General features: G+C 34.3%; 4 protein-coding genes and 1 non-coding gene across 19 annotated transcripts in view; 4 read left to right on the top strand and 1 right to left on the bottom strand.

Moving 5' to 3' along the window:
* The first annotated feature begins 3,564 nt into the window (after positions 1-3,564).
* On the top strand, positions 3,565-19,194 carry LOC132055629 (sister chromatid cohesion protein PDS5 homolog A-like). Of its 10 annotated transcripts, XM_059447554.1 has the most exons (18): positions 3,566-3,999; positions 4,153-4,204; positions 6,177-6,486; positions 7,717-7,880; positions 9,452-9,655; positions 9,860-10,041; positions 12,263-12,392; positions 12,476-12,622; positions 14,007-14,444; positions 14,571-15,080; positions 15,199-15,285; positions 15,462-15,533; positions 15,713-15,805; positions 15,976-16,068; positions 16,454-16,536; positions 18,040-18,091; positions 18,325-18,411; positions 18,506-19,194. In XM_059447554.1, the coding sequence occupies exons 4-18, from the start codon at positions 7,755-7,757 to the stop codon at positions 18,548-18,550; spliced, it is 2,349 nt and encodes a 782-aa protein (XP_059303537.1). In that variant the 5' UTR covers positions 3,566-3,999; positions 4,153-4,204; positions 6,177-6,486; positions 7,717-7,754; the 3' UTR covers positions 18,551-19,194. The 10 variants fall into 10 exon arrangements, with proteins under 10 accessions (XP_059303534.1, XP_059303537.1, XP_059303531.1 ...); XM_059447548.1 differs by having other exon boundaries at positions 6,177-6,476; positions 14,007-15,080; positions 18,506-19,193; XM_059447545.1 differs by having other exon boundaries at positions 3,567-3,999; positions 14,007-15,080; positions 18,506-19,193.
* Positions 19,195-24,670: 5,476 nt separating this feature from the next.
* LOC132055634 (uncharacterized) lies at positions 24,671-26,935 on the top strand. The gene is made up of 3 exons (XM_059447558.1): positions 24,671-25,193; positions 25,796-25,833; positions 25,912-26,935. Exons 1-3 carry the CDS (start codon positions 25,047-25,049, stop codon positions 26,624-26,626), a joined length of 900 nt encoding a protein of 299 aa, XP_059303541.1. The 5' UTR covers positions 24,671-25,046; the 3' UTR covers positions 26,627-26,935.
* A 2,555-nt stretch (positions 26,936-29,490) lies between these two features.
* Positions 29,491-29,583, bottom strand: LOC132058668 (small nucleolar RNA snR60/Z15/Z230/Z193/J17). The gene has a single exon (XR_009415387.1). It is a non-coding gene; the product is annotated as a small nucleolar RNA snR60/Z15/Z230/Z193/J17 (small nucleolar RNA).
* Positions 29,584-45,025: 15,442 nt separating this feature from the next.
* Positions 45,026-53,417, top strand: LOC132055636 (sister chromatid cohesion protein PDS5 homolog D-like). Of its 6 annotated transcripts, none has more exons than XM_059447560.1 (22): positions 45,030-45,624; positions 46,363-46,566; positions 46,729-46,907; positions 47,374-47,500; positions 47,587-47,754; positions 47,943-48,395; positions 48,500-48,589; positions 48,933-49,018; positions 49,421-49,472; positions 50,294-50,377; positions 50,477-50,520; positions 50,664-50,732; positions 50,827-51,043; positions 51,146-51,189; positions 51,380-51,448; positions 51,567-51,783; positions 51,891-51,934; positions 52,124-52,192; positions 52,276-52,489; positions 52,568-52,638; positions 52,821-52,886; positions 52,975-53,417. In XM_059447560.1, exons 1-22 carry the CDS (start codon positions 45,517-45,519, stop codon positions 53,174-53,176), a joined length of 2,877 nt encoding a protein of 958 aa, XP_059303543.1. In that variant the 5' UTR covers positions 45,030-45,516; the 3' UTR covers positions 53,177-53,417. The 6 variants fall into 6 exon arrangements, 5 of the variants coding, with proteins under 5 accessions (XP_059303543.1, XP_059303545.1, XP_059303546.1 ...); XM_059447559.1 differs by having other exon boundaries at positions 45,033-45,624; positions 51,122-51,189; XR_009414613.1 differs by lacking the exon at positions 52,568-52,638 and having other exon boundaries at positions 45,026-45,624; positions 51,122-51,189; positions 52,975-53,113.
* A 16,208-nt stretch (positions 53,418-69,625) lies between these two features.
* LOC132055637 (cinnamoyl-CoA reductase 1-like) overlaps positions 69,626-71,762 on the top strand; it is a 5,110-nt gene continuing 2,973 nt past the window's right edge. Inside the window, exons 1-2 of the mRNA XM_059447564.1 lie at positions 69,626-69,913; positions 70,187-70,341. Coding sequence (XP_059303547.1) covers positions 69,793-69,913; positions 70,187-70,341 — 276 coding nt within the window. The 5' untranslated portion in view covers positions 69,626-69,792. The remainder of the gene's footprint in view (positions 69,914-70,186; positions 70,342-71,762) is intronic.

The raw sequence follows: 71,762 nt of genomic DNA on the forward strand, positions 1-71,762 counted from the left end.
AACCCTTTCATTTTTTAAAACCGCTCTATTATTTAACACCCAACTAAATAATAACCCATCCGATCCCCTTATTCCCCCAATTCTCTCAAACGTTTTATTCTGAATTAACAAAGATTGACCCTTTAATTTCATTACTTTAAGCATCTTCTTCTAGTTAGCAGTAATCGCACCCATCTTGTGCTATCCTATTAGATTGGTTCAAGGGTGATTCATGATTTTTTTTTATTTGTTAACCACTGTAATGTTTGCAGGGTAGAATCACTCATAAGAAACAAGAAAAGGGTGAAACCATTCACATTATAATTTGTTCTGTAGTTAAACTCTGAAATTTAGTTTACAATTAATGCAACTTTATAGAATTTATTAAAGAAGAAACTAATTTAAAGTCTATCAGCTCCTAGTACATTTTGCTTTCTGTAAAGTCCAACTAAACTACTAAAGTCTACCAGCTAAACTATGAGAGATATCATCACCAAACTTGCAGCATGCCTACCATGATATATGAAGCTTCTGTGACCAATTCTTCAAATACTCAAGCTTAGTAGAAATAATTACTCTTTTCATCACAAGTCCTTCCTACTGTTGCTGAAGAGAAGTAGAAAACGATAGAGAGAATTGGGGGCAATAGGATGATCATATGTGTTTGTTTACCCCCGAATAGTGGATAACAATTAAATTTGTAAGTGGCGGAAAGGATATGTGGATAGATTTAATTATAATATAGGATACTAACGAATAAGTAATGATATGTATTAGCAAATAATAGCAATGGAAACTAGAGAAGAGGAGTTGACAAATGTTGCGAATTGGTCCGGTCTGGAAGAAGCTTCTTTTAACTGAGCCAAAATATTTGAGGAAATATTTATGTCACTTTGCTGATTACAATATGTTGAATAGTGAAAAGCTAACCTAAAAAAAGGAAGAGATAGCCCTCTATTTATAGGTAACAGTAGGTGGGCCCTAGTACAATGTAGAAAAAGCTTTTCTAGAAAAATCCTAAAATGGATAAGGCTGCGTTTGTACGGTCTGACACCCGTACTGTTGTCAGCGTAAATGGCGGAACGGTTAGATGACGCGTGGCCTGCTCCATAACTGATTATCCGAACCTATATTGAGTGTGCTCTTTAGGCTTGGATTCTCCGTGTCTGGTAAAATACCCTCGATGTTGAGGCAGAGTTGAATGTGTTCGTCACCCCTCGGCTCTATCTTTTACTCCGGTTCCCATCGGACACAAGTTGATCCTGTTTTTACTGTATACAATGTTATTCTTTAGTTGGGCCAGGTCAAATTATGAAGCGGGTTTAAAAACGAAATTGAATTATTTTGGGGGATTTAGGGAGTTTCGTTAAGACATGGGTATATTTGAAAACTTTAATGACATGAGGGGCATTTTTGACCCACATTCGTAATGGAGGATATATTTTTAGCCCCTTTCTCAAAGTAGAGGAGTATTTTTGACCCTTTTCCCTATCCCTTATTCATTAACTCAACCCATTTTAACCTACCTAAATTCAATTTAATCTGCCAATTTAACACCCCTAATTACAGTCCACGTGTTAACCCTACATTCTTTAGTTACAGACCCAAGTTACATGCGAACCCAGAGGTTAGCAGTAAAAAAGCACTTTAAAAAAACTATGTCATTTTAAAAATATGTTTATAATATTAGGGGGAGGGGAGATCAGTGTTTTAAAAGGTGGGGGCATAAGGCGGGGTGTTTTACATAATCCTCAGCGAGGCGTAAGCCCCGAGGCACGGGGCGTAAGCCCCATAGGTATTTAATTTTTAATATTTCATAAAATAATATAATTACAATAAATACTTTTAAATAGGTAAAATTACATAAAAAAAATGTGTGTATATATATATATATATATATTGCTTGATCCACAGAAAAAACTAATCAAAGTAATCCATTATACGTCACTTACAACTTGTAATTATATACTATAATATAATTTTACAAGTATAAACAATACAATGAAATAAAAGCTATTATGAAATGCAAATCAACTATAACACCTTAACTTTCAAACAATGAAAAAATCACAATTTCTTAAAACAATATTGCTATCATACTATTCATTTTATCTCAATATTATAATTAAAACGTAACTCCTTCATGAATAAAAATAAAATCACTTTCAAATAGCGAAATAATAAAATATGATAATTTTGATACATAGAACAAAAGACCAATGACAGTTAAAAATGTACAATTCGGTTATGTATTTTTAAAAGAAATATAAAGTGATATTCACCCTATTCTCAAATGTATGCAATACTATGACTTGTTATTCAAGTTTCACCCAATCTTCGTATTTCTATAGATGAAAAACAATTAAGTATCATTTATTTGTTAAAGAATTATAAGGGTCAACGATTCTAATTAAGAAATTTAACATATAATTTGTGTAAGAACTGTTAGGCAAGCCCCGAGTGTTGGGCGTTAGGCGTGTTTAAGGCGTACAGTCAGGCGCTTGAGACGTAAGCCTCACAGGAACTAAGCCCCGCACGTGAGCCCCGGGGCGTTTTGCCAGTGCCCCGCCCCTGGGCGAGCCCTGAAACTGACTTTTAAAACACTAGGGGAGATGAAGAAAAGGAAAAAGATGCTACGCATTATTACCAGTGAAATTTGAACTTTAAACCTTTTACATTAAAAGATGGGCAACTTACGCAAATGACTTTTTTTTTTTAGGCATAGCTATATTTTTGCTAATTACATTTCGTAACTACAATAACGTGTATTTAAATTCGGCTATATTTCGCTGTATTTAATTCGGATGTATTCATTCGTAACTACTTTTACACTGTATTCAACTTATTGTATTTAAATTTCGTTGTATTCAAACAACATAAATGCAAAAAAATACAAGGATATTCAACTGTATTCAAAATTCATTGTATTTATTTGTATACAAAAAAAAAAAAAATCTTCTTCGAAATACAAGTGAAAAATACATAAAGAAACACACTGTTTTACACTAAACAAATAACGAATACACTGAAATACATGCAGATCTGAGATACAAGAAAAAAAAAAACTCTCAGATTTGAGATACTGTACAAGAAAAAAAATACACTCAGATCTTAAATACACCGTCGGAGATTTTTCCATCACCGACAACGGCGCCATCGTCCTGTAAGGATCCAACCAGAAACCATTTCTTTCGATGTATTCAACGCAAAAACAAATACATCTCAAGCAACAACAATGATAAATACTCAGATCTGAGAAATACATTGTATTTGAGAAATATACTCAGATCCGGCAACGATGTCGTTGTCACTGTCAACCATTTCTTTCCCACCGCTATCAACGGCGAAGTCCGCTGCCGTGATCGACGGCAAAGACGATGGAGCTAGGAGGAAATACTAAGATCTGAAAAATGAAGATGGTGGAGGAGGAAGAATTATAATAAACTCAGATTTGATGCGAATTATAATTAGCTATTCAATGTTAGCTATGTATTGTAATTATTTTAAAATATAGCTACTAACGATAAATACCAAATAAATAGTATTAGTTACACCATCTAAGAATTCCCTTAAAGGAGATAAAGAGCCTGTGAGCGAGCGTGGATCCGAAATTGGTAGTAGTTATTCCCAATCTAAAGAGTTTTATTAAAACCAATCTATTTATTGATTTTTCAGTTACTACTAAGTACTAGTAACAAGTTTGATACGCATAAAGTCGGGGGAGTGGGATCTAAAAGCTTGGCGTTCCCGCCATTCAATCGAAAGTTTTCCATATAAAAGCACTACTCCCCAAACTTGTCTATCATCTATTCATCTTCGCTCCAAATCGTTCTCACTTGTTACTCATCTCATGAATATATATATTCGCCATTCATTGCTAGGGTTCCGCGCCACCATAGCCAGACTCGCTTCAACATCTTTTAACTATCATTATGCCGGCGCCTAACACAGTTCCTATATCAGTAACGCATAGTGCCAGTCTGCCATACTTCCATATCTTGTTATTTAAAGAACGGGAAGGTAAACTGACTGAGGATTTCCAGTTGATATTGCAGATATTCTAAACTTCTGGAGAAGTAGTCCCTCGATCATGTGATTATTTAGTTGTGATCTGTTACTTAAGCTGGATTTATTGCTGTTAGTAGTCACACTAACTGTTTCTAAATTGTGCAGGGACAAAGATCATGGTCACAACTCACAAATTATTATCTGATGGGACAGATAGGTTTGTTATGCGACCTTTGTAGGTTAATATATTACTTTCTTATCTGTATACTGTGGTAGCTTCTCAACCACGTCATATGTTGTATGAGCATGTTTATTCAAATAAACTTTATGAGCATGTTTATTCAAATAAACTTTTTTTTTTTTTTTTCTTTCTAAATTGCTCAGTCAGTTTGACTTTTGAAACTTGTTAATTATGGCTTCTTCTGAGGGCTGAAACTGTTCTTCCATGGCGAAGAAAATCAGTGGACCTTTGAAATAAAGCTGTCGTTGTGACTTGTGAGGTAAAGTTAGAAATACTCTTAGATGAGAACTGTTTATTCTAATAAACTTAAGTTTTTTCTTTCTAATTTTGTTCAGTTCATTTGACTTTGGAAACTTGTTATGGCTTCTTCTGAAGCCTGAAAGGCTGAAACTGTTCTTCTATGATGAAGAGAACCTGTGGACAGTTAAAATAACGCTGTTGCTTGTGATTTGTGACGTGTGAGGTAGGTTAGGTTAGTACTCTCAGCTGGAGAGGAGTCATTTTGGGTAAAGTATGTTGTGTAGTTTTGCTACTTTAAGAAAAAATATTGACATCTCATGATTTTTTTTGGGGGCTGCTTAAATTACTCTCGCATAGTATATATGGTGCAAGGGGTGCTATTATGTGGTGTCTGGTGGATGGTTCTACCTTATTATCACATTTGTCAAAGGTCAAGCTTCCTCTAAGGTTGGTATATGTGCTTTAGAAGTCTTTAATTACTATCCTTTAAAAGCTGTGCCCATTGTATTGAAGTTGGATCAGTAGGTATCTCAAAAACTTCTACCTGAGCCCACTGATATTGGAGATGTTGTAGGGAAACATTAGCTCTGTCTGGTTCTTGTTTGATGATAATGTCTAGCCCCCCTTTATGCATATATTTTTTAAGATTATGTTTGTTCGTCTGACCATTAAATCATTTAAGGTTTCTGCACTCTTAGTCAAGCTCACCCATCTTTCCCATGTACTTCCCTCTCACATTGGATCCTTCAGTCAAAGTTTGAAGATTTTGAGTAAAAGTGTAATGTTTGAGTGCTTTTGAGTATCTGCCCTGTTACTTGTTAACAAAGTGTGCAGTAAGAGCATTACCACTGAAAGTAATAGCTTTGTACTGATGCAATATGTAGTATATGCAAATGAATAGCTCTGGCTTTGACATTTAACCTTTATATGGATGCTCAGGAAGATGGATGAATCTGCCTTGATTTAAAATGTAACTAGAAATGATAAATTAACCTGTATATAACTTTTGTATATTTGCATGATAACATGACCATAAACAAATGTCGAGCTAATATCATGTATGTGAAGATGACTTACTCGTGCTCTATATCTTCCATTTATTTTCTACGTCTAACTTTGGGAAAGGATTCCCTACTTTTCTGCTCTGCATTTAAAGAAGAAGTTTTCTATAGTGCAATGTTCTATGTGAGTTTCTGCAGCGGGCTTCTTCAAGCCTTTTGATTGATCTTATCCATACAAGTTTGTCTTTTGTACAGAAGGTTAAAGCTTTTTTCAGCTTTAAGGTTTCCTTGATTGTCTTTGTAGGACAAGGATTTATTATGCTGAAAAGTATAGGAATTGTGAATAATATTAGCAGAAAAGCTGATTTAACTACACCAGTGACTAAAACAAATATTACTATTGTCTTAAATATAAGAAGCTATAAAGAAATGACATTTATCTATTTAGAACGGAACTGCTACAAGGAGGCTCAGCGAGTTAGGGGACCAAACCTGTGGAGATAATGCTTATCGACCTTGTATAGCTCAGGGATGTAAAATTAAAAGTTAACTAGTACATTTCTTACATAGTACAGTATATTCTATGTTTGATATAAAGAGCTAACACTCATTTGCTGCCTATAAGTTCTAGCTTATTTACTTATTTCAGTTTAGGATCGATCTTATATGTTTGGACCAATCATTTCTAATAATTTGCTGATCTGCAGGGCCCATGATATGGCCTAGGGACTCTTATTTGCTGTCTGCACCTGTATCTGATGCCATCTTTACAAAGTAGAGTGATTTTACAGCCAACTGTCTATTCTAGTGCAAATCCACGAGAGCTTCCTAGCTCAAGGTCATATGCAACAGTGTTGAGTTTCTACAACAGTATGACCTTAAAGCCAATGTATAACATGGTCATCAAGTGGGCAGCCGCTAAGGAGATAGAACACGGCAACGCAATCCGCTAAGTGGTCTTTCCACCTGTTCGTGAAAACACTGTTTACAAGAAAGGCAACTTATGTGTACGTCCACGTGAGTAATATATTTGCAATCTTTATCAGTCGGTTTATCATATATGCGTGTCTACTTTTACTTTTTCCTTTTTTAAATTTTTTTTATACATGCTCTAACCTCAAATCAGTGGGTAACCCGCCTAACTGAATTTGTCTCTAGTCTGGACAGGACCCGAGGCTTTGTTCCTGAACCTTTTAATACGTGGGTCCCCCCTAGGTTCTAAGGGGCGACAGAATTGATTTACTCAGTTTTTCCTTTGTTGTTCTGTTTTTGTAAAAAAAATCTTTTATTTCAAATCGTTTGGTTCGCAGACTAAATTATTAGGAATTATAGTCCGGGGCTTATAATTTTTGGACTAATTTATCCCACCTCAAAAGCGGGATAAAATAATCCCAAATTTAATAAGATATGATGGAATATTCAGAATTAAGTTTGAAATTAAATTTGTATTATATTGGGTTGGCGGTATAAATTTAATCTCGAACTTAATAAGTTCCTGACTTGGACATCCAGTGCAAGACCCACTGCAAATGTATTTCTATTTCTGATAGCCAGAGATAGATTATAGGAGAATCTCGTATAAGTCCTAAATTTGATAATTGCTAGCATAAACATTACTCATTCAAGTTTCAAAATACTAGTACGATATTTAGAAAACCTTAATAAGAAGGTATAAAGTCTAAAGACTGATAGCTTTTTATTGTTAATCATAATCTTGATAGTACTAGTACTTCTTTGATCTTTGGGTGTCTGTATTCGTTCGTAGCAGAAGCGCCCAAGATTAAATAGGGAGGAAAGATGAAGTTAAACAACAAAAAAGGGCAGTTGGGAAGTGAATCTGTACAGATTACTGTAATGTAATGTAAGCAAAACATTTATTAGTACACCCTTGGAAGCAAATTCCCTTAATTGAAACTCAATTTTAAGAGGGCAAATCTGAAAATTTACGTAGTTAGAGTAATGACAACCTCAGTCCTACTAAGTCACGTTGAAATTGTACCACACCAGCACAAAACGTTAGTAATTTGGTTTTGATACTTTTGTGGGTTTTGAAAGACTCATTGACAGATGTGCTAGCCTTTGCTGCATGCGTTCCATCTTTCATATAACCCCTCTTTTTCTCTCTTTGTATACTAAATAGTACTAGCGTCAGCTTTTGGGTCTATTTGCACTTCCGTTTTTCCCTTTGCTCTCTCTCTAGCGATTTTTCTTTCTTGGGTTTTTGAGACTTGGTTTCTAAAATTCCAGTGGCTGTTCTTGTTCTGTGTGTGCTGTGAGAAAAGAAAATGTCTGCTTTGGCTGGTGCTTCTGTAAATGAGTGGGAGGAACGCAACCAAAGACTTGTTGAAGCTGGGAATGAGCTGCTTCAGCATCCCACATCTTCTAAAGAGGAGCTTCTGGAAAAACTTGATGTGAGAACCCTTTTCTTTTCTCTTTCCATCTGTTTAAACCTATGCAAATGTATGTTTTTTGTAACTTGTTTAATTTCTTTATAACTGACTTCCTAAACTGGTTTGAAATTTGTTTCAGGTTAACAATTTTTAATTAATCCTAGGATGAAATGATTGAGTTATTGGTTACTCTTCTTTTGAAAATTTTAGTAGTTTAGTTGGTTTACTACCTGAATTTTCTCTTTATTAGTAAGGGTTTGATTTCCATCTTGTTAAAAAATGACCCTTTTCATTGTATGTAATGTAGATTGATTATGGTTTGCATCAGGTGAAATTCTGATAAGCATCCCTAGTGAAAGATCATCTCCTCTAAGAGGTCTATTTCTTTTTAAAGACATTCTAGTAATTAAAAGCTCCATGTTTGCTTCGCTTAGCATAGAGGGGTCAAAGTCCAAATAACAGATGCCGTCGGTTGATTAGATGTATCTCTGAATAGGGGCGAAATAGCGGAATGGATACATAGGTTGATTGATGTTCTAGGAATTATATGATTGCTTGGAGAAGACAATGGCCAAAAAGTCCTCATGAGTAAAAGAAGGTGCAAACACTTAAGTTTTGTGATTGCGTCTCAGCTCTCGAACTTGTTTGTGCTACATACCTCTAATTTTTATTTTCCTCCAGCTATAGATCATCCATTTCATGCCATGCGTGGGTATATATATCCTCTTTAAGCAAAAGGGTAAGTGGAATTTTGCCATGTTTAACACAATGTTTGATTTATTTTATGGTTTCTCTAAAGTAGTTATGAATTCAGTAATATTTAGAAGGCTGAGATCTCTACCACACCTAATAATATATGCTTGAATTTTTGGTGAACCAAGACAGGCAAAAAAGCTGTCAACCTAGCTTCTCAAAATAGTACAAGAACATTCTTTCACTTGTAATTTTTATCCCACGTCTGTGTAGATTTGGGATTGTGGGGTTAGACATTCACCCTAAGGAAGTTTTTAGGCTTATACAGGAGACAAATGTGATACCTTGTCCTTCAATGAATATAGTACTACGTTGAATGATTCTTAAGTTTTTGAACTTTTTGTTGTTTGTTCTTTCTTTTAAGGGAAAAAGTTATCATCTACCTGGCAGCTGGACAGATTGTGATATCTACTATTATCAACATGTCCCTTGCATGTAACTGTGGAAGAAGGATCAGTCAACATGATCCATCTTGAATCATGTTTATTCTGAAGGAACTTGATCCATTCTGAAGGAACTTGTGCTTGAACTTAAGTTGCATCATAGATTAAGATTTTTATTTGGCATAGCTTATTCACTTTTCCTGGTAGTTCAATTATCTGTATATGTTTCTTTTACTTCTTGTTGTGTATAGGACATAATCAGGCTTCCTGTTGAATGAAAGGACATAAAACTGCGGAGAGGGAGAGAGGGAGATGTTTGACCTAGTGACGTAGTTTAGAACTTTATCTATTTCTTTATTTTCTACAAGATCTCATGATCTAGCCTTCATGTGTCCAGATAGCATTTCCATGTATTTGACATTGTTCAATCATTTCTTTTTGGTATGTAATTTTCAGAATTTAGAGCATCTTCTGTTAAGGGTGGCGCAAGTTCCCCCTGCATCGGCTCTAGATGCTATTCGACCTGCAATGGAAGCACTAGTTGCAGATGGACTTCTACGGCATCCTGACTTAGAAGTGAAGGTGTCAGTTGCATCTTGCATCAGTGAGATCATGAGAATTACAGCTCCAGAGCAACCATATGATGATAGCAGAATTAAGGCAAGCACAACTCATACAGCCTTCTTTGCCCAAATTGGAAGTCAAGGCTGGTTGTTAGTCTCTCTTCTAACTAGGCTGTTTTGCTTTGTAACTGACAGTTCAGAATTTAGATTCTGTAGTAGTTATGCATCTGTGATTTTCTTGGGTGCATGAATAGTATTTACACATACTCACAGTTTTGTTTCTTGCTCAATTGGTGGACAGGACTTTTTTGAGCTTGCAGTGTTGGCGTTTGGGAAATTGTCTTGCTTGGATGGTCGGTGTTATTCAAAGGCTGTTTCAATTATTGGAGTTCTTGCGAAGTACCGAACGTGCGTGCTAATGTGGGATCTCGAGTTAGATGCCTTGGTTGTTCAGATGTTTCAACAGTTTCTGAATAGTATAAGGTATATCTCCAATTATGCTATTCATTCATAACTTTTCTAACGGAAAGAGGGATTGAACCCGACACATGGGTGTAACTTTGCTGCTATTTTATGTTTTAGTTTTATTTGTTTCTGGTAATATAATGTGTGCTCTGTCCTTGCCACAAGTTAAAGTATTACTTTTCCCTTTTTCTCATTTTCATTTATTTTTTTGTGCACTGGGACAATGAAATACTAAACTGCAAAAAGTCAACCTTCATGAATGAGATGAGCAATTGCTTGTGACTACTGCTGTCTTGGGGTTCAGTATATTTTAGTTAGCTACTTGGCTTAGAGTTTTGTCTTGGTCAATTTCTGTCTTAGGAGAACTTTTATATGGGCACCTCAGCAGTCTCATGTCCTTGAAAGATTGCTCCTGCTGAGACCAAGCACTTCACTTTTTTGAATATAAATTGTTCTATTTTAACTGATTTGGGCTTTGAACATGTAAGCTAGTAAAATGGGAGTGGAAACGTGGAAAAGAACAGCGGCGAATTACAGTGTTGATTTTCTCTTCTCTATTTAGGCAACATGAATAAAGTTGGGATGTTGGTATTTGTGGATAAAAAAATTGGTAGACTTAAGCCCCTAGGGATTAGCTCAATAGGAATCAGTTGAGGGACTCGTTTCGTGGGTCACAAGTTTGAGCCCTGCCCCAAGCGAACTAAATCCAGTCTTTAAGTGGAGAAGGGTAGAGGAGTGGGTCCATCATCCCCGAGTTAGAAGGTTGCGGTTTGCCCAAAGCGTTGGCTCCAGACGAATTTCTCGATCATAAAGAAAAGGTCGGTAGACTTGAAAAGTAAAAAAAGAAAGGAAGTAAAGGCTGAAAGACCAGGAGTGGGAGAAACTGTGTCTCATTGCTGGCACCAATCAAGTACAATTTCAGCAGCTTTGATCAGTCTCATGATGAAGAGAAGTCACTTCCAAATGAATTTACCCCTCAACCAGAAAACTATACTAATCCATATTTAGTCGATATATCCTTTCTCCATGAAGCATGAGCATTCTACTCCGGAGAAAATCTCCACAACTTACTAAAGGCGTTGTATTATAGGTGGATAGTCTCCGAATTCCTGCCCCCTCGCATGTGGGAACCATAATCTTCTTCCACTCTACTAGGTGAAGTTCCTATTGCCATTCTTTCCCTTTCAATAAAAAAATCTCTAATGATCTTCTCCAAACTGTTGAAACACTTACATGCATATTAAGTATAGACAATAAATATAAAACATTTGGGTATATGGAGAGTTGATATCAGTACTGTTATCTTCCCTCCCTTAGTATATAGGCTTCTCGTCCACTCAATTTTTCTGAATTTTCTCAACAACCGGCAAATATTATTCTATGCAACTTTACAACTTCTAAACATTCAATGTTTGTGACTATTCAAATTTGAAATCTGACTATTAATTAGATATATTTCCGCTATCACTAATTTATCATAAATTTGGGCTTAATACATTGACACCCCCTTGAACTTGCTAGCAAATTTTCATTTAGACACTCGAACTATGACTTCTTCCAATTGAGCACTTGAACACATGATAAAGTTCTCCTGTTAGACACTCTTGGTTCAAATCTTGGAAAAACTTTTGCGCATGTTCTCAGGCGTCTATTAGGTAGTTAAGTTTAGCACACAAAATATGTCATTTCCTTTGATTATATACTTCAGCCTCAATAAGAAAATGCCTTGGGTTTTACGACTTACTGAGGCGAATGCGTATAATTAAAGGAGGTGGCATATTTTAAGTGGTTAACGTATCTATGTAATGTGCATTTGAGAACACGCGTAAAAGTTTTCCAAAATTTGAACCAAAAGTGTCTAATAGGAACACTTTATCACGTGTTTAGGTGCTCAATTGGAACACGTCGTAGTTCGAGTGTCTAAATGGAATTTACTGGCAAGTTAAGTGGCTATCAAATGTATTAAGCCTAAAGTTTGTACCCAATCAAACACTGTTATCGCAAATGGGATGGACGGAGTATATGGCAGTTTTAGCAGAATATTCACCGTCCTACATTCTTATATTGGATGCAGCATAAATGAACTTAGATGCTAAGGTAAATAGCATTCCAAAGACTACCGGATATGTTTTTTTTTTTTTTTCTCTCATAAAGTTCATAGACTACCAGTTTCTCAGGATGCCTTTTTTTTCTTCTGGGAAATGGCTGACAATGGTTTTGTCTCTTGTCCCATTTTAAGGCCGGACCACCCTGATCATGTATTCATGAACATCGCGGAAATAATGAGCATGATAATAAAAGAGAGTATTGAAGGAATTCCAATTCAGCTTCTGAACATCCTCATAAGTAGTGTTAACAAGGAAAACCAGGTATTGCTTTTTCTCTACAACTTTATTCATTTATCTTTGATGCATCTTTCTCATTATTTTTAATGACGTCGTCTTTGTTTCAGAATGTTTCACCTCGTTCCTATCTGCTGGGAGAGAGAGTTCTTCAAGAAAGTGCTGTCAAACTTCATCCATATCTTCCAGCAGCAGTGAGGTCCCTCCGCATTTCCACTAACAACTATTCGGAAGTTCTTGAATTAATAATGAGAGAGGTAATTAAAAGTAAAACTACAGTGGGTCCATCTGATATTCAAACTAATTGCTGAAATTATTTGTAAAATACATGATTGTTTAGTTGTATAATTCTCTGCTTTTCCCTTTCTTTTCTAACTTACAAAGAATGGAGTTCCCACCCCACCAAAGAAATGGAAGCAGATAAACATGCAATGTTCATTTTGTGGTAGACCATCTCTGCTATGACTTTCAAGTTCTGTATTCTGTCAAACTTATCCTCTTTTCTTGGTTATGTTCTGATTTCTCAGCTTAGGTGTTCCGGAGGAGTAATACAAAACTGGCATATGTTGTGAACCTTGGAAAAGGAATGCTGAAATATGTCTAGGATCAGTGCTTAATCAGCCGATCATGAAAAACAGATGATCTAATAATCTTAGATAAAGAGGCGGGAAGAGAAAGAAATACGAATTAACTATCAAAAAATTAGAAGAAGAAAGCAAAATTCTGATAAAGGAAATAATGACATGTTTGACCATTCAAATATGATGACTTGGATCCTCGTTGTTTATGCCTTGAAGGCAATCTGTAGCATCAGCTGCGAGTATTTATCATGGATCATGCTACCACACAATGTGCTACGGAGTTTTTATAACCTTGATTGCATGTTCCTAGTGAAATTAAGAGCACTGACGCTGAGATTAGATGTTGAAACTCTCCTACATCAATTATCCAGTTGCTGCTGAACTCATCCTACTTATCTTCACAGTTGACTTTTGTTAGATAGTTCATTTATATAGTATTCTACTAAGTGTCCCCATTGAACACTGTGCATTATGTACTGCGTAGAATATAGATATATATATATATAGGACTCAATGTAATACAACAGTTGCACATCTTAATAATATTTTCCCATGCACTTATTTCACAACTTTAAAGGAACTTGGCCTGCTTTGAAATCCATATCCTTAATACGAGAGTAGACTAGAAAATAGTCTAACAAGAAAGGAATATGGTAGTAACATCTAGATCTTGAGCTTTGGCGTATTACTACTATGTAAGAGTAGCTAAATTACCTTTTCCGCCATTTATTATCACCTATAATCTGTGAAGTTACCTTTACTTCATCGGAAGACGTGAACAAGAACTTATCCGGTGATGTTTCTCTTAGGTTCTTTTTTCTATTATAAACTCAGGAATGTGTATACTTGTTATTTTCCACCAAGCTGTCCTCATTTTTAGACTAGCTTGAGAAAGATAAAACTTAAGCTCCTTTATGAGATAGTCAGATGTTCTTCTTATTCTGCTGATTAGTTGTTGATCTAAAGGTGATAAGTAAAGGTAGCTTCACAGATTATAGGTGATGTTTATTCTGGATTTGTAGTAATGATGTAAATTCTTCCTTTGCTACGCACTTGTCAGAATGCTATAATGTTTCTTCCAAAATCTGGGCAGGAAGAAAGTGATCAATTTGTGAATGGAGCATCAAAATCACAGGTGGAAAATGGTCCTGAAGAGCTTTGTCATAAAGTTGCTGGCTTTGACGATGTTAGGCCACCCACGGAAGAAACTTCCATGCTTCCAGACACTGATTTTAAAGTTGCTGCATCAAATGGCTCTGTTGTAATTTCTGTGCGATCTGTGGACGATTCCTTTAAGACGCTGGTCAATAATGACTCTGAAAAGCTTTCCCACAATGCTAGTTATGGTGGCAAAGTTTGTCCACCCTTACCTGGATCTTCCAAGACGCCCACAAATGATGACCCTAGTGAGCTTGCACCACATTCTGCACCTGAGAGAGTTGCTTCATTCTTAGATCAACCATCTCACTTGCCAGGGAAAGATGATCCCGAGCATAAGGTCGATGACGTCGTTCTAGAGACGGATACAACTTTAAAAGAATCAGAACACGGAGATGCAATGAAGCAGCAGAAAAGTAAAGAATCAAGGAAGTCTTCCCCACCTGAAAACTTGGGTTTGATCAAGGCAGCCACAAAAGAACTAGATCTGGAAGCTACTCAAGCTTCAAAGAAAAGAGGTTGGAAACCTAATTTTTTTAATAAACCAGAGGAAGGATATGAACATGCCTGGTTAAGTGGAGAAAGGAGATCAAAAGGCCGTATTCGCTTGAAGGGTTGTTGGAAAAATACTAAAAAGAGAAGTAGCTGTTCACCTAAATGTGCAATCTCCACTGGATTGTATTCTTCATGTGGTGAGGAGAAGACTCCAATAATGACTAATATAAAGAGACGCCAAAAGGAGAAAAATGACAAAATAGGTCAGAATGATGGTGCACAATTTTCATCAATTTCAGCAAGAGATTCACCAGGAGCTATAACCAAGAAAAAAGTCTCGCAACCTACATTGGTTGCTTCAGAAGAATTTGGTGTCTTTGAGGCATTAGAAAAGAAACATGAAAAAGACGAAAAGAAAAATGTACCTGCCAGCTACCATGATAAAAGATGGCGGTCATCAGTACCGGAATCTGGAGCTGAGGTAAATCAAACGGTTGCGTCAATTGGCTGAATTCGTTTAGGAAGTTGTGTATTTAAGTGAAGTATTTATTCTGCCCCTTAGTTCTGGACTTATTATGTACATAAATCGAATTGTACAGGCATTGGGGTCTGTCTTCTCAATCACCAAAGAAAGCAACTTTGCCAAAACCTCTAAAGAACAACGTAAAAGGAAGAACTCGCCAGAGGTAAACATTTATTACAGTATCATTAATTAGAGCTGGCTTATCTAATGATATTAGGCAACCTTCAATAAGTGGTTACTAATGTGAATGTTCTTGTTTTGAAAGTTATGTCGATTCAAGTAAAGTATTTAATTTACCCCTTTGTCTGGACTTATTATGTACGTTGTTGAGTTCTGCAGGCCAAAGAAAGCAACTTCCCCAAAACCTCTGAAGAACAACGTAAAAGGAAGAGCTCGCTATCACAAGAAGAGGTAAACATCTGTTATCTTTAATTAGAGCTGGTTATCGTTAATGATCGTAGACTACCTTCAGTAAGTGATTACTAAAGTGAACGTACTTTTTTTGGAATATTATGTGGATTCAAGTAAAGTGTTTGTTATACCCCTTAATTAGTTTTAGACCTATTATGTACATAAATTGAGTTTTGCAGGCATTGGGTTCTGTTTCAATCACCAAGAAAAGCAACTTCTTCAAAACGTCTAAAAAACAACGTAAAAGGAAGAAATCCCTATCACAAGAGGAGGTAAGCATTTATTATTACTAATTAGAGCTGGCTTACAGTTAATAACATTAGACGTTCTTCAATAAGGTAGGAAAAGGAAATGTTCTCGTTTGGAAGTTATGTGGATTCAGGTATAGTATTTATTTTCTACCCTTAGTTTTAGGCTTATTATGTACGAAAATTGAATGCAGGCATTGGGTTCTCTCTCAATCACCAAGCAAAGCAACTTCCCCAATATCTCTAAAGAACAACGTAAAAGGAACAACTCGCTTTCACAAAAAGAGGTAAACATTTACTATCATTAATTAGAGTTAACTTATAGTTAATGAGATTTAGACAACCTTCATTAAGTGTTCACCAAAGTGAATGTTCCATTAAATTTGCCAATGAGGTTATTTATGTGCTGAAAACTAGTTTTGCTTTTGTCTATTTCGCTTAAGAGAAGAGGATATTTTCTTTTTTCTATCTTCAATGTGACTGTCCTCTACATGTGCTACAGTCCTGATGTCATGAAATTTTATAAAAAAGTTATCAGTTGTAACTGAAGAGAAAAGACTTTTGACCAATAAGGAATCTGATGTGGATACTTGTCGATGCTTCCACCTCGTCTCTGCATGTATCAGTGTTTGCTTTCTAGATTTATGAGCATCTCTATCATCTTTTCCTTAGGATTCTGTGGATAAGGTTGTCAGCGAGCATGGCAAGGAGCTGGTTGGCTGCAGAGTAAGGGTTTGGTGGCCACTTGATCAAGCGTATGTGATTTCACTGAATTAATTATTATGCAGTCAAGCTTCTGCTATTCCTGTTAAAAGTTTTAAATGTTGACTTGCTCTTTCACCGAATGAGTAGAAATTTTTTCATCTGAATAATTCTGAATGAATTGCTCTGTCATAATTTTCTGAGTATGGATAATACATATGCATCAGCATCAGTTATGCTGTCAATTGCAGAAGTAGGTAAACACTTTTAAATTTAAATGATAGGAACTAGATAACTGGAATATTGTATAAAGAACTTAGCTCTGTGTGAATCATGAAGATGATACTGTTAACTGGACAGGGCAAAGAAGAGGGAATAGTATGGTCAACTGTATTCTTAAAGTTTCTTGCTATAAAAATTAAATACAAGTACTTGTTGTAGTCCAGACATAAGGACTCAAGGGCATCTAAACTCTTGGCAGAAACCCTGGGTTGATGACTTGTCGTAGAGAAGGGGGAGGTGGTACGCCTGCATGTTAACAATGTTTGACTAAACGCTGAAAAAGGTAGATCTGACGAGTCGAACTATGCAAGTAGTGATTCCTGGGTTCCACTTTCAAGCTTAATTCCACCCATTGAATGCTTATATTCTCAAAAACATAGTATTTTGAGGGCCTAACATTATAGGTTATATTTGAGAAAGATAACGGTGCAGCTGATTCTTTATGTTTTAAATAGAAAATTGTGGTTCTTTTCTCTTCTCCCCTCTTCCCCACCCTCCACCCAAATGAAAAGAAAAGGTTTTTAGTATGGGAATATCTGTTTCAAATCTGACGTTCAACCAATAGGGGCCTTTCTTAAGGTAAAATATGACAAGTTAAAGGACATCATTAAGCAGATATATCTTGTTGGTGCTTGGGTCAGTTATTACATCATATTAGAGATGTAGTAGTATCGTTGCGCAAAAAGATTTTTGGTGGTAATTTTTTTGATTTTCTTTTTTTTTGATTACATCATAACTGATGCTGATGCATCATATTAACCATAACACCTAAAAAATGTTAAGTTAAGAACTTTACAGAATCGTACTTACAGCAAAAAGTCAGTGCCCCTATTCAAAAGCTAAACACTTATACATTGCCAATTAAATCTACCAAATCTCCTATATCCCCCTACAAATTCTGTTTACGCCAAAAAAAGAACAAACTAAGACAATTCATCCTGATTTTCTGAATGGAACTGCTAGTATCCTCAAAATATCTTGAATTCCTTTCTTTCCAGACTACCCACCATATACAAGCAGGGATGACCTGCCACCAATCTTCATCACTATTTCTTTTCCCCGCACTTTTCCAACTGCTTAGACAAAAGAAAACAGAATCATACTTACAACAAAAAGTCAGTGCCCCAAAAATAAGAATCCATACAGGCAGACTTTTGAGCACTTAGCTGCTTATTATCCTTTTTGTATATTTTTTGGACACATTATTTGTTTAGTTCTAATGAAGTTTATTTTTTAGTTCAAATGTTATATCATGTCGCATTCACATTCTGTAGGTTCTATGGAGGACGTATCACTTTGTTTGACCATTCAAAGAAGAAGCACATGGTAAAGATTTAGTATGGCTGTATAAACATTATTTTTCTTGTATATTAGTTGACTTAAACTGCTTTATGTAATCATACTCCCTTAATTGCTGGTTGATGCTCCTCATATGTTAATAGGCTGGTGTCAGTCTACATTTTCACAGGTTGTCTGAATCTAAATTGGAGTTGATTTGTCAAGCAGTTTTCTATGTCTTGGTAATGTTTTGTCATTTATGGTTTTCATGATATTCTAAGGTGATCTATGAAGATGGTGAACAAGAAATGCTAAACCTTACAAATGAACGCTGGGAACTAGTTGAAGATGACAATGCATCAGTTCCTGTGGGTTCCTGCCAGGCTTATCTTTTCCCTTCCCTTCTCTACTTGTTTGTTCTGTACTTGTCTTTATTTGCATGACTTATTGAATGTATTTCAGAGCCACAAGATTGTTCCTGATCCAAGTGATTTGTCTGACAGGTAAGCTTCATTCACCTCACTTCTCATTCATGGCAAGTCATTTGATGATTTAGAATGCTGCTTGTAAAGTTGACATGATCAACAATTTTGTTGTTTCTAGATTATGAATGTGAGAATGAAAACTGAGGGTGCAACTTTTACAGTTGGCATCTCATCGGTTACAATTCTGTCTGATTGAGAGTGAAATATTAGCATCAGAAGTAAAACTTAGATCGTTGTGACATGCTGGATAGCTATAGATGCTAGAGCAAACCACCTTCATTTAGCTTTTCCCATGTGGAGTTACTCTTGCGCCCTTTAATTTTCTTTCGGTGCATCAAATCTAAATTCAATAATCCAATTTTAATTTTGTTCTCTCACATACACATGCATATACCTGCAAGTCTCTGACTGAAAATGTCACCTTTTTTTTTTTTTTTTTTTTTTTTTTCCTTTCTTCCCTTTTTTTCCTTTGGCAAAACTTCTCGATAGATTAGGTGACCAAACTTTATACATTTGCATTTCCTATTTCACTAGTTTGCTTCTTTTGCCGCGTTGTTTGGTGTCCTCATTTTCAGATCAGCTACCCTTACACATCTGTCTTCCCCTTTAGTTGGAAGTTTATGTTATAAGCATTTAATATGATATGTTAAATGCATGCATCAGAATAGTGATACTTGTATCCAATGAATTTCAGTTATAGACATCAAGAAGATGCAGAGGGGGAAAGAGTCAGCTTTGATACACAAACGTGCTAAAGCAAATGAGCTGACAAATCCAAAAAGTTAATAGGGAAATCTACAGGGGCTTATTGCCAGATAGTATGCAGATCTTCTTGCAAAGGTGGATTCTTAAGTGATGCATCCATCCTTTCAATAGCTAAAAGTGATCTTTTAACCTTTTATTTGTTCAGTCAGTTACATTATAGATTATATTAAAAGCTTTCTTTTCGACTCCTCCCTTTCAATAGAATGAGATCTTTCCTTTTTTTGTTCCTCTTATAAATGAAACCTTCCTTTTCGTTTTTCGGCAAAATTATCCCATTCATAGACCATCCAGAGGATGCAAATGAGTTAAAAAAAATAAGATTAGCTCCTGTACAGAATCACAGTTCTCCTAGCACAAATTTAGGGAGCAAGTCCAAAACACTTCGGAGTTATTTACATAAGCACGTAATCACGTTACACCATGCGAAAAGGTTCGTCAAGCAGACAGCTTTCATAATGTAGTAGGGAGTTAAAACCTTCCTTTTCATCTCCTGCCTTCTTTAATTTGTTTACAAAATTTCTGACGAACACCCTCTCTCATTTTTCTTAAAGCAAACAAAAAGCATGAAACGTTATACTTCATTTTCCAGATAATTACAGTTCCTTTCTAGCATTTTGTTGATAGGCAATTTCTTTCTAGCGTAATTGGGGTGTAAACAAGATATAAGACACTTTTTTAGAATTTATTCTAAACGTATATGCTTAAATGGAAAAAACAACTAAAAGTCAAGCACTAATGTATGTGAATAATAAATGAACAAAATAAGGTTATGTTTGTACTGATCTGTTTTTCTCTTCATTTTGAATGAACTGTAATAAAACCCAGTAAAAAAAGAATGTCAATGAAATTTTGTTGGGTGTTCAAGATGTTTACTGATTGCATTCCGTGTTAATTGTATAATGGTGCCGATTTTCAGTAAATCTTTGTGTGAAACAATTTTTTTGGTTGCAAAAACAAAGTCACAAGGACTACTATATTTTCTTATGACCTTTAGGATACGATACTATGTCACATTTTAAGTTTATAAATTGTTGATTCATATTGCCTCAGATAAGGAAAGAATTTTAGTGGTTGATAAGTACTTACATAGTTGTTGCCTATGAGGCACCATCTTTGTTCAGATGAGGAAAAAGGATCATCTTTGTATAGGAGCTTTCTGACCTATGAGATACACATCTTTGTTCAGATCTCTTTCTAAGATCACGTGAAATGAAACAGGCAACACTATGTTTATTCTGCAAAGTTACCACGTTTCCTTTCAGGAAATTCACATGATAAAGATCAAAGAATATTCCATTGATGTTCCGTTTTGTTTCTTTCTGGTGGTATAAGCCCATTTGTGATGTGTCATTGATGGTGTGGAATGCTCTCTGTGTAAGGAGTTTTTCTGTTTTCTTTGTTGAAGGTCAGTAAAGGCCTGCTAGGATTCTGATATAACTTCTTGAGTTACGTTTGATCATAGCAGTTTCAATCTCCAAATTTGGGAAAAGCTGAAAGGGCCTCGTTCTAATTCTCTTACGATAATTGGTCTTGGAAAACATTATTCATGGTTCTGCCCTTTTTCTTTGGCTTTGGGTGATAAATAGGTCAATTTTCTCTATAAGGAAACTGTCCTCGTTCTCTCTCTTTTGTTAATTACTTCTTGTTAATTCAAATTACTGCATTAAAAGGTGCAAGCTAATTAGCCTTTCTGTAGTGCATATATAGTGAAAAAAAATAAAAAATAAAAATGCATATATAGAAAACTCAATACCAGATAGGCAGAAGGTCCTCTATGTACTACAAATCACACTATTGATCAAAAACTTAGATCCTGGGGAGGAAAGATTATAATGACACTCATCTCTTTCTATTTCTCCGTTGTTACATTCTGCTTTGAACGCGTGTTTCTGCTTCTTTTCAGCCTCCCATGTTTTCTCTACAACGCTGCACTTCAAATTTAAGTTAGTTGGAGTTAGTTATATGGATCCTCACTAGCCATTTCGTCCCATTTGGACGCATTTTAATCCAATATCCAATTTGGGGTTTGCTCCAGTTTGCTGGTCACAAATGTTCAATAATCGTGGTCCATTAGAGCCAGAGGTTCTTTACAATTTCTACTCACATACAGATCTCAATTTCTCCCTCTCGAATGTTCATTAAAGCAGATTGTTGAGAATATAATTAATTATTAAAAGTGTGCTCTCTCTAACAACTTAAGTTTTTAGATGGGATGGTCACACACTTTATATGGTATTACTCATCTGATCCCAAGAGACTACCGTTGTCCATATTTCCTCAAGAATAATCACCTCTTGACCATGAAAAAAATAGGCATTACCTGTAGATTGTTGAGAATATAATTAAATATTAAAAGTGTGCTCTCTCTAACACCTTAAGCTTTTAGATGAGATGGTCACACACTTCAATACAAATAATGGTCCATTTGTGAATGACGGTTAAATGATGATCCAAGGAGCACTGAATGCTTGTCAATATGCTTGATTTGCTAAGATGCTATATAGTGATGCCCTTATATGGCAGCCAAGAGATATAAAAGAATGCCGAAATTTTCACACTTCCTCACACCTTGGCTGCTTGATCCCCAAATAACGTTCCATTTGTAGGTGATTCCTGGATCTTTATCCATGGAATACCTTGTGTTATGGTTTGTTGATAGTGCTATTAGTGTGGTCTACTGCATTTTTCCATGTTGAGTCTATGTGCCTCTTCATTCCTAATAAGGTTGACGGCATGTCATGTTTGCTGAGCGGTACAATTGGACAAATCTTTGTTTTCATTGAAATCAATTGACTTCCTTGGGGAAGTTGTCATACCTTTCAAACGCATTAACATTTTTCCATAACAATGCTGCCTTTCATCGTGCAAATCCAACAAGATTTACCTGCTATTACTTCAACCCTCTATTTTGGAATAGCATCCAACTTTTCACCTTACCTCCCGATGAGCTCTAGCATCTCATAGTTTTGATAATTGACAAACGATCCAAGGTGGTCCTCCATCAGTCCTTTACCAAAATCAGTGAAATCAGTGGCTGTCAAATGCTTGCATTTTCTATCTGCATTAGACTCTTGTATGTGAGATGGAAACTAAGGGCCCTTGAGAAGTCAATATTATTTTATTTTATTTCTCACATGTTCTCTACATTGGTCTCATATATATACAATTTTGGGTATTAGTTTGACTACAGCACTTGTAAATCAAAAAGACATATTTTTCTCAATCTTTGCCACCCCTATCAAGGTATCCTCAAGAAAGCCTGAAGCCAAAGGACAGATCCCTGAATTGAAGATGCTTTAAGTCCTTAGGTTGTTGATTCTTTGTTTCTTTGTTTATAAATTGTAAACCTACATTCTTATGATAATGTTGACAGGTATTTTCTTGATTCTTGTTTTCAAACAATGTGTTAACACTTTGGCTTTTGTGGTTTGAATTCTCGGTCTGGGTGCCCTTAAGAGTGATACATTCAGTGATTGTTTATAAACTTCTTCTTCTCCTAGAGGATTAAACTGTGGAAGTTCAAGTTGTCTGTGAGGGGAGATTAGTTTCTAGATTCACCTACAATGAGAGGTTTTGATGGGTAGAATTAGGAACTAATTCCAAGGACAAAACTTGTAATCTTACATTTGTGCTAGTGTCTTGGAAATCCTACTGAGGTAGGTCGTGGTTTTTAATCCCTTGATAAAGGAGTTTTCCACGTAAATATCTTGCCTCATTTACCTTTCATAATTATCTGTGAGAACAGTTTAGGGACCAGGTCCCCTAGACTGTTTTGAGTAAAACTCTCAGGCTGTGATCTAGGCAACGGTGAACCCGTACGTTCTTTCACCTCCCAAGGTAGGGGTAAGGTCTGCATGCACTCTACCCTCCCAAGACCCGACTTGTGGGATTACACTGGGTATGGTGGTGTTGTTATCCAACGTTTTCACCTTTACCAAAATCAGTGAAATCATGGGAAGAATGCATGAGGCTGTCAAATGCATTTGCATTTTCCTATCTGACATAGATTGAGATTGAAATTGAAATTATTGTCCCTCCTTTTGAAGTTTTCTCTTTTCTTTTTTATTTTTTTGGGGAGGAGGGGGTTGGTTGTGTAAACCAAGGCCCCCATTTTGTAGTTTTCTTCATGCTACATGATTAGTAAAGTGGTTTATCTTTAATCTTTGAGTTCAAGTAAGAGTGCAGATCCTAAGTAAACCAGGGAGAGTGTTTACATTGCTACTGAATAATGTCGATTGTTCTTATGGCAAATTTTCTGGAAAAGCAGCAGAAAAGTTGTCTTTATGTAATGTCGAGGGAGAGGTAGAAAAAGTGTCTTTATATAATGTTGACAGAGGCAGAAACAAGTGTTTTCATATAATGTTGAGGAGAGGCAGAAAAAGCTGTCGTTATCTCACTGTTGCAAAAGACGGTCTGCTCATGAGATTCTTAAGAGTTATGGAATAAGCAATTCAGTAGCAGTTTTTAATTGGAAACTTCTTCTACCACTGCACTTGGCAATTCAACTGTGGAAGTTCAATTTGTAAGTATAAATAAGCTTACTTTCCAATTCATTTCCAAGTCATCTAATGAGTAGGTCTTTTTATGTTCATCTTAAACTACTAGGGTTAAGACAATCTAGTTGTGCGTGTCTTTAATGCTTCAGCAAATAGTCTTTGAGGTTCTCTAAGGATAATAAATGAGGAAAGTAAACCGTGGAAGTTCAATTGTAGGTGTCAACAAGCTTACTTTCCTATTCAGTTCAAGCATCTAATTGATGGGTCTAGTTATGATTATCTTTTGGCTTTAACTTGAGTTAAGACAATGTAGTCATTCGAGTCTTTAGTATGAACAATAGAACACTTCAACAAACAATCTTTGGGGCCTCTAACGATAAAGAAAGAAAAAAAATTCAAGTCAGGGTAGAGCATGCTGCTAGTCCACATATGTTTACCTTGTCCTATACTCCCACCTAAATTAGAGTTTGAGACAACCTTTGAGATTTGTGGTGATATGATTCTTATTTCAAATATATAGCTTAACTATTATTTTCCATCCTTTTGTCAAAACAATTACTCCCTCCGGTTCAAATTAAGTGTTTACTTAGCTTTTTTCACACCCTTTGAGAAAAACTAACTCCTGGAAAAAAATAGATATTTTGACTAGATTACCCTTGATTAATAAGACCCTTGCTTATTTATTGCCTTGAGTACATAGGGGAAAATATGGAAAAATGAAGTTAATTCCTTCTTGATTTTGAAAAGGCTAAGTGCACGCTTATTTTGAACCTGAGGGTGTGTTTTTAGTTAGATGTTCTTGCATGCCGGAAACAGCCTCTCTACCTCCCAAGGTAGAAAAAAAAAAAAACACTCTACCCTGGACACTTACTTTTGATTTCACCGGGTATGTTGTTGTTTGTTAGTTAGATGTTCTTGCAGTACATGTATATTTTTCTTTGTTTTTGTAGCGCTCTTCTTTCTAAGGCTTGCGCTTTAATTGTGCTTTGCATTTAAAGCCCTAACAGAGTTTGGCGCTTTTCTGTGCTTTTCATTTTTGACTTCTCTGTTAGATACCTTAATAGATATCATCCTTCTCCTTGCTTCTGCTGAGCATCTTCAGTTGATGAAAGTATACCTCACCTATTTTAAGATATCCTGGTTTAAGATTTGCTAAAGAACTTCCTCTGCTGGTACATCATATTTCACCTATTTTATGGAGTTGATAGTAGTTTTGGTAGAACTTGCATGAGTTAATACCATTCTCCATGGTCTGAAATGTGTTTCACTTTATGCGACCTATTTTCTCTGCATTCTTGGTGTCAGTTTCTTGAGCAGGCTTTGAATGTTAATGATGATGTGCCGGTGCTTACTCCTGGTACTGAAAGCAAGAAGATCATTTGCAGCAAAGCAAAGTTATGTTGGGTAAGTTGGTCCTTTTATTGAAGTCCAGTACACTAATGCTTGGCTCTTTCTCTTCTCTTCTGTAGCCATCTTATTTTCTTAGGGTTTGTCACTTTGCCATTAAACTGCTGCTACATTGTATGTTGTCATCTCCTTCTAACTAAACGTAACATTTTGCAATCTCTAAGCATTAATATCCAATCACCTTATCTGAAAGAAAATGATGATTTCTGAAAGAACGGAATAGCCCTTCTTTGTTATTAAGACTTTCAAAAGAGAAGTTATAAGCGGAGACATACACCTTCACCTGAACTTATTTTTCCTCAGCCTTCTTTGAAGCTCAAACTGATTCTAAATGTAAGTTCTCCTAGGCATTAATTTATGGTAATTGATTCCTGTTATATCCTCTACTTTTGCCTTGCTAAATTAGTCCTTTCACCCTGCACGACAACCTTTTTGGTCTCTGAAAGTGTTCAGTGTGTCATCGTGAATGGAGAACTGCAGCAGAAATTTAGATGACAAAGTGCAACCTAGAAAACCTGCATGGCAAAGTGATAGAAATTTTAAAAACCTAATCTTAGTATTTATTTCATAACACCCGTCTATACTCGAAAATTTGGCAGGGTAAAGCAACTGATGATCCGACTCCACCTTCAACAATGTAAGTTATTTATATCGCATTTAGACCCCTTTGCATATAAATGGAAATCGAGCTGAACCAAGTATTCTTTTTATGAAGGACCATGCAGCAAAATTTAACTCCAAAAGGAGTGCACCAAAATAAAAGGATCAAGGTTGAAGTTTCAGAATCTGGGGTAGAGGGAAATCCAGTGAGTTGGACAACACCTGTAAAGGTGTCCCCCGAAGATGGTGATGCATGCAGTGAACTGGTGGATGTGCATGGCTATAAAGTAAAAGCGAGCAATGCTCCTATTCTTGCTGCCATTTTTGCCAAGTATGGTGACATTACCATCAACTGTCACTATAAGTCACCTACTGTCAGAGCTTCCTTTCTTGATGTGGTTAGTGATGTTGTCAGGCGGCTGAAAACCAGTGATGTTAATTCTTCTTCCATTAAAGCTATGAAATCTGTAGTCTCTGATGCTTCGGATGCCAAGCTTGATGTAACTTGGCTGCAGCAATATCTGGATGAGATTTCCGAAGAGGAAGATATGGAGGAAAAGTCTTCCTATCTAATAGCGTTACGCGAGACTACCATGCTTGTCTCTAAAGCAGCTAAAAAGGATGTGGTACAAAGGAACATGGAGGTCTTAGCAGCAGAGAAACGGCTCAAAAAGGCTGAAATGCGCTTGCAAGAGGCCCAAAGCCGGGCAGGAGAGGCAAAAAGGTCTGTCAAAGTATTTGACATACTGGGTAAAAAAGTTAAGCAGGACATCAAGGCTGTTAAGGATCAAGCACAATATTGGCTGAGTAGGTTGAATGAGCTTCTGTAGTCCGCAGCTGCTTTATCTTGACATAATAGCTTCTATGTCAAGACATTATTGTAAATTGTGAATGATAATCATGAATCTGGGAAGTGTCACATGGTTGAATCTTGTTTTGTACATGATAGTAACATTTCTCTTTTTGGAAACATTCGCATTTTGTGCAGTATTAAGTTTTTCATATAACAAAAACTCGACTGGGGTTTTTGTATGTAATGCTATAAACACCTTGAACAGTTGCAGTGAGGTGCTCTGTCTAGTGTTTTCTGCCTTTTCTGCTAAAGGTATGCTTGAACTAATCCATTTCAAATTTGATAACCCTTTGTTCCAGAAGGTTATTCCCTCTTTCGACACCAGCCCCAAAAGAAAAGAATGATCAACCCCAACCCCCCACCATGGCCAGTTTCAGTTTTCACAGAGTGGGTTTATCTAAACCCAATACTTTTCATGCGGTGTATAAATTTATATGTAAAAATCTACTAATATCTACTAATATTGTAATAAATAGTACTATATATAAAGCTATAACTTTAGAAATATAATGTGTTCAAAGTAAGAACCCCAAAGGTTGAACCCATAGAACTAAAATCTTGGGTCGACTTTGCCCACCCCTGCCCCAAGCACATCTTCTGTGCTTTTCTTTGTCTTGTGTGGTGATGCTTGAGACCGAGCTGAATATTTGAATTAAATTAGTGCTGCTGTGAAGATAATTAGATTTTAATTTTCATGTCTGCAGAAAATCATTCATATAATAAAAAGAAATATGTCACGTTTTCAAACATTCATCATCAAGATTGTTTCAACAGGTAATATTTTTGAGTAGCGATTGTTTACATCTAAGCTTGGACAAAATGATAAACCTCCTTTTAGATTATGACATAACTAATATCGTCTATCTTCTAACTGAAGTGCAAAAGCTTGGACATTAAGATCACAAGCAGAGCATTCATTGTAAGTGAATCTTGACTACGGTGATATAGTGTGTTAGATTAGCTTTCAAATTTGATTTCTGGAATGGGGTATAGATTTTTTAATCTATCGTAATCAATGCACAGATGATTCAAAAAACACAACAAAGAATCTATGCAAGTAAATCACACTAACGTGTTCATATCACTATCCTCCTTCATTGAACTGTTTGGCAGGTGGGTAGCGATTCCCTCAAAATTGTAGAACAAGACAAAGATTTCTCAGCAAAATCATGAATTCATTAATATTCTTTTTATCAACACATAACATTTTTATTGACGTTCTTTTACTCCAACAGTATTTAAAGTTTCTCGAACAATCCGATATTATAGAAGTGTCTCGGTGAAATGAAATACATGTAAATTGCATAGCGTTACATATAAGGTTAAAAATCCCCTCCAGTATCAAATCCGCTAGTACTTCTCAATGGTATTTTATATTTAAGCCACGTGTCACGTTAAACTTCTAAACGTTGGGGATAGCATCAACTTCTTTTCTTTTTATTTGGTCTTTCTTCATACGTTGTCTCAACTTCTTATGTCCAAAACATATCTGTACTTGTTTTTCACTGTATAAGCTAAGCTTTTAACAATGGAAGCAGAGGCGAATCCAGAATTTTAAGAGGATGAGTTCACCATTGCTTTTAAGATGAGATATAGAATTTTATGGTGACATCAACTTAACAAGCAAAAAATAAGTAAATTGTTTTATAATCACAACGGCATCAAAGAGATGCATAATTAAAGGCTGCTTTAGAATTTAAAAAAAAATGCAAAAGTGCAGCAAGTAGGTTTCAATCCCTCGACCTTGAGGATTTAGACTTGGCACTTAACCAGTCTTTCCACTCAATCTCAATTGATAATGGGTTACTTCCGCTAATATTAGATATATTTTAAAAATTATGCACATAATATACCGAGTTTAGTCGGAGGACCATGTGTTCACGTGACCCATTTTTTCAGCCTAAATTCGCCACTGATTGGAAGCACTAAATTCTCCAACGGATTCCTTGTGCGTTTTACAATTACACTAATTCTATTTATTCCATCAAACCAGCAAAACTAAATTCATTATTGATTTATCCAACAACAAATTGTCAAGATAAAAAATAGATTATTTTTTAATTTCTCCGAAGAAAATAAAGTTGGGTTTTTGCGGTTGAATTGGGTACAAGAAAATGGTAGTGCATAATTCAGAAAAGTTCCTCTCCAGGGAAAAAAGTGACAAATTGCTGTTACAAGTTGGAGGAAAGAAATGGAATGATAAAGTAAAAAGTTCTTTGCTTTGGAGATATTTGTGTTTTGTGTATTCTAAGATAGAGATGAGTGAGGTGAAAAAAAACATTCCACGATCAAGCCTTTAATTTTTTACAATAACACGTGGCAGCAATCTAGACCTGCATCGAGATGTACTCCGAAATGTAAATAGGGCGAGGCGAGAGCAAGCTGCCCCCACTCTGCTAAGGCTTTGCCATGCCCTCCGTTTATCAATTTTTCAAAAGTTTGCCATGTCCTGCCCTGCCCCACTTAGACTCTTTTTCATATTTTTTCTCTATTTTTCAGTTATATTTATTTTTATTTAACTATTTCAACTTTTTTATTGAATTGTTCTTTATCGTTTTTGCCTCCACGTAAGTCAAAACCTAAACAATTAAACTATATACCATATGGGTGATAGATTAGGGTCTATTTGGTTGGATTATCTGTACCTAATTTATTTAGTTTTTCTAATCAAAATCAATTTTCTTTTTCAAAAATAACATTTTAGTGATATATCATTATGATCGTTAAGGTGAATTAACACCATTACGACGAACAATATAAATCGTCACTGTCCATTAACCATTTCAATATCAAAAATAAATTACCTAAAATAAATCATATTTTTAAATATTTTTTAAAAAAATGAGTCATCAGATAGGATCGAAAAAACTAAAAAATATTTTATAATCACAAAGATTTCATTTGAACTATGCTTCTAATCATCATATGATCCTAGTGATTTTGTATAACAACATTTTGAAACTTAATGGGTTACCATCCATGCACTGGACGGGAAAAAAGAAGAGTAAGCAATGGGTAACAATGAAGCATGAGAAAACGGGTCAGTCCTTTTTTATCCAACCCAAATATAACCTGAATCCTTGGGCTTCCCTATATTAAAAATTGGGCAAAAAACATATATATATACGTGATAAAACACAACAAAAAATTCTCAAATATATTTACGAACGTGACGATTATTCAAATCGTTTTTCGATTTCTCCATTGTTAACGATTAAAAGGTACAAATCTTAAAATATTTAACGATTTTATGGAGTTTAGATAATATTTGAAAAAGATCATCTTCGATACGATTATTAAGAAAGATGAATTTAAAAAATTACGCAAATAAAATTATTAAATAAGGTAAGGAAATTGTTTTACTTATTTTATTCATGTTTCTCTCTCATTCAAAAATTTAGAGATATAGTTCGATTTAAACTTGATTTTCTCCAACTTTTGTTTGCGGAGGAGGCAAAGTTTATTTCATCCACTTTTCTCTCACCATTCAAAATTAAGAAGATATTGTTACCTAATTTTCTCCAACTTTTACTCAAAAACTCCATTATAATCGGTAATTTTTATGGATAAAAAGTCCATACATCAAAAAACATATATGTATAATTTTCGTATGCAATATGAATAACATGTGTATAGATTCAATATATATATATATATATATATATATATGAAATATGTATAAAAATTGTATGTGTATTTTGATTATTATAAAGTACATATAAATTGTATAAAATCTAATCAAAGTATGTATAAATTTTGAGAAAAATATGTATAATAAACTTGTAATTGATTACATATGTTGATTTTGGTTCATTTTGTATGTGATTATTCGGTTTTCGAATAAAGTGTTTTTTTTTCCTCAAAGTTGTGTTGGTTTATATAGAAGTATAAATACGCTTACAAAATAAATATATATTAATTGTTATTTATGCAATATGTCTTTATATAAATCAAATCCATGCAACGTTATAATTAAAATGGACTAATTTTGTAATTATGAAATACGTATAAAAGTTGTCTTTATATGTATATTGTGATTATTATAAAATGTACTAATATAAATTGTATATAAACCATCACAAGTATGTATAGATTATGAGAAAGTATATATGTTTTCAACATTTTTTAAAACTACAATTTATATAATTTGCAAATTATTTATATCAAAAGAGATATAGATTTTACGAGGGCTCTTTATTTTCAAAACACACATGATGATCATATATATCTCAAAACGCAATTTGGAATGCAAATCAATTTTTATATATATATATATATATATATATATATATATATATATATATATATATATATATATATATATATATATATATATATATATATATTTATACTAGGACTTTGCCGGTAACGACATGCTCTACTCCTTTGAAGATGGATTTTAGGTATGAAAATTTTGCCTCCTATCATAGCCTGAGAGAGAGAGAGAGAGAGAGATTGAACTAATTTATACTTCTACATAAACTAGAACTTTTAAAAAGCATACTTGTTATACATTTAAAATCGTTAAGATTCTCTCTTTTGTAAATTGAACTTTTGCCTCTCCATAATGAAAAAAGTTTCTAAAATCGTGGGTATCCCACCTTCTCCGGCATACTTGTTATGAAATTGGTTCAAAATTAAGCATTCATTTAAATCGATAGCATTGCACGATTTAAATTTTTAATTTTGTTGGTATGTTTTGTAAATAAGAAAAACGATTTGAATATGTTTTGTAATATAATTTCTTAAATAGAAATTGTTTTGTTATTTTCCCTTAAAAATTTTAAAAATTAAATTGTTGAGGCAAAATCTATTTTCCCTTAAAAATTTTCAAAAATTAAATTTTGTCCTGTCCTGTCCTGCCCCGCCCCGCCCCAATTACCTGTTGCCCTGTCTTATTATGCCTTTTCCCTACCCCGCCCTGCCTCCTTTCCCCAATTGTCATCCCTAAACATTTTTTTGCGCGGAATGCCCTTCTTTTGGGGTGGTCTTTAAATTTTGCCCCTCATATTTGTGGTCTTTAAATTATGCCCCTCATATTCTTTGGTCTTTAATTTTTGCCCTTCGCATTGCAACTTTGAGCTTTCGCGCCGAAATAATGAGGTTACGAGTTCGAACCCCCGCTCAAGCATAAATTAAAAAAAAAATCGCAAGACAAGGTTTGGGTCGCGTGTATGCGGACCGGCATACTTTTGTTAAGGAATTACACATTTTATCTTGGGACCGGCATACATACCTTATGGGCGGACTTGGCATAAGTATCGGGTCCGGCATAACTTTGATAATTCCTTCACAAAGTTATGCCGGTGGGGGCATACTTTTAATGGGCAAACTTTTATCTCGGACCGGCATAACTTTGTGAAGGAATTATCAAAGTTATGCCGGACCGGATACTTATGCCAAGTCGCCCATAAGGCATAAGTATGCCGGGTCCGTATAACTTTGGTAATTCCTTCACAAAGTTATCTTTGGTGGGGGCATACTTTTAATGGGCAAACTTTTATCGGATTCGGCATAAACTTTTGAATGAATTATCAAAGAGATCTGGGACCGACATACTTATGTCAAGTCACCCATAAGGCATAAGTATCGGGTCCAGCATAACTTTGGTAATTCCTTCACGTGTATGCCGTTGGGGGCATAGCGAAATTTAAACTTGCCTTGCGAATTTTTTTTTAAAATTTTGATTGCGCGTGGTTCGAACCTTCGGAAACTGGGTCTTAGCCGAAGGGCAAAATTTAAAGATTTCAAATATGAGGGGCAAAATTTAAAGACCACCCCAAACGAAGGGCAATTCTGCGAATTGCCCATCCCTAAATGTACTGGAGCATTTGTCACTGGAGGTGATCCAGTCCCTACACTAAAATCATTTACGCACATTATTTTACTATTATATAGAAGGGAGAATCTCCAATTTTTGTAGTACTCACATGATTTTTTTTTGTCCATTTTACCCCCAATTGAAGTTTTAATTACATTGCAAGTTCTCACATATTTTGGTAAATTTGAATAACTATATGGGCTTTTTTAATGCTACAAGGAGTGATGATGTGAAAAAAGTGATAGTGACACTACAAAAAATCTATTTATTCAACCAAATTTAAAATAGATCCAAAAGTTTGTTGTCTTTCTTTTATGTGGAAATGATTATTGAACTTGTTTCTAATTATTCTTTTCCTATAAAATCTATTATGGACAAGTTAAAAATTTATTGTGGCATTCTCTTTCTACCTTAGTACCTTCTTAATTATTAATTAAAAATTATTTTTTATTTATAGCCAAGAATATTTGAAAAAAATTAATTGAAAACAATACAATTTAGCACTCCAAATAATAAAAATACTAAATAATTGCAAACAAGAGTGATTTTTTGGATATTGAAATATTTTACAAGAGATAATCAACGTTTTATATAATTTAGGACGAATGGTTAGTTAAACATGAAATACTAAAACTACATACACATTTAAGAAATTACAATATAAATTCCTTGAAAAAATAAATTAAATAAAAAAAATAAAAAAGTACATCATTTCTTAACATGCATTTTTTAAGGACATGAAAGATTATAGTAAAAAAAAAAAAAAACAAATAATTTCATCAACTTTTCAATTTCTTTTGTATGATTTAATTTGAAGGAACATCTACAAAAGCATTTCGTCATATCAAGACTTTTATTTATTTAATTTTAAATGTTATCCTTATTAATAAGTTAATTTCATTGACATCATCATACAACAATTTGTAGCATCAAATAATTTTTATATTACTCCCTCTGTCCCAATTTATATGATGTAGTTTGACCGGGCAAGAAGTTTAAGAAATAAAGGAAGACTTTTGAATCTTGTGATCTAAAACAAGTTAAAGATATTTGTGTGGTTATAGATCATCTCGTTAAGTGTAAAATGTAAAGGTTAAAGTTAAATTGTTTTCAAATAAGGAAATGTGTCATTCTTTTTGTACTGACTAAAAAGGAAAGTGTGTCATGTAAATTGGGACGGAGGGAGTACTTGACTACTGTAAATGTTTTATTTTCCCCCCAATAATGGGATAGCTGATATAAGTTTAATGAGAAAAAATAATTAAGTAATCCAACATAAGGTAAAACTTAATTAGAATCATTAGTAATGACTTTAACCCCAAAAATTTCAGGAGGATAGCTTTGGTGCATGCATTTGTTTGTAAAAATGAAGTCTAAATGTACTCTATGAAAAATGTTGTTTTCTAACTTACAATTTTTTTATATGATTTGATATTTTAGAACATTGGGAAATTTGTCGAACTACCTTTACAATTGATATACTGTTACAAAAACAAAACAAAAAGGAAGAGTAACAAAGAAACACATAAAAAAGGTTGTAAATATAAATTCGAATGTAGTTTGGGCCCGGGCTTAGCGCGGGCCATACGACATTAGTTCATTACAATTAATGCGAGTTATTGTGGCGAATCTTTCTTATGTCTATACAGAAAAGCAAATAATAGATGATTAAAAAGTAAACATAAAGGGGTAAAATATGGGATGTCTTACAAATTCCAAAAATATGTAGTCAATTATTAATTCGAATGTAGTCTAGGCCCAGTGCGGGCCAAACGACACTAGTTCATTACATTTAATGCGAGTTATTGTGGTGAATCTTTCTTATGTCTATACAGAAAAGCAAATAATAGATGATTAAAAAGTAAACATAAAGGGGTAAAATATGGGATGACTTACAAATTCCAAAAATGTGTAGTCAATTGATCCACCAAATCCATGATTGCGTGTGTGAGAGGGAGTTTATGGCGACGAATTCCCCCATGAGCAAGTGAGGATGTGCAATTTCCATTTTTGAGATACTGTACAAATTCACTTTGGAGATTTGACAATGAGCAACTTGTGAAAAATGAACGATATATACAAAATGTAATAGGTAATTATTGAGTCAAGTAAAGAGTATTTTAGTCTTTTTACCTTGCATTGAATAATTAGTCAAGGATACATTGGTCATTTTATCTTGACGGATTGTTCGATGGATGGTTCAAGGGTATAGTGATCCTTTTATCTTTGACAGATTGTGATGAATAGTTCAAGGGTATATTGGTCCTTATATATTGATGGATTGTTCGATGTGTCGAAATAAGTCAGTCAATCACGTATTTAATGAACACCAATTAAGTTTCATTTCAAACCAATAACTATCTATTTTCTCACCTACTTTTTAAAAACTTGTTTTTCTAGTGTTACTCAACATATTTTCCTTGTTCGTACATGCTAGATTTTATGCAAGTCAAAGTCATCAGTAATTGATTGATTGTGATGAATTTGATATGTATCTTTCAGATTTGCTTCGTCAAAGGAGAATTTCAATTAATTTGAATTGAATCGATGTAATGTACATCTCGTCTCCAATCAATTATGTTACAAATATTTTGAGGTTATTCATGACATCGATTTTGCAGTAAAATGAATTCATTAATGTTTTTTTTTAACTACACATAACGCTTTTGTTGATGATCCTTTACTCCAACATCATTTTGGGTTTCTCGAACAATCCGATATCATGAAGTGTCTCGGTGAAATTAAATATATGTAAATTACATAGCGTTACACATAAGATCATACACAAACATTCATCACATAAAAATGCTCCTACATTTAATGCGAGTTAATGTGGTGAATCTTTCTTATGTCTACGTAGAAAGACAGATAATAGATGATTAAAAAGTAAACATAAAGTGGCAAAACATGAGATGACTTACAAATTCCAAGACGATATAGTCAATTGATCCTCTAAGTCCATGATTGTGTGTTTGAGAGGGAGATTATGACGATGAATTCCACCATGAGCAAGTGAGGATATGCAATTTTCATTTTTGAGAAACTTGTACAAATTTACTTTGGATATTTGAGAATGAGAATGAGTAACTTGTTAAAAAGGAACAATATATACAAAACGTGACGGGTAATTATTGAGTGAAGTAAAGAGTATTTTAGTCTTTTATCTTGCATTGAATAATCCATCAAGGATATATTGGTCATTTTATCTCGACAGATTGTTCGATGGATGGTTCAAGGGTATATTGGTCCTTTTATCTTGATGGATTGTGATGGGTAGTTCAAGGGTATATTGGTCCTTTTATATTGACGGATTGTTTGATGTGTCAAAATAAGTAAGTCAATCAAGTATTTAAAGAACACTAATTAGGTTTCTTTCAAACCAATACCTATTTGTTTTCTCGCCTTCTTTTTAACAACTTATTTTTCTAGTGTTAGTCAACATATTTTCCTTGTTCGTGCTTCTCATGCTAGATTGTATGCAAGTCAAAGTCATAAGTAATTAATTGTTTGCGATGAATGTGATTCATATCTTTCATATTTGCTTCGTCAAAGGACAGTTTCAATTGATTTGAACTGAATCGGCGTAAGTATATCTCTGTACATCTCATTTGCAATCAATTATTTTACAAATTATTTGAGGCTATTCATAATCATCGATTTTTCAGTAAAATGAATTCATTAATGTTCTTTTTATATACACATAACGATTTTGTTGATGGTCCTTTACTGCAACACCATTTAGGGATCCTCGGACAATTCGATATTTTCGAAGTGTCGGTGAATTGACCGCATATATATCCTACTTTTCAGAATTTAGAATTCCTTAAACACTTTCTCTCTTTTCATTTTCTTGGAGAATATCCGACTCAACCTTCTTCTCCAATAAAGCAATGGCGGAGCTTCGCCGAACTAGGGTAACCAACGATGATGCACAAACCACTGCTTGTCCCCTCTCCTCTGCCTCTTTCTTTTTGGTTTTTTCAAATCTCCGATGTTAGCCGGATAAAATTCCAGACCTGGCCTGTATTCATTGGAATCTGGTCACACACCACCTCTGCTCCGCGTTTCATCACTGTTTTTTCCTTTGCTCGGTTTATTGGCCAGAGTTTTTCGCTGGAATTTCATCGGCCGTATCATTCTGTGTTTGTTAGCCATAGTCGTTTTCACATCTGGAAACGACCCCTCCCTGCCACCATTTTCAAGCCAAGAGAGCTTCGAGGGAGATGGATCTGATAGCGGAGCTTTAAAGTTCGCTGCTGAAGACCGTAGGTTTAAAAACGCAAAACAGATTAGAATCTCTACTCACATCCTCATTTTTATTTTATTTTTATTTCCTCCGTCCCTCACATCTACTTCTTTCTTTTTCATTTGCTCCAATATCCGATGATAGTAGGAGAAAATTCCAGATCTGGCCGTAGTCCGTAACACACCACCACTACTCTGCATTTCAGCACTATTTTTCCCTTTACTCCGTATTTTTGGCTAGAGTTTTTTGCTGGAATTTTATTGGCTGCATAGTTATGTGTTTGTTGTCTATAGTCATTTTTTAGATCTGGAAATGACCCCTCCCCCGCCTTCATTTTCACGCCAAGAGATCTGCAAGGGAGATGATCTAGCAGCGGAGCTTTAAAGCTTGCTGCCTAAGACCGCCGGTTTAAAAATGCAAAACAGATCGGAATCTCGACTCACTTCATCTTTTCTTTATCTCTTCCTTCCATAACATCGTCACATCGCCATGAATCTCACCGGAAACACACTTAAAACTTTCAGATCTAACTGAAAATTAACCGGATCTGAAAGTCATGCCGGAGAATATATTTTTCTGGCCAGGTTTGTCATCATTTATACATTGTGTAAATAGCGTATAATATGTGTATAATTTGTCGTCATTTAAACATTGTGTAAATAGCGCACAATATGTGTATAATTAGTGTGTATACATTATACACTGACTATACGTTGATTATACATTTATTATGTACAGATACAGAAAAAAAATATTTATATATATAGTATGAAAGTGTATATATGAAGTGTATAATAAATGCATATATACTGTATAATATACATTTTAGCTACAACTTGTCTTTTGATTTTATGTGGTCATCCGGTTACCAATATTTTCACCGGATAGCTACTTATGTCCTTGAATTGAAAATGGAAATACTTTGAAAATTTTCAGTCTTATAAACTCTTTTTAAACGATGCGTTCTTTATTATACTTGAGGTCTACTCACAGTCCCTGCTTCCAATATTTAAGCGTTTTTTCATTTAATAAAAGAGATAATTGAAACTCTCATTTTGCAGGCTTTTCAATGCGAAATATGTCCCTTTTCAAATATGAAACATCTCAATTTTCCAACCTTGTTCCTTCTTTATTTCAATGTTTGATCTGAAAAAGACTCAACAAAAAGATTCATGGAATAATTAGACAACTTCTTTCTGAAGTGCAAAATTGGAACTACATCTATTTCTCAACGATATAAAATTCTAGGATTTTTTTAGCACATCTAACCAACAAGTTCTACTTCTTGTCATCCTACAGAATGCTTGGAAGAAGAAGTCCAACAAATGACCGAGAAATTAACTTGTTACCAAAAGGATACAACAACATCACACAGGCCTTGACATCTGCAACAATTTCAAGAACATTCACAGCCTTATGATAATAACGGAGAATGAGACAACTCTTCAAATATCCTTACAGTAAGTTGGAAAATTTCCTGAGATTTTAGAATACATCTGTGTGAAAACAACAGGTAATGGATATAAATGTTTGAGCAAGTGGCATTAGCTAATCTAGTTTGTGTGCTCTCTCTCCATATATATGCGTGTATGAATTAGGAAAACAGAACAACAAGCAAGAAAGTTTTATCTTGGATACCTTCATTAGTCCATCATCATAAGGTTGCCGCGGAGTAGTTATTCTAGAAAGCTCACTGATACAAGATGCAACAGAAACTTTGACATCCGTATCAGCATGCTTTAAAAGTTCACTTCCGACCATAGCTCTCATTACTGGTCGAAGTGCATCTTTCATTGAATCGGTAGGTGCTTGACCTACCTTTGTCAATAGAGATTCTACTTTCTAAAAGACACAAAAGGGTGTAAAGGAGTCAACTTGCAGCCACCATAAATTAAGGAATACGAGCAAACAGCTTCAAGAAATCACAAAGCCAATTTATAAAGATTTAAGTCGCGAACATGGGGAAATCGCTCTATGGTGGAATTCATGTTTTCATCTATTAAAAGATGATTGTCATTTTCATTTTCATTCCAAAATCATCACACTAAAACTACTTTGCCACTTCCATTGCTCCAATTCTGGTTCACACCATGTCATTTAATAAGTTAAGAACAAAAAGTTTCTATTTGGACCTAAAAAAATCATCCTGATACAGAAGAAAAACTAGGGACCAGATTTATCTAATTGACAAACAACCATTCCCCGAAAAAAATATTATCCTTATCAACATCAAGTCAGTCTGAAATGATTGTCCTTTTCATTTTAATTCCAAAATCATCATACCAAAACTACATATACCACTTCAATTCCTCCAATTCTGATTCAAAACCATGTCATTTACTAAGTTAAGAACAAAAAGTTTCTATTTGGACCTAAAAAAAAAACAACCTAAAACAGAAGAAAAACTAGGCACCAAATCTATCTAATCAACAAACAACCATTCCCCTAAAAACAAAAACAAAAAAAAAAAAGAATCTTACCCTTATCCACAGATAAAACTAGTACTTTGTATGTAAAGAACATGAAAAAGAACAAAAATTGAATCTTGACATCAAGTAGATTGAGTAGTTCTTCACTGGAAGAAGGAGGATTGATGAGGCTAATCCCATAATCTTTTAGGCCATCCTCAATTTCTTTCTGTGAAGAAGAATCATCCATGTCACACCAGCAATCCTCTCAATCTCAAAACCCAATTAAACTTGTATCAATTGCCCTCTTTTTTTCCAAGAACCTCAAAATCAAGAACACCCAAGGAAGAAAATGCAGCTCAGATACAGCAAAATACTGATTATATAAGAGGGGAAACAGGTGGGGTTTGTATTTTGGAAGTAAATTTGGGACCAAATTGAAAAATTTGCTGACATGCAGAGAGCCTCTCTAGATTGTAATAATCTACACTGGCTTCACTCACATTTATTGTGTTTTGAACTAATTTTCAGGGTTATTGTGCTTTTCTTTCTTGTATTAGTGTGCTTAATCTTGACTGCTATTTTGAGCTTTTGGCATTGAATTCAACGTGGCTGTGCAAAGTGCAGAAAGACACGAAATTTTTGTTTCGACAGTTTAAGAAGAATCTTATTGAGACAATTGGCCTCTTTTTTTCTTTTTTCTTTTTCAAGTTAATAAAGAACACCCAAAGAAGAAAATGCGAGTTCAGATACAGCAAATGCTGATTATATATAAGAGGGTAGACAAGTGGGGATTGTGTTTAGAAGTAAGCTCGTTTGGATTAGCTGATTTTATACAGTTGATAAGCTTTAAGTGTTGAATTAATTTACAAATAATCAGTTATGTGTGTATTGAAGTGTTGAAATTACTAATAAGTAATTGATTTAGTTGGTAAAGAAATGTTGATAAGCTGTTCTTTTGTTAGAATAACTAAAATACCCGTATAATTTTAGCAACAGATTATTAATTCAAAAGTATCGGCGCAAAAAAAAAAAAGAGGAACGATGAATACAAAGTAAAGAGAAAGTTAGAAATTTTATTTTGGGAAAGATATTTTAAGAACTAGAAAAAATAATCAAAGATCAAATAATAAAGAAAAAAGGGTAAAAAAATACCCATCTACTTTCATTTATTGGTCAGTTTTAACTTCCGTTACAAGCTGGGGTGGTTTTTTCCCCTGCCGTTACTAAAGTTATCAAAAATATTCCTCATTTGACTGAAACCACCAAATCCACCCAAATAGCCCGATTTCAATTGAAATTACCCGTTCCCATTATTTTACCTGACCCGTAACCCACTAAACTAAACCAAATTAAACCCCAACCCACTAAACTAAGCCTGTTCATCGTCGTGGTGTGATTAGGCCTTTTCCACCTCCATGTGAATTTGGAAAATGGCGTTTAACTTATAGACAATGTGTAGATTTTTATTATCAAGATATCTAGTGGAAAATTGTGATATTTGACTATGAAGAAGGTGACAAGGAGCGAAAAATTTTCTTCCCAGAAATGGGCGATGAAATGAAGGCTCAAGTGGCAAGTTTCGTATAACTCAAGATTGGGATGAACTTAGAACTTGATATCATAAGCTTAGAACTTCAAGGGCAAGTTCTGAAAATTCCCGCATTGGCCTCCCTCTACAAAGACCTGTGAGGAGTTCGGTTCAGGAAAAAATTGCTTGATAGTTAACTTGGTATTATTATGCACAACTTCCTTCACCAATTTCCTCCAAATATCTATCAGAGAAGATGTCCACCACTACTTGAGAAATTCATCATAGTCATTCTTCAGTTGCACTTCATACCAAATTTGTTTCACCGAGATTAAGCGCGGGTGTAGCTGCTCAATCTCCTCAATCACTTCAAGGAAAATCCAGGAACCTCATGGGAAGGTGTGATATTTGACCATGAAGAAGGTGAGATGAGCGAAAAAATTTCTTTCCAGAAATGGGTGATGAAATGAAGGCTCAAGTGGACAAGCTTCGTATAACTCAAGATAGGGACGAGGTTACAAATGCATAGGAGTCTCATGGTTCTTGAATTTTCATTGAAGTGATTGAGGATATTGAGAAGCTACACCCGCGCTTAATATCAGTGAAACAATTTTGGTATGAAGTGCAGCTGAAGAATGATTATGATAAATTTCTCAAGCAGTGGTGGATGTCTTCTACAAATATTTAGAGGAAATTGGTGAAGGAAGTTGTGCATAATAGTACCAAGTTAACTATCAAGCAATTTTTTTTCTAAACTGGCTTCCTCACAGGTCTTTGTAGAGGGAGGTCAATTGCGGGAATTTTCAGAACTTGCCCTTGAAGTTCTAAGCTCATGATATCAAGTTCTAAGCGCATCCCAAGATTGAATTATACGAAGCTTGTCCACTTGAGCCTTCATTTCATCACCCATTTCTGGAAAGAAAACTTTTCGCTCCTCGTCACCTTCTTCACCGTCAAATATCACACCTTTCCACCATGCATCTTGATAATACAAATCTACACATTGTCCGTAAGTTAAAGGTCATTTTCCAAATTCACGTGGAGGTGGCAAAGGCCTAATCAGACCACGATGATGAACTGGCTTAGTTTAGTGGGTTGGGGTTTAACTTGATTTAGTTTAGTGGGTCGCGGGTCGGGTTAAAAGAGTGGGAGTGGGTAATTTCAATTTAAATCGGGTTATTTGGGTTGATTTGAGAGTTTTCATCAAATGAGGTGTATTTTTGGTAACTTTAGTAACAATAAGGGCAAAAATATCCCCACCTTATAGCGGAAGATAAAACTGATCAATAAATAAAAGTAGAGAGGTATTTGACCCTTTTCTCAATAATAAAATACTTGATCAAACTAAAATTGCTTATAAGCTGAAAAGTCATAAGTTGGGGATGACTAATTTATGACTTTTGACATGTTGGCTTATAAGCACTCCAATATTTACAAAACCATGTAGATAAGCTAAAAAGTACTTATAAGCTTGTAGCCAAATTGAAGAAATGGCTGACATGCAGAGAGCCTCTCCAAATTGTAATCTCCACTGGATTCATTCACATTGATTGGGTTTTTAACTAATTTTGGGTTTGAAATCCGTAACATTTTCAGGGTTATTGTGCTTTTTCTCGTGTGCTTAATATGTATGCTATTTTGGCATTGAACTCTACGTGGCTGAGCAATGCAAAAATACCAATTTTTTGATTCAACAGTTCAAGAAAGGATATTTTTTTAAGGCAAAGAAATAGAGCCACATTATGGAGATATACGACGGCTTGGGGATAAGTATGGAATCATGAAATAGGGGCAGAGGACTTAAAATTTCACACTTCTATTTGGACGTAGAGTTTGGAGGAATACTATGAAAGAATAGGACTTCATTGGCATCATAACTTATAGGTAGGTATTGGAAATAAAATCAACTTTTGGAGTCTTATCTAATGTGGAGAAGAGACATTTGAGACTTACATTTTCGAATATTTACAGTTTTTTGAGTCAGGAGGAAATGAACAACACGACTAAATCCGATGTTACAAGAAGGAGAATTTATTGAGACATAAGGGTTAGGCGGCACCTTTATTATTGAGAAGTAGCTAAATTTCAAGCATGGGGGATCTACATGAAAAATTATATATTGTATATAGGGTAAAATTTATGTTTTATGTGTACATATTAAATGTTGAACACTCCGCTAATCAAGTTCATTCCAGCTCCCTATGAGTTCATAGTCTCTAAGCCCCCTTAACACAAATCAAAGACTGTGCTTAGTGGTAAAGGGGGGGCATATATTTTCGTAGAGCATGTAGGTTTGAGTCTTGCTTACAACATTTTCTTGTTTCTTTGATTTTTTTTTTTTAACTCCTTTGGCAAAATTTCACCATCTCATGGAGATGGGGAGTGAGAATAGATAGGTTAATTCATTGAAGTCATATTATCACAAGGGATAATCAAATTTTCTATATACTAGAAATCTTTATCTTTACAGGTATGACTAGCAAAATAAAGCAACAATATCATAAATCCAACATATTGACCAAAAAAAAAAAAAAATCACATGAACATCTATAGAAAAGTGAACTAATTTTTTGAACCCTCTTTGCTAAAATCCATCAACTCAAGGAGATGGATAGTCAGAATAGGTAGGTTGTTTTTATTGAAGTCATATTGTCACAAGCTCCTCGTGAGGGAATAATCAAATTTTCTATATAATAGAAATCTTTATATTTATAGGTATGACTAGCAAACAAAGCTACCACATCATAAATCCAACATATTGACAAAAACACACACACACAATCACGTGAACATCTATAAAAAAAGTGAACTAATTTTTTGAACCCCCTGGCAAAAATTCATCAACTCAGAGAGACGGGGAGAGAGAATAAATGAGTTATTTCATTGAAGTCATATGATCACAAGCTCCTCATGAGGGAATAATCAAATTTTCTACATACTAGAAATCTTTATATTTATAGGTGTGACTAACAAACAAAGCTACCATATCATAAATCTAGCATATTGACCCCCCCCCCCCCCCCCCCCCAAAAAAAAAAAGCCAGAATAGCTCAGGGAGAGGGGAGAGGGGAGAGAAAATAAATAGGTTGTTTTAATTGAAGTCATATTATCACAAGCTCCTCGTGAGATTCTTCTATATACTAGAAATCTTTATTTCATCAATCCATCATCAATCCAACATATTGACAAAAAAAAACAAAAAACACAATCACGTGACCATACGTAGAAAAGTGAACTAATAGGATAACATATGTAATAGCCTGTTTGACCAATATTTTGGAAATGCCCACCAAGAGTTTGGTTCTCTATGCCATGTCAATAGTTGGGGTTGCGTTTATTACACTTTAAAATAGTTTATGGTTGTAATCGGACCCTCGTAAAGAAAAGATATGTCTTGAAACTTCGCGTATAGTTCAGGAGATACTGATGCCTTATCCCTTTAGAAATTTGTTGTGTTCGGCCAAGTCTCTAGAAAAAAGAAAAGTGTTTTTGAGTAACAGAGAAGTTGTTTTTAGAAGTTGGAAAGTAATTTATTTCCAAAAGCACTTTTTGGGCCGTGGTTAAACGTCAAGTATTGCCAAAAGTACTTTTCAAATTGATTAGCACCAAACACAAACTTCTAGGCCTTGTTTGTCCATAGATACCAAAAAAAAATTCACTTTTTTTTGGAATTTTGGAGTTGGCCATAGTTTTTAAAATTATAGTTTTTGGTGAAATGTCGTTGTAAAAAAGTGAAAAAAGTAATTTTTTTTTGGAAAATAAGTTTTTTGAGTTTTTGGTATTCCGGAATACAACTTCAAGTTGTATTCGAAATTTTCATGGCCAAACGCTGATTCCGGAAAAAAGTGAATAATTTTTATGGCCAAACGGCACCCTAGTCTATTTGGCCAAACTTCCAAAATTGGCTTAATTTGAAAAATATCTTTTTATCAGAAGTGATTTTCGAAAAAGTACTTTTGGGAGTAGCAGTTTGTGTTCAATTTGAAAAATCAAAATACTTTGTTTAATAATTTGTATTTGACCAAGGTTCAAAAAGTGCTATTGGCTGAAAAATTACCTTTTTTTTTTTTTAGCTTAGACAAATCAACTTTTGCTACTATTTAAAAATAATTATCTTCTCCCTAAAAGCTTGGACAAATGCTTCGATTTTCTAAAATAAACACTTAAAACTTTCTAAAGCTTGGCCAACCATGCTAAAAATTAGAATTTATAAGTAAGTTTTCCAATTTAATACTAGAAATTAAATTTGCAATAAAAAAATTTCAAAGCTCAAAAAATGATAAACTTTGCCCGCTAATAGGCGCGCTGGTGAAGTGGAGACATTATAGTACTTTTCCAATATTAGACACAACTTCAACAATAGAAAAAGACCTCTTCTCAAGTAATCAAGTCCAATGTTCCAGGGGCAAAACAGTCCAATAATATGGCTCTATTTCCTTGTCTGAATAAGATTCCTCCTTTCTTAAACTGTCGAAACATAAATTTCGTGTCTTTCTGCACTTTGCAAAGCCAGGTTGAATTCAATGCCAAAATCCCAAAATAGCATACAAGATTAAGGACATTCACACTAGAAAAGCACAATAACCCTGAAAATTAGTTCAAAACACAATAAATGTGAGTGAAGCCAGTGTAGATTATTACAATCTAGAGAGGCTCTCTGCATGTCAGCAAATTTTCCAATTTGGTCCCAAATTTACTTCCAAAATACAAACCCCACCTGTTTCCCCCTCTTATATAATCAGCATTTGCTGTATCTGAGCCGCATTTTCTTGCTTGGGTGTTCTTTATTTTGGGGTTCTTGAGAGAGCAATTGATACAATTTTCTTGGGGTTTTGAGAGTGAGATTGAGTGGTGCTGGGAAATGGATGATTCTTCTTCACATAAAGAAATTGAGGATGGCCTAAAAGATTTTGGGATTACCCTCATCAATCCTCCTTCTTCCAGTGAGGAGCTACTCAATCTACTTGATGTAAAGATTCAATTTTTGTTCTTTTTCATGTTCTTTACATACAAAGTACTAGTTTTATCTGTGTTTTTTATTTCCTCTTTGGATGTGTTTTCAGTTTAGATTGATTTGATTTTGATAAGGGTAAGATTCTTTTTAGGGGAAATGGTTGTTTGTTGATTAGATAGATTTGGTGCCTAGTTTTTCTTCTGTTTTAGGATGGTTTTTTATAGGTCCAAATAGAAACTTTTTGTTCTTAATTTATTAAATGGCATGGTTTTGAATGAGAATTGGAGGAATAGTAGCAGTAAATGTAGTTTTGGTGTGATGATTTTGGAATTAAAATGAAAAGGACAATCATTTTAGACTGATTTGATGTTGATAAGGGTAAGATCTCTGTAGGGGAATGGTTGTTTGTCAAGTAGATAAATCTGGTGCCTAGTTTTTCTTCTGCATCAAGATGGTTTTTTTGGGTCCAAATAGAAACTTTTTGTTCTTAGCTTATTAAATGACATGGTGTTGAATCAGAATTGGAGGAACGGTAGTGGTAAATGTAGTTTTTGTGTAATCATTTTGGATTTAAATGAAAAGGGACATCATTTTTTAATAGATGAATACATGAATCCCACCATAGAGCAATTTCTCCACGTTTGCGACTTAATCTTTATAAATTAGCTTTGTGATTTCTTGAAGCTGTTTGCTCATATTCCGTAATTTATGGTGGCTGCAAGTTGACTCCTTTACACCTCTTGTGTCTTTTAGAAAGTAGAGTGTCTATTGATTAAGGTAGGTCAAGCCCCTGCCGATTCAATGAAAGATGCCCTCCGACCAGTAATGAGAGCTATGGTCGGAAGTGAACTTCTAAAGCATGCTGATACAGATGTCAAAGTTTCTGTTGTATCTTGTATCACTGAGCTTTCAAGAATAACTGCTCCGCAACAACCTTACGATGATGGACTGATGAAGGTATCCAAGATATAACATTCTTGTTTGTTGTTTTGTTTTCCTAATACACACACACTTATATGTAGAGAGAGAGCCACACAAACTAGATTGGGTAATGCCACTTGCTCAAACTTTTATATCCATTACCTTTTGTTTTCACACGGGTGCATTGAAAAATCTCAGGAAATTTTCCAACTTATTGTAAGGGCGTTTGAGGAGTTGTCTCATTCCGGCTGCAACTATTATAAGGCTGTGAATGTTCTTGAAACAGTAGCAGATGTCAAGGTCTGCGTGATATTGCTGGACCTTGAATGTGATGCGTTGGTTATAAAGATATTCCAGCTGTTTCTCAGGGTCATCAGGTAACTTAGCAGATTTACAAGCTTCTTGGATTTTTCCCTTGTTTTTGACTGTTACGTAGAGTTGTGGTTTTATTACGTCAAGCAATGAATTTAACCTCCTTCAGAATAACTTAGCAAATGTTTCTCAGGATCATCGTTAAGCTTATATTTGGTTAGTGTTTGTCAAGAGTGGTTTTTCTCTGTTACAAAGTTGTATGTTTATGTAGGGATAAGTGAGATGTTGACTGTTGAGAACTCTCCTGTCAGAGAAACATTAGTTTCCTTAAAAAACTAATTATTCAGTTTTGGAATGACAATAACCTGAATAACAGGGAATAAATACAGATGATTATATAGTCGAACCCAGCTAATATGGGATTGAGGTGCAGGTGATTAGTTAGTGTTACAGTCATTTTGCCCCAGTAAATGATTATAAGGTTATCATGTATAAGTTTTCTCTGATAATGCTTATGTTTGATGCTGTAAGGCCCGACCATCCTAATGTTGTATTCACAAGCATGGAGGAAATCATGACTCTTCTCATTGAAGAAAGTGATGAAATCTCAATGGAGCTTCTTCAGCCCCTTCTTGATAGCCTCAGAAAGGAAAATCAGGCAACAAACCCCTCATCCTATTGATCTTTTGTTAATCATGTTTCTTTATTTAGTGCTTTTATTGATCTTATATATATACTGTATAGATCTGTTCACCTATCTCGTCAAAGTTGGGAGAGAAGGTCCTGAAAGAATGTGCTTCCACCGTTAGACCTTGTCTTTTAGAAGCTCTCAAGTCAAAAGGCATGAATCTTGATGATTATGCCGAAATAGTTGCCGCACTATGCAATGAAATGCCTGAGGGAGAACAAATGGTGCGTCCTCCTCGTGACTATATCAAATGATCCTTTTTGCTTAATATGTAGCTTCAGTGTCATGTCTTTTCTTGCTACTAATTATCAAAATATGCTATTGAATTACTACTGATTAAAAAAATGCTCCTTATAAGTAAAAAACCTATTGGATACTTTCCCTTTTTTGCTAACATTAGTTTTATGGTCAGACGGAAAATAAAAATGTGACAAATGCCGTGTATCCTGTAAAAGTTGCTTTTCCATCTGCTGCTGTTATCTGTGAGATGCTGCTAGAAGATGGGACTCCTTCAGATATTAATGGTGCCTCTTCGAAAAAGGCTAAGAAGAAAGAGAGCGGGGCAAATAAGGGTGCTCACCTGGAAGTGTTAGTTCCAGAAGGCGATGTTCTGCAATCTCAAGATAAGAGAAACAGATCGTGTAAGGGCACAGCATGTAGCAAAAGAAAACCACGTCAGCGCTCAAGGAAGAGCGGGTCTGTTCCGAAAGGTGATGTGCACACCACTTCTGGTCTTAACGTTGTCAAAAGAGGAGGAAACCTTACTGATGCTGAGGAGTCACCAGTGCAACAAGTTGATGGAAAAACACAGAAGAATGACAGGGTTACCATTGATATTCATGAGATTGAAGAATCAAGAGATGAGGTTGAAAGGAAAACTTCTTAGAAGTTGCTATCTCTAGATATGTGCTTATAATTCTTTTTAAGCATAAATTTAACAATCACTTTTTGCGCTTGTGGGTTTTACAGGAGATTAAACTATCATTAGGGGATGAAAATCTCTCCAGCCAGCTTGCCAAAACCAAGCGCCGGAGGAAGCTTTCCATGAGAAAGGATGAGGTACTACTATAGCATTATTTGAAGTAAACTGAACCACCTTGTTTCCATATTTGCAGAATTTGCTTCTATTCACGCAGTATTGTTGAAATGTAGTGGCTTGTTGCCAAAATTCTGTGACTTCTTTGCTTTTTCAAAGGAATCCAATCACAGCAAGAATAAGTTATAAGCTGCTTTATCCTTTTTGAATTCGGAGCAAACACTATGCTTACCTCTTTTCAATAGATTTTAAAGGACTGAAAGTCTGAAAGAAGTTTTGGTTTAGGCCCTACTGCTTTCAAATTATCTTTTTTCCAAGAGACTTTTCATGTATAAAGAGCTTATGGTTCCTTATTGTTTCATTCAGGATTCTAAAAAGCGTCGCTTCACCAAAAATTATGGAGAAGAAGTGGTTGGTACCAGAATAAGAGTTTGGTGGCCATTGGACAAAGTGTAAGTTCTACAAAATGTTATGTCAGGACTGTCACACTATTGTAAATTTATGCTACTAATTACAAATCCATTCTCAACTTGATTGCTTTTGTTGTTAAGTTTATCGTCTATAAAATTGACCTGCCTGCTAGGCTGTCGGCCAAGAATCTGCTTCATTCCTTTGACTTGTGGAGTATCAGAGCACATCTTCAATTCCTTCTACTAGATTGGCTTTTCTCATGTCTTGACATATGGAAGAACTAAGATCTCATATAATCCTGCTAAGAATAGGATGGGATCTCTTTTGCTATCCTGTTCTTGGTGCTATATTAATAGTACAGTTACCACCTCTATCTCTCTCAAAAAAAAGAAAAGAGGAAAGCATTCTAGCTGAAGTTTTTGATTTTACATCTCCCTTTGCAGGTTCTATGAGGGTGCAATTTCTACATTTGATCCTGTGAAAAGGAAGCATGAGGTAGTGACGTTATTATCAAGCTTCGTGCGCTGTTTTTAATTTATCTCTTTACAGTTTTCTTCCCAGTATGTTATGTATTTTTGATGTCCTGATATATGCACTTAACAATGATGACAAGAATCTATACACCATCCCAAGTCTCAAAAGTTCTACATCAGTAGTCAGTTTGAATCCATTTTCCTTCTCAATTTAACTTGAGACGAACTCCAAATATTCTATTTGTTATTATTCTCCTACCGTTGCCAAAATATTCTTCCTGCTAAGTAATGTTGAGGCAAAACTATTTACCGAGGTTGACTCCATCTTCCTGTTAAATAAAGTAGAACCAAAACCATTTACCGAACCAAATATAATCTCTGCAACAGAAGTTCCTTTTACATATTTAGGTATGACCTTACACAACCTAAAAGACCTTTTTGTCGAAGACTAGTCGGCTTTTTTTTTTTTTTTGCACAAGGAAATATATCTTGGGAGTGAAGTAGTGGTTTTAGCTGAAGTTTTTTAGTTGACTGATGGTATTTGCTGTTTTGCCTTTTGAGATCATGTTGAAATTTCCTTCAGTTACTGCTGCATTTTTTTAGCTTAATAAGTTGCTTAGTTTTAGGATGAATCTATTGTTTTGAATTTTAAATTTCTATTAGATTATATTTTTAGTTTGTTGAGATATTTTAGATTTTTTGAATTTTTGTTATGCAGCTTTTTGCAGATTATGTTTTCAAGTTGACTAATTAAATCCCTCTATGCTTAATAAAATTATTGAGAGACATTCTTAATTATTCTTCCAATCTTTTTGGCTGCAACATCTTCTTAAAAAACAACAGATCACATATGATGACGGTGTAATTGAAAATTTGAATCTGAGTAAGGAACGGTGGGAGATAGTTGAAGACAATCCATCCGACAAGGTGCTTTACCCATTTGATACAGCGTTACTTTTAACATTTTCAAGTTATCATTGGCATTACATCTTTGTGATATGATTCCTTTGGACGCATTATGTGCAGAAGCATGAAGCAGATCTTCAATGTAATGCTGTTTCATCCATTCCGTAAGTATTGATTTCCAACTTTTTTTGTAACATGGACATATCCTAGAACTCTACAAAGTCTTGACTGCCGTATTCACATCACCTTGATATGGCGATACTATTGTCGGCATATGATATGGTTATTGGTTGATGAACTTGAGCAGATCCACGAAGAAGAAAGCAAAAAGAACCTCCTCAACAAAAAAGGAATCTGGAGTCTCTTCGTCCAAAAGGTTGTTCTTTTGTTGTTGTACACTTTTCCCTGCAGTATTGCTGTCATGAACTGAATGGTCTGAGGGTTTTGACAAGCAAGTTTTCTATCTTCAGGTCTAAAAGAAATGCCCAAGAAATTGACATTGAGTCCCTGGATATTCCAATTACGCATAAGATGAATGATGTTATTGATGTTGGTTGCGAGACGAGCATTGGGGAAAAAGAAGTTGTGGACAAGGAAGATAATGATATCACACAGAAGCAGAGATCCAAGACTTGCGAAATTGCCTTAGAGAGCTCATCAATGCTTGAAGACCATCCATCTGACAAGGTCCTTTCTCCATCTGATGCTGTGTTATCTTAACATATTTTCAAATTCTAAGTGGCATTATATATCTTTGTGATACAGTCCTTTTGTATGCAATATGTACAGAAGCATGAAGCACCTCCTCAAAGCAATGATGTTTCATCTGTTCCGTAAGTATTGATTTCTAAATTTCCTTGTAACCTTTGGACATATCCTAGTTTTTTACATGTTCTTGACTGTCGTCTTTTGTGTTTACTTCTACCTACTACTTTTATGTTGTATATTGTATTCCGCATCACCTTGATATGCCACTACTATTGTTTTGACATGATCTGGTTATTGGTTTATGAACTTGAGCAGATCCACGAAGAAGAAAGCAAAAAGAACCTCCTCAACAAAAAAGGAACCCGGAGTTTCTTCATCCAACAGGTTTTTTTTTTTTTTTTTTTTTTTTTTTTTTGGGTTGTTGTTTTACACTTTTCCCTGCAGTATTGCCCTCTGAACTGAATGTTCTGAGGATTTTGACGAGTTGGTTTTCTATCTTCAGGACTAAAAGAAATGCCCAAAAGAGTGACATTTCATCCCTGGATCTTCCAACTCCAGATAACATGAATGATGGTGCTGATGTTGGTTGCGGAACGAGCAGCGGGAAAAAAGAAGTTGTGGACAAGGAAGATAACGATATCACACAGAAGCAGAGATCCAAGACTTGTGAAGTTGCCTTAGAGAACTCATTGACACTTGAAGACCATCCATCTGACAAGGTCCTTTCCCCATCCGATACTGTGTTGTCTCTTTAACATATTTTCAAATTAGCATTGGCAATATATCATTGTTGTGATACGATTCTTTTTTGATGCAATATTTACAGAAACATGAATCAGATCTTCAAAGCAATGATGTTTCATCTGTTCCGTAAGTATTGATTTATAAATTTCCTTGTAACTTTTTACATATCCTAGTTCTTTACATGTTCTTGACTGTCGTCTTTCCTGTTTACTTCTATCTACTACATCTATTATGGAGATAGTATTTAATATCACCTTCATATGCCACTACCATTGTTTTGATATGATATGGTTATTGGTTGATGAACTTGAGCAGATCCACGAAGAAGAAAGCAAAAAGAACCTTCTCAATGCAAAAGGAACCTGGAGTCACTTCATCCAAAAGGTTCGTTGTACACTTTTCCCTGCAGTATTGCTCTCTGAAGTGAATGTTCTGAGAGTTTTGACAAGTAGCTTTTCTATCTTCAGGTCTAAAAGAAATGCCCAAAAGAGTGATATTGAATCCCGGGATGTTCCAACTCCAGATAAGATGAATGATGCATCTGATGTTGGTTGTGAAACGAGCTGTGGGAAGAAAGATCTTGTGGACAAGGAAGATAGCATCATCGCTGAAACAGAGTCCAAGTCTTCTAAAGTTGCCTTAGAGAGCTCATCGACGCTTGAAGACCATCCTTCTGACAAGGTCCTTTCTCCATCTGATACTGTGTTACCTTAACATATTTTCAAATTATAAGTGGCATTATACATCTTTGTGATACAGTCCTTTTGGATGAAATATGTACAAAAGCATGACGCTGTTCTTCAAAAAACCATTGGTGTTTCATCTGTTCCGTAAGTATTGATTTCTATATTTCCTTGTAACCTTTTACATACTCTAGTTTTCTACATATTCTTGACTGTGTTTACTTCTATGATCTCCTGCATTTATTATGGAGATAGTATTTAGTATCACCTTCATATGCCTCTACTATTGTTGTGTTATGATATGGTTATTGGTTGATGAACTTGAGCAGATCAACGAATAAGAAAGCAAAAAGAACCTCAACAAAAAGGGAAACTGGAGTCTCTTCATCGAAAAGGTTGTTTTTCTGTTGTTGTACTCTTTTGCCCGCAGTATATCCGAAGTGAATGTTCTGAGGTTTTTGACAAGTAGGTTTCTATCTTCAGGTGTAAAAGAAATGCCCAAAAGAGTGATATTGAACCCCTGGACATTCCAATTCCAGATATGATGAATGATGCTATCGATGTTGGTTGCAAAACGAGCAGGGGGCAAAAAGAACTTGTGCACAAGGAAGATAACATGGTCACAGAAGCAGAGTTGAAGACTTTAGAAGTTGCCTTAGAGAGCTCATTGACGCTAGTGGACTAACAACGTTGTCAAAATGAAGGAAGCTAAAATATAAAGATGCTGAAGTTTTGTTTGGGAAAAAGACAGTAGTCATTATTCGTTATTAGTTCAAATTTGAAAGTTTTATATCATTATTGAATCACATAGCTTCTCTAACTTTGAAAGCTATGAGACACTTAGTTTGTTAAAGCGGTTTATTTGAACGGAATTCCATGCTTTCGCCTTTTAAGAGCATGAATGAATATCCAACTGCTTGCTACTATTTCTTTGTTTTCCCTGTAATTTTGTCCTTTACGATTTTGATTTGTTTTCAGATTTTTTTCATTTCTTTTTGTTGCACTGTGAACTTTCTGAGTTCATAACAAAGCAACTGCATTCATAGTGAGTTCCATATCAGGTTGGGTCTTCAAAATAGTCAGTGGAGCAGTGGAATTCTATGACTCAATGTATTAATGGAAGAAGTCACTGATAGTAGTCGATATAATCCAATAGGTCCATAAATTCTATTGGGCTGAGATTTAGTTATTCATGCTGGACTTGTTGGCTCAAATCAAACAGGTAATTACAGCAAACTATTATCCTTCATTTTGTGAGATTAATAGGATGTAAACTGGGATAATATGGAATCTTGAATTCCTAAAGGTATATTTTTCTGCATCACCAGTTCCTACCTAGTCCAGTTTTACTTTGTCGTTAGGAGTGAAGATAAAAAAAAAATGTATGTGTATCTTTGGTATGAATATTATATGTGTGCGCATGTGTTTTTGTGTTGAGGGAGGAGTAGACGTTGATAAAGGAACTTGGTAGCAAAGGAAAATTGAACACTTCATGTTTAAGAAAATATTGTACACTTTGTTAGGAGGAAATAATCTCTTATGCCGACTTATAATTTGAATAGACAAAAATGATCCAATAAGTATAATAGGTGTTTATTCACAGACCTCTTTTGTTATTTTCTATTAATCTTTTGTGAAAGTAATTATATAACTAAAACAATACTATTTGTAATCGAGTACAAATTTAGGTGATAAATAATGTATCCATAAGTGGAGTGCCGAGTATGTGTATCATGCTGATGAAATACTTCTCCTAGGTTCTTTATCCATGATTGGCCAAACCTATTGGAAACTTCTATAAACCAAACGCATCTAGAACTTCTCAAACTAGAAGTACTCGAAATTCCTATAAGAAAAAGAAAAGACAAAAGAAAGTTGTCATTTGTCAATTGTAGGTTGCGAGCTATAAACCATAAAAAATATAATATTATGGGAAACGTAAGTCCAAAAAGTGTTGTTAATTTGCAGCGCCACTTTAGGTAGTGTTAACAGAGCAAAAGGCTTTGCAAATGGAAAATAAAGTAAATAATGTGGAAAATCAATAACGAAATGTAGTAGGTTCCAGTTAGTCAAACACCCAACAACACCCAACAGTGTAAAACATTAACGTTCATTATCGAACACTAGTGGGTGCAACTAAAAATGAGCAACTTTTCTGTTTCCAATTTTTTGTTTTCTTAACAGTTAAAAGCATATTCCATCATCATTTTATTGGAATTAAAGGGCTAGACTGTTCAGCTATTGAATTTTACGTAGAAGGAAGCCATATACAAAATTAGAATTTTTTTTTTGTCTACATAGAAAGAGAACGAGAGGGAAAAGAATTTCTACGTAATTCTATTTTACTGGTTATCCAACCTCGTAATTCTATTATTCGTTAATAGGAGAACCACACCCTTCTAGCAAATATATGAATTTATACAAAATTGAAACAAAAAATTGATAGGGAGTAATGTTACATAGTTAGTACCCCATCTAATTTCAAAATGTTATCTATACAGATGCTTATTATTCGCGCTAGCATGATAAAATTAAATTAAAGATCAAAGTGCGCACAAACTGACTCTGATTCCATCTTTATTTAAAAGTCAAATAAAAGAATTCACTAACGTAAATATAAAAGTAGATAAACATGAGTCTTGAAAAATACTAAATTAAGAAAATTATGTTGTCTCTATACATGTATTCTCATCATAATTTAGATGCCAAAGAGTTTTAAATTGAATTGGATGCTATGAAGAGTCAAAATTTCTTAATTTTAATAAACAAGACAGACCTTTAACTTGTTTCATTCTAGAGTTTCCTAATAAACTAGGAAATTTACAATCTCGGTTAAGAATTTAAAAGCTAAACTTTCAGATTTTGGTTGTTTTGAATTTTTTTATTGTGTGTTTTATTTAAATGTCACCGTCAAAGAAATAGAAAAAGAAAAAAAAAAAACAGACAGAAAAAAGAAGAAGGAAAAATCCAAAGGAATGGAAAGAAAAATAAATAAATAGAATAGTCATAGAAAATAAAATAAAGAGCACATAAAAAGAGAATGAGCGCCGTGCGTAATTATTCTCGCGAGCATGATAAAATTAAATTAAAGATTGAGATGTGCGCAAACTGACTCGAATCGATACCATCGTCATAAAAAATAAAATTAAAGAATTCACTAAGTTAAACATAAAAGTAGATAACAGGAGTCTCAAAAAATAAAATTATTAAAATTATGCTATCTCTATACAAATATTCTTATCATAATTAAATGTCAAATAATTCTATATTGAATTGGACATTATGAAGAGTTAAAATTCCTTAATCTAATAAACAAGACACGTACGTTTAGTTCGATTTCGTTTAGAGTTTCTTAATCATAATGAACTAGGAAATTTACAAATTTGGTTAAGAACTTAAGAGCTAATTTTTTTTTTGTTTTTTTGTTTTTTTTTTTTGTTTGTGTGTGTGTTATCATTTATAGTCACCGTCAAAGAAAATAGAGAAAAAGGGGGGAAAGCTCAAAGGAACTGAAAGAAAAATACAAAAGATGAAAAGACAAAGAATAAATAGAAAGGCATAGAAAATTAGAAAAAGGGAATGAGCTTTGGTTTTGTTTTCAACAAAAAATGTAAGACAATGTTCAAAGTTAATACTTTAGGCGAGAATTGAGAATGCAAATTTCAAGTAGTTTTGAACATACTTCATTGTTGAGCCAACCTTCTAACTTGAACCGAGGATGTTTACATTTTTATATATCAATTACTAGTAATTTCTGACCTATATACACAATATAATTTTCAGCGAAAGAATATTCAACTGACCACCTTGAGTAACCCTAGTATAATGTAGCTAGCTTGTGGTTGCACTCATTAGCATTACCTTTTTGTTTTTCTATTCTCATTAGTCATTACCTTCCCCTTGAATTTATATACACCAATCTGTATCCTTTGACATAAAAAATATAGGTGTGGTGCACTATTCATCTATTGAAAATCGTAGATATGCTTCTTACTCCTAGCCTGCAACAAATTAAAAAATAAAGAATAAAAAAGAAGCAGAGCTGATAAATTGAAATACCAGATTGATTTGGTGTATATATCATTATACACCTAGTTCACGTGTGAAAGAAATTTAACTATAAATAAAACGGAAATGCCAACTTTTGATTTTACCTTATTTAAAAGTATAAACTGCTACATATTTAAATAAAAAAAATCATAGATGTTAATATATGTTGGGCCCCTCACCCCTCACCGAATTTATTTAATTGATGTTTAGATAAGAGAAGCCTTTTTAATTTGTACATTCATTAATATGTCTTTGCCTCCTCCGCCTTTACTATAACAACTCTTGCTAAATTTGCTATAAATAATCAGTATGGTTTATAGTGTTGCTACATTGATTATTAAGGTTTATGGATAATCAGAAAACAGAAGCATGGTTTCCGTTTTTTATTCAAACGGGGCCAAGTAACACCTACTTCTTTTTCTTTGCTAGTGTCCCTCGACAATCTGCATTTACTATAAATCCGTCAATGATTGAAAATATTTAAACTGAAATATCATTAAATTATAATATCGAGGATGTATACCGTAGTAATTAATTACTCTTTTTCTAATTGCCAGTATCCATCAGACCAACTCTGATATTGACAGTTATCCCAAGAAAATGGTTCCAACATGCAGCTTATGATTATCAAATGAGTATAAAACGATTATTCAGCAAGTAAATATTAAGTCTGTTATATAATGCAAGGTCTTCAATTTAAATATATTCTAATTAGCTACATGCATACAAGTTCTATCCATCTTTGATTCTTTATTCTTTGCTCCCTAAGAACTCGATAGCAGATAAATTACACAAGGAAATTGTTACGAATTTCTTAACTATTTGTTCGGAACCTATAGATTTATTGGACAACTTCGGATTAGAAAATTAGTTCTGGTTTTAGTTTTGCTTTAACACAATATTTGAATTTAATTTTGGAAGAATTAGTTTTGGAAATAATTGAATAGCCAAAAAGCACACATAAAAAAAAGTTCATCGGTCAATACTTTTTTTTTTCTTTTTCAAAATCATCGGTCAATACCACCTGACCAAATATTTCCTACCTAATGTATTTTCGTAAATTAAAAATGCAATCTAAAGAAATCTTCTTAAAAAAAGGGAAAGAAAGAGTCTAGCTTCTTCAGCTGTTTCCGGGAAATGTCGGTTCCCGCTAAGAATATTTTTTACTTTTCAAAAAAAAGAAAGCATTATGGAGAGCTTTAATGAAAATTCTTTCATGGGGTATAGCAAATTAACACGTAAGCAATCTAACGCTCAACTAAAATGTGGTGTTCATACTCTAAATTGATTTTTTTTTTCTCAAAGGATAGAACACCTTGTAATTTTGTGATAAGAAACTTTGTATTTGAAACAGCATAGTGTTTTTATAATAATGAAAGATTAGTTTTCTTTCCCTTTCCGATATACAAAACCATAAGTGTTATTCAACTCGACTCTATTTCAATATCTCCATCAATTACCAGTATGCTACGCATGGAGGGGTACGACCACAGGTAGCCGCCGGTTGGAAGACCGCTATTTAAAACATATTCGAAATTTACCTTCTTTTTTTTTATTTTTTAAATTTAGCCTTTTCTGAGTCAACTTTAGAATCAAATACGAGATTGAGTTGAAGAATTCGGGTCTTAAATGATGAATTTTAGAGCGAGCTTGGCTCCATAAATACCCCTAACTTTATTGAAAAATTTCGCCATAAATATCCTTCTATCTTTGGGTCTAAAAATACTCTTCCATCCACCTTTTAGGTCTAAAAATCTCTTAAGGTTTGTTTTTGGCTCAAATATCCTCAAACTATGATTAAATTTAAGCTCTTTTAAAAATTTCTGACATTTTTGTAATTGGTCACACATTTTAATTTCAGAATAAGTAAAACCCACCCAATTTTTAAGACCCAAACCCATTGACCCATGGTAATACTATTTAACCATCTACATTCAAAGGTTTAATAATCATTTTCCAACGCTTAAAGCTTTGACAGAAATGACCAGAGGATTAAAATTAACAGGAGTAATACTAAAAGGTAAATTTCACAAAGCTAAAAGCTTTAACAGAATGAAACATTAGTTTCAATTTGTTCTTCAGCTCAAAATTCTCGTGTTATTTGTTTCTCCAGTATTGTTTCATGTTGGATTAAACTAATTGTAATCTTCCAGTGCAAGCATTTGAAGAGAACATTCACCAAAACACAACTGGAAGTCTTGGAACCATAACGTAACAGAATCACGACCAGAGACACAAAAGGAAGAAGAAATAGGGAATATGACAACAAAAGAGTCCAACTTTAATAATGCACTAGATTGAGCCAAGCGAATGCAGCTCCGGCGTCAGGTGACGGTACCGGAGCCATTCCAATCTCCTGAGCCGATGCTGCTGCAGAGAAAACAACAATCATTGCAACCAAAACTGCCATGGTCAATGGGTTTGGGTCTTAAAAAGTGGGTGGGTTTTACTTATTCTGAAATTAAAATGTGTGACCAATCACAAAATGCCATGTGGCTTTTTAAAAGATTTAAATTTAACCTGAGGGATATATTTGAGCCAAAAACAAACCTTAAGAGTATTTTTAAACCTAAAAGGTGGATGGAAGGATATTTTTAGACCCAAAGGTGGAAGGAGGGTATTTATGAGTCTCTTTCAATAGGTTAGGAATATTTATGAGCCTTTTCCGATTTTAGAATGACTCTGAAGTTGGAATTGCCAAAGTTTAATTTGAAGTTTAACATATTAATAGTGGTGATGTTTACTGGCTTTCACACGATGCTTGATCGATTAATTGATATAGAGGATTGCACTTCATTGTAATACAAATATACAATCAACTGCTAGGATTAGCCATCAACCTAAGTAGTTTATGTATATATTTTCATATATTTAAGTTTGAAGTTAAGTTTGACAGTTCTTAACTTTATACACGTATTTTATGAAGTTTGAACTAAGCCATCCTCCTTAATTCCACCATCGTCGTTCCTACCTGAGTCATTATTGCCTGAACTTCAAAGCATTTACGTTAGGCAGAAATGTCTTTGAACTTCAACAATATATATGTAACTTAACATTTATCCAACCTCTGACTCCGTCTGTCTAAAGTTATTCTAAGTGTGTACATACAAAAAAAACTTAAAAAGTAAGTACAAGTTAAATAACAGTGTCCAAATAAGATAAACTTAATTTTTTAATGTGATATATGGATATAACACCCAGAAACATATGAGGCTCCAAATCAGCCCAATCCAAGCTTGGTCCAGAGTAGAATACAAATCTCACCTGGACAGGGTACCGTAACAACTAACAACGACAAAATAATTATCTCTATTTGTTATATATATATATATATATATATTCATATTAGAGTAGCACGATTCTATCAAACAACCAGATGCCAATGGTATATCATAAACAACTTCTCTGCCTCATAAAGATAGGAGTAAAGTATGCGTACATCTTACCTTCCTCGTAACACTTGTGAGACTACACTGATATGTTGTTGTTGTAACCAGACACGGATCATAACAAAGTTTAGAAGAATAACTACTATGCATCTAGATCTATACTTGATTAATAAAAACTCGAAATTAGCTCAAACTTAATTGTCAAACCCCATAACTTATGATGCATCTAGAACTAAAATTATCTCATTCTAGAGAACAACACCCACATTCGACCCTAATAAATAACGGAGCAGTTATATATTTGACCAAAAGAAATATAAAGACTAAACCATGAAACGCAATTCCTGGTCTTCTTCTTTTCCACATTGGAGAGAGTAATATTCGTCTTTTCCACATTGGAAAGAGTACTATTCTTGTATATATGTTATATATTTCTTTTTTGTACATTTTTAAGTGTTTATACTATTTCCAGTGTTACTAAAAAGACATAGTATATTGATCATTTTGAGTTACTTTTCCTTTAACTGAAAGCTCTAGACTTTTGTTAGTAATTGATTATTCTGATATTTATCCACTTGCTTTTGACAAGAATTATACAAGGTATTTTGGTAAAGACGAGTAATTAATCCTCGATGCGTCAATGTTGAACTTGGAGCTAAATTCGTCTCTCTAAATTTAGCTTGAAAGATGAACGACTCATACTAAGACAAGTTTCAAAACCATATATAAAGGGTATAAGTTTTTTTTTTTTATATATATATATATATTTCTTCATATAGTTGCTCCCAAACTCATGCTACAAAAATATTAAATTTAATTTTAAAAAAATATCACTTATGTTACATTTTTTAATTGCATAATTAATTTAATCTATTGGCACGTGTATCATTATCTTATTGGTAAATCTTTATAATTATCAGAGTTTTTCAGTCACACAATTGAATAATTTATAAAAAGTAAATTATTTATGAGGAAGGAAGTTTGGAATGAGAATTAGCAAATACAAGATTTGATATTCACTAAAGAAGCAAAACTTTGGAGGTTTAAAACAATAAGATATTCGTTATCGGTTTTAATCAGTTTAGGTCCTTAAAGGTTCAATTTACGGTTTAACCGATAAGAAAATGCTTTTTTTTCTCTCTCTTCTTTTCATTTGTTCATAGACATTGCCTTCATGCATAAAAGTCTACACAAATTACAAGCAGAAGCAAATTCAAAGACGTTATTGCTAAAACAAACTTGTTTTCTTTCTGGTCGAGTTTGAGAGAACTAAAGTGTCACTTGCGGAAATAGGGTGTCCTGGAACGAAAGTAAGAATTTAGGAAATAGAGATTGTATTTAAAAGCTAAAGTCACTAATATAATTAGAGATAAAAAGGTAATTTTAATATAATCTTATTGGGTTATCAATTTAACCTTTAACTAAAACCTCAAAACTGGAAACCAGCCCAATAGTCCAATAAAAATATTTACAAAACCATTTAAAAACCCTTAACCCAATAATCCGATATCGATAAATCAATAACATTTTTCTTGGTTCGGTTCATCGGTTAAACCGGATTTTGCATACTCCTAATGTGTTCGGTATGGAGGAAAACATTTCAGAAAATGTTTTTTCAATTTTTTCATGTTTGGTTTTGTAGAAAAATAAGTTCCTTAAAAATGAGAAAAATAACTTTCCTGGTGATAGTAAAAAAATTGGCAAGCTAGCATCAATAGGTTTAAAACCCGTGATAGCAATATTGTTTCCGTTTAGAAGGACAAAAATCAGGGATGAAGAGATAGAGATCAAATTAGGTCTTCAATTGGATATTCTTTTTCTTTTATCCTCCCTCCCCCCCCCCCCCCCCCCCCCCACAAGGCCAAGAGCTCACCTCTTTTCCTCCGTTGATGACTCGAACCCACAACCTTCGGGTTGGAGGTGGAGGGTGCTTACCATCTGAGCAACCCCTCGTATCTTCATTTGGATATTCAATGTTGCAGTTAAAACTTTTTACGTGTTGTACATGTGCTGGCTAGGTGTTGTACTTATTGGAGTGACTGACTTTTAAAAGATTGGACAAATTTGTAATGAAATTAAACGGAGAACCACCAAAAGATGAAATCATCGGCACCGGTTGCCGGTGTACGGTGATTCATCACGGCGGTGGAGAGTTTTTGGGGATAAGCTAAGTAAGGTCGATGTCTTTGAAGTATAGATTAGGAAAGTGGAAAGTGACTGTTAGCTTTCCCTTTTGTTGTTTTGTTTTATCTAATGTAAATATTTATTTTAATAAAATAAAACTACTTAGTACAACTTAGTGGTATTTAATTTTTTTTTAAAAAAAAAAAAAAACACAAAAGATGTGGTGCGGCGGAAGGGGCTACTCCTCTCTTAATTCGAGATTTTGGGTTCGAGCCCTGAGTATGGAAAAATTCTTGTTAGAGAGCACTTCTCCTGAATGGGTCTTACGCACTGCGAATCTGAATTTAGTAGGACTTCAATATGGATACCGAACACCGAGTGGAAAACCAAAAAAAATAAATAAAAAATAGATAAGGGGACAACTGTTTTTTTTTTTTATGAAAAGGACAGAGGAAGAAATACACTACTTCCTTAGTAAATACACGTGTTTATTAGAAGCCAACGGTGATGTATGAGATAAGACCAAGTACAAGGTACCATTTACATAGCTCATTGTACAAATCTTCATAGCCTAAGTTGTCTTTTTAAGATAACATCATAGCCTAAGTTTTGAGATTTATTAGGAATTTCTTCTAGGAGGCCCCACCAAAGGTTTGTGAGGATGACAAAAAGTAAGGATTCACCCTTATATTAAGTAGTAATAATAGTACTCCCTCCTGTCCGATTTAATTTTACTAAAAATAATTGTTCCAGAAATAACTGTTATTTAAGATATAAGTAGTTTTTTTTTGTCCTTTACAAACTTTATTTAGTTTTATGGCCTTTTTACAAGAGATCTTCATCTTTTACATATAAGAGATATGGAAAAAACACATAAGAGATTTAAAAAAGCCATTTTATTCTATTCAAATTGTAAGAGGGCAAGAGATTCTATTTTCACCTAAAGTAATTGTGGAGAGAGATTAGTGTGGTGAAAGAAAGAACGGAAATGGGTCAAAAATGCTCTGGACTATCTCAAAAGGTCTAAATATACCTTTCATCCACCTATTTTGCTAAAAATACCCCTCCGCTCACATTTCAGGCTCACTTTTGCTCTTAAAACTAACATACCTCTTATTTATTTATTTTTTAAATATTTTTTTAATATTTAGACCTTTTGAGTTAATATTAAGTTAAGATCAAAGAATAACTATGGATAACTTAGTCAAATTATCCTTTTAATTACTCCCTTTGTCCCAATTTATAACTTATAGTAATTTTCAGGTAGTTTTCAATATATACAAATTTTAATCTTAAAATATTGAGTTAATCTAATTCAATTTAGCTTCAAAATTTAGTCAAACTAACTCTCGAAAAGCAAAAAGTATCACATAAATCGGGACGGAGGGAGTAATATTTCCTTAAGAGGCGTGTTAAAGTTAAATATACAACTAAAGAGCACCGGAAGGAGTAATAATATACGCATCATATACACTTGTGGAGAATTAGACCTTTCAGTATTGCCCAAAATTTTCCTTCTGAAGTTGAACGCTCAAAGAAAATTGAAGCGTAACAATTCTTTCTGTCTATTCAGAGTATTGGACTCCACTTCATCGTCATACAATCAGCTGCTGGGATTTGCCATCAAACTATGTAGTGTCGTACACTTTTCACATATTTAAATTTGAAGTTAAATTTGACCGTCCTCAACTTTAAAAACGTATTGATGAAGTTTGAATTAAGCCTTTTTCTTTATTTGTCCATAAAATGACATAAATTACTTTTATAAGAATGGAACGTTCTTTTACTAACTACTCGAGAAATTATTTTTAGAATTGAGATCCTATAAAGTTATGTATTCATATTGGGTAATTTGACTACACCCTCTTAGCATTTTGTGTTTGGGAAACAATACCCCTTTTATCTTTTGAATGGAATAATAAACCCCTTAATTTTGAATCAACGGCAATAAATGAGTTGAATCATTGCATGAATTTTTTAAATGTCAAAAATAACCCTCACTAGGAGTAATATAAATTGTGACATACTTTTCAGTAATTAAAAATATTTAAGTAATGGTATTTAATAACTAAAAATCATACATCTCTTTTTCCTTCCTTTTGTTTCTCAAACCGGGCCGATAAGATTCATGGTATATTTCTTTAATTTTAGAGTTAAAAATGTCGCAACTATCTCGTTATTTATATTATTATTAGTGTTAAAATTTTACTACAACAACTTATTTTTTTGTAAAACATTTTTTATTTTTATTTTTATGTTACACTTACATACATAAAGTCTAATTATTTTGGAAGTTATTTTACTGGTAAATATTTTAAACAAAAGTAAGAATCTCCAATATTAATATAGTAATAACTGATATGATATTTGAATTTTTTTAAAATGCTAATTCAAATTAGGTTTTTATTTCATAATACAAAAGGAGGTATTATTTTCTAATTTCAAAATTTTAGGATTGTTAAATAAAATTTACTCATTTATATACAATGTTGATGAGTACTTTTTGTTAGTTATTTAGAATCTGAAAAACATATAAAAGTCAATCATAAATTGAAAGTTAGTTTTTACATTGTGTTTTTTCTTTGAAAATTGTTAGGTTTATAATATGTAAGAATGATACGAAAATAGAATGATTATTATATAAAATTGAATAGTTGAAATAAAGTTTTCAATTCTAGCAATACTATATGATACGGATCAAAACAATTTGAAGCTCTACGGAAAAAAACAAAAGTTCATGCAGCAAAATCAGGCTTGAAAAATCAAAACAAAAGGATTAAAGGAAAAAAGAGGTAACAAAGTTTAATTTTTATGCAATGTTATTGCTTAAAATTTTCTATTTAAAAGAGCACATGTTATAATCCATATTAATTAACTGAAGCTCGTTTTCAACATTTTAAAAATATATTTGATAATCCGACTAATCTCTAGCTATTGATTTAAGAATAATTGGGTTTATTATCCGATTCAAAATGTGAAGAGGGCATTATTTTCCAAATCTAAAAGATTAAGTAGGTAAAGTGGACTTTACTCATTCATATTAGAGTCGCATGATTCAATCATATAATCAGATATGAATCTATACTTGATTAAAAACTCGAAATTAGTTCAAACTTAATTTTCAGACCCCATAACTTTTGATGCGTCTATATAACTAAATTCCCCATTCTAGAGAATTCAATACCTACACTCGACCCTAATCAATAATGGAGCAGTTACATATTGGAGTTTCGTGTTTAAATAGAAAATATTCCAATTAAAGGTTAAAAAATATTTCTTTCCTATTAATAGAACAAAGTTTAATAAAAAAAATGGTAAGATGTTGGATAAGAAATAATAATGGAGGTACAAATGGACATCGAATACAAATTTGAACAATTAGTTGAAAGCACAAGTGGGATATTGAGTAAAGGAGGATTTTTTTTTTTTTTACCTAAAGATCAGATAACAACAACAACAACAACATACGTTGAATCCCACAAAGTGTGGGGTATGGGGAGGTTAAGTGTACGTGATCTTACTCCCACCTTGGAAAGGTAGGGAGGCTTTCCGAAAGACGCTAAAAGAAAACAAGGGAAAAGAGTCGGATACGACAAGCAAATCAAAGCAATGCTAAAATGAGAAATAACAAGAGCAAAGAAGTCATGATAAAATAGCATGAAAAGACAAGACCCAAAACATAAAAGCAGGAATCAAAGGGCAATAAAAAGTAGAGCAAACTACGCCTACTAGTGCGAAAGAAAAGCGAGACTACCTACTAGCCTTCTATCCTAATCTGAGTCCTCCACAACCTCCTATCTAAGGTCATGTCCTCGGTAATCTGAAACTGCGCCATGTCCTGCCTAATCACCTCCCCCCAATATTTCTTTGGCCTTCCTCTACCTCTCTAAAACCGTCCATAGCCAACCTCTCACACCTACGCCGGGGCATTTATGTCTCTCCTCTTCACATGCCCAAACCATCTCGCCTCGCTTCCCGCATCTTTTCCTCCACTGATGGCACTCCCACCTTGTCTCGGATGTCCTCATTCCTGATCCTATCTCTCTAGTGTGCCCACATATCCGCAAGATTCTCATTTCTGTGACTTTCATCTTTTGTACGTGAGAGTTCTTGACTGGCCAACACTCTGCCCCGTACAACAGAGTCGGTCTAACCACCACTTTGTAGAACTTGCCCTTAAGTTTTGGTGGCACTTTCTTGTCACACAGCACTCCGGAAGCGAGCCTCCATTTCAACCATCCTGCACCAATACGATGTGTGACATCATCGTCAATATCCCCATTTCCTTGTAAAATAGACCCAAGATACTTGAAACTTCCTTTCTTTTGGATGACCTGGGTACCAAGCTTCACTTTCTTTCTAAAGATCAGATAAGATATTGAGATATCTAAAAGAAGAAATGTTGAATTCATTCCCTATTTGATGGAAATACAGGACATAAGGGGAAGCTTAAACTTAGATATAAAAAAGTTTGAAATTAGGGCACTAGGAAAAGTGACAGAATGAAATTAGGAAAAGAATAATACACTAAGAAAAAATAGAGTATATACTTTTTCCGAAACTCCTTAGGGGTTGTTTGGTAGGATGAGATAGCATTATTAGTCTCATGAGATTGTAATTATCCCATATTTGGTTGAGGGGTTGTTTGGTAGGATGAGATAGGATTATTAGTCTCATGAGATTGGAATTATCCCATAGTTGGTTGATGCATAACTGCTTTGGTATCTCACCCAATCCCATCTATATATGATAAAATGTGGGATAAGTTATCCCATGTAGAGGGCGGAGAAATTTAACTAAAGGTACTCTGTAAATCTTGAAATTAGAAATGGTGACAACTTTGACATCCAAAGTCAAAACCACTTAATATTTGATTAAATTAATTTGGGGCTGAAATGTAATATTTAAAACTTTAAAAAAATTTCCCTCCTACTTTAAAATTTCAAAATTCAAAATTCAAATCCCTTTCTTCTCTTTATCTTTTCATCTCATTCTTTGTTCTCTTTTTTCTTCTCTTTCTTCCTTCTTCTCTCGCTACCATTTTCTTTCTTCTCCTCCTCCTTCTCTTCAGTGGTGGTGGTAGTGATAGTGACAACAGCGGCGAAAGAGGAGGCGGTGAGGGTGTTGGTGGTGGTGGGCTCTCCTCCTTTTTTTCTCTCTCTACCATTTTCTTTCTTCTCCTCCTCCTTTTTCTCTTCGGTGGTGGTGATAGTGACAGCGGTGGCGGCGGCAGAGAGGCGGTGTGGGTGTTGGTGGTGGTGTTGGATTGTTCTCCTCTTTTTTTTTGGGAAAAGGGTCAAAAATGCCCCTCTACTTTGGGAAAAGGCTAAAAATATCCTCCGAACTAATTTTGGGTCAAAAATATCCTCCCTTCATTAAAGTTTTTAAATATACCCTTGTCTTAACGAAAATTCGCAACATAATCCAATTTCATTTTCAAACCCGCTCCGTTTAAAACTGACCCAACTAAATAAAAAACGCATATGGGTTGCCCGCTCCTGTGCCTAGTGGCTCTAGATGTAGGACTCGGGAACAAGTTGATGGCATATGAGTTTTTTATGTAGTTGGATCGATTTTAAACGGAGTGGGTTTAAAAATGAAATTGGGTTATGTTGAAGATTTCCGTTAAGATAGGGGTATATTTGAAAACTTTAATGACGGGAGGGGTATTTTTGACCCAAAATTAGTTCGGAGGATATTTTTAGCCCTTTTTCCAAAGTAAAGGGGCATTTTTGACCCTTTTCCCCTTTTTTTCTAATTCTATGGACTCTTTCGCTTTGGTAGTAAGAATTTTGTAGAAAAAAAGTTGATTCTTTTTTCAAGTCATTGAAATTTTTTTTGCAGAGAATCCAACAAATTATAGAAGTTATTGCAACAATTACTGAAATATGTTGCAACAACTTCAGAATTCGTTGCAACAACCACGATAGTTGTTGCAACAGTTACGAAATTTGTTGCAACAACTCAGTATTTTTTGAGTTGTTGCAACAGAATTTCAGTAATTGTTGCAACAACTACTTTAGTTGTTGCAACAACTATCAAAGTTGTTGAATTTTTCTGCAGAAAGTGAAGGGTGGAAGGTGAGGCAAAAAAGGTGGAGGAGGAGGTGGTGATGGTGGTGGTAGAAGAGGAGGTGGAGGTAGTGATAGCGAGGAAAAGGTGATGGTGGTGGTGGAGGATGAGGAGGCGGCAGCGGAGGAGGGGAAAGGGGTGGTGGCAACGGTAGAGGAGGCATAAGTAGGGGGTGGTGGCAGCGGCAGAGGAAGGGGAGGGGGAGGGATGGGGGACTTTGTGTAAATAATAAAACTTTGGGGTTTTTCAAATTAGTGTCATTAACACTAATCTCAAAAGAGTCACCCCTACTCAATAAAAATAACTTGAGTCGTCCATTCTTAATTTTGAAACTAAAAAATCACCCTTAATTAAATTTTCCTAGAGGGTGGAATAAGTTATCCCATCTTCTCCACCCAATCCCATTTACATGGGATAACTTAACCCTCATACCAAACGATCCCTTAGTCTTTACACGATCTGGAAGAAAAACTAAATACTAATATAAGACGTGCTTAGAAAATTCTTAACAGAGAATTGAAAAATTAACAAAATTTAGTACGATCCGGCTACGGGCATTAAATGGGCGGATTAGACTGAATTTAACTCAGGAAATTACGAATGGTGTCCCTAAAAGTGCACGGTCTTAAATTTTTGTTCCCACTTAACAAAATCTTTAAAAAATGACATTAATTTGAAAAAAAAATCGATGGGAAGAATTTTGGTTGCCCATCAGGTATAAGTAATTCTAGCTTTTGCATATAAGCGGAACTTCTGGTCAATTGAGCAATTTCATTGTCTTAAAGTATCTTGAACTTCTGCCTTACATGCAAAATGAATTCATTTCCAAACTTATGCTCGACGGGCAACAAAAGTTTTGCTGTTGCCCATCAGACATAAGTTTTAGCTTTTTCCTGTAAGGCAGAACTTGTGGTCAATTGAGCAGATTCTTGTCTTGAAGTATCATGAACTTCTGCCATATAGGCAAAACTAATTCATTGCCACAACTTATGCCCGAGCATTGCCTAGCGGATTTTCTAAAGCGAAAGCTATTTAAAAAAAAAAAAAATATTAAGCGAGGCCAAAATATCAAGATCACTCTTAGAATGCCATTTGTGAATTTAACCCAATCTAGGCAGCTCAAGGCTAACTATACTGAACGGGTCATTAACCCGCTCAATGGTTACTTAGGCTGAAATAGGCTTGATTAAAATGCGCTAAACAATGGGTCATAACTAAGAACACTCAACTCTTACCAATGGATCATACACGTTATATATAAGCCCAACTTTTAAGTGGACCACTGGACGAATCAAAATGTATTGAGTTAATAACGGGCACAATTGAGGTCAATTAAATGAGTCATATTTTTATGGGCTAATTTTATCACGGATAAATTAAGATAATAATGCTGCACCTTCCAAGAGGTTTAATGTCCTTTCCTGATTATTCCTGACGATGCAAGACTCAAGAAAGTGACGGAGAAAAAAAAGGTGTCAAGAAACTGTAACTAGTTCAAGTTTCAAGCACAAGAAATATTTACTCTGTAACCGTAGTAGGTAAGTTGGTGAATATGGCTTTTGGCTTCTCCAACTCTATATAAACTCTTCCCCTTCCCTTGTTTTCTTTATCTTGAGATCACTCGCTCCTTTCTTTTTACTCTTACTTTTCATTCCTAAAAGTAAGCATGCCATCAGAATCCGGCAAAGTCGTTTGTGTTACCGGTGCCGGTGGGTTCATTGCCTCTTGGGTTGTTAAAATCCTTCTTGAAAAAGGCTACACTGTCAGAGGAACCGTTAGGAATCCTGGTAATATACATTGAATTTGATAATTTTTTTTATGTAAATTCAGTCTTTTTGTATATTGCTATTTTGTTGTCTCTTTTGTTACAATCATGCGTCATTTACTTTTCTTTTGAGCCAAGGGTTTACCGGAGACAGCCTCTTGGGATCACATTGGGTTTGTTACTGTTGTTGTTGTTATACAAATTCAGTCAAAGTTCATGATACATTTCCAAATTGCTTCAATTTTTTTCTGAATATGTGCTTGTGATGATGTTTATTGACTATAATTGTGTACAGATGATCCCAAAAATAGTCACTTGAGGGAACTTGAAGGTGCAAAGGAAAGATTAACTCTGTGCAGAGGTGATCTTCTGGACTACCAGAGTTTGAAGGAAGCAATCTATGGCTGTGACGGAGTTTTCCACATGGCTTCCCCTCTCACTGATGATCCAGTAAGCATTCATATTATGCAACCCAATAAGACTAAATTTCCTAAAAGGCCAAACATGTATTGAGAATTGCTTACAAATATCACTTTTGTTTCTTTTGTAGGATTACAATATTACCGAAATTATCTTATTTTCCTCAAGAATATACTAAACACACAAAACCATCCTTCTCTCCTAGTTGGCATGTCATGTTACCTAAAATTCTATTTTTGTGATAATAAATTTATTTAACTCATCAAATTCATTTAATTCAACCCAATTCAAACCCATTTAACCAACCAACTCATACCTTATACCCATTTGACCCGGTTAGAAAACATCAAAGAAGCATTACTTTTATATCTATTTTTGGATATTTTGCGTTTTGCACTCTTAATGTATACTCTCTTTTATGATTTGCACCCGATCCCTTTTTTTTTTTAACGATATGCACCCTAATTTCTATATTTTCTTACACAACCATAAAAAAATTATTTTGTTTTATTATTTACTTTTCCTCTTTTTTGTGTATACCCTGAATTGAATAATCAGTGTTTTATGTAGTATTACCGTCATGCAGTTCGATGTTGAGTTAAAGCACGACAATTAGACTGTTTTATAGTTGACAAACATTAAGTAACCTATTCTCTCAATCTTAATTTTCAGCTTTTAATTATTAACATAAGCGCTATCCTAATCTGGCTATTCTAACTTAGTTAATAAAAGGCAAATTTGTTGAAAAGAGCTAATAGCCTTAGCTAAGGTACAAGGTATGGGATGAAGAACGGTCTTAAGTTAGCTCGTAATAGGACTGTCTGTACATAAGAGTAGGACCTAATTTGAATTTATGTCCAATGAATTGATCTGATCAAGCAAATGTAACATACCAAGTAGGTAAATTTCAAGCTTTATTTGGTAAACCAAGCTATACTTACTTCTTGGTAGTTGAGGGTAAAAATGGATTAGGGTGAAAATACTCCCTTTTATAATTTGCGCACTATTCTATTTTTTTTAAGGAAATACACTCTAATCTTCGTATTTTCTTGCAAAATCATAAAAGATTTAGTATTTTGTTTTATTATTTACAAGGGTAAAAATGGAAAAATTAGTCTTCTATTGTTTCCAATTTTTACCCTTGTAAATAATAAAACAAAATAATTCTTTTATCGTTTTGTAAGAAAAGATTAGGGTGCATATCGTTAAAAAAAATAGGATAGGGTGCAAATCATAAAAGGGAGTATATGTTAAGGGTGCAAGATGCAAAAAAAAATCAAAATTGGGTATAAAAGTTATGCTTCTTTGATATTTTTTAACCGGTTAAATGTTTGGGTTTGATTGAGTTAAATAAATAGGATGAGCTAAACAATATAATTTTATGTGACATGCATGCCAACTAGGAGAGAAGGAAGGGTTTTGTGAGAAGGAAGGGTTTTGTGTGTTTTGTA

The sequence above is a fragment of the Lycium ferocissimum genome, chromosome 5 (genome assembly GCF_029784015.1).
Source record: "Lycium ferocissimum isolate CSIRO_LF1 chromosome 5, AGI_CSIRO_Lferr_CH_V1, whole genome shotgun sequence".
Classification (NCBI taxonomy): Eukaryota; Viridiplantae; Streptophyta; class Magnoliopsida; order Solanales; family Solanaceae; genus Lycium; species Lycium ferocissimum.

Bases quoted from the DNA above. Each gene is read 5' to 3' on its own strand.
- LOC132055629 (XM_059447548.1), top strand. From the start codon at position 7,755: ATGTCTGCTTTGGCTGGTGCTTCTGTAAATGAGTGGGAGGAACGCAAC. The intron at 9,656-9,859 runs GCAAGCACAACT...ATTGGTGGACAG, and splicing joins ATGATGATAGCAGAATTAAG to GACTTTTTTGAGCTTGCAGT. The intron at 10,042-12,262 runs GTATATCTCCAA...TCCCATTTTAAG, and splicing joins CAGTTTCTGAATAGTATAAG to GCCGGACCACCCTGATCATG.
- LOC132055634 (XM_059447558.1), top strand. From the start codon at position 25,047: ATGTGTTTCACTTTATGCGACCTATTTTCTCTGCATTCTTGGTGTCAG. The intron at 25,194-25,795 runs GTAAGTTGGTCC...AAAATTTGGCAG, and splicing joins GCAAAGCAAAGTTATGTTGG to GGTAAAGCAACTGATGATCC. The intron at 25,834-25,911 runs GTAAGTTATTTA...CTTTTTATGAAG, and splicing joins CCGACTCCACCTTCAACAAT to GACCATGCAGCAAAATTTAA.
- LOC132055636 (XM_059447559.1), top strand. From the start codon at position 45,517: ATGGATGATTCTTCTTCACATAAAGAAATTGAGGATGGCCTAAAAGAT. The intron at 51,044-51,121 runs GTCCTTTCTCCA...TTTGTGATACAG, and splicing joins AAGACCATCCATCTGACAAG to TCCTTTTGTATGCAATATGT. The intron at 51,935-52,123 runs GTAAGTATTGAT...GAACTTGAGCAG, and splicing joins AATGATGTTTCATCTGTTCC to ATCCACGAAGAAGAAAGCAA.